General features: G+C 42.8%; 3 protein-coding genes and 1 long non-coding RNA gene across 5 annotated transcripts; 2 read left to right on the top strand and 2 right to left on the bottom strand.

The window, feature by feature from the left end:
- Positions 1-11,410: 11,410 nt before the first annotated feature.
- LOC135515353 (uncharacterized) lies at positions 11,411-13,453 on the bottom strand. 2 transcript variants are annotated; one of them, XR_010451797.1, is made up of 4 exons: positions 13,350-13,453; positions 13,098-13,156; positions 12,937-13,013; positions 11,411-12,807 (listed from the first exon to the last, which is right to left on the bottom strand). It is a non-coding gene; the product is annotated as an uncharacterized LOC135515353 (long non-coding RNA). The 2 variants fall into 2 exon arrangements; XR_010451796.1 differs by lacking the exon at positions 13,350-13,453 and having other exon boundaries at positions 13,098-13,163.
- Positions 13,454-13,621: 168 nt separating this feature from the next.
- Positions 13,622-16,944, bottom strand: LOC135515458 (SLAM family member 8-like). The gene is made up of 3 exons (XM_064939114.1): positions 16,753-16,944; positions 14,136-14,438; positions 13,622-13,899 (listed from the first exon to the last, which is right to left on the bottom strand). Exons 1-3 carry the CDS (start codon positions 16,817-16,819, stop codon positions 13,622-13,624), a joined length of 648 nt encoding a protein of 215 aa, XP_064795186.1. The 5' UTR covers positions 16,820-16,944.
- Positions 16,945-23,552: 6,608 nt separating this feature from the next.
- LOC135516186 (zinc finger protein 260-like) lies at positions 23,553-37,116 on the top strand. Its single transcript, XM_064940285.1, has 2 exons — positions 23,553-23,830; positions 32,682-37,116. Exons 1-2 carry the CDS (start codon positions 23,665-23,667, stop codon positions 33,662-33,664), a joined length of 1,149 nt encoding a protein of 382 aa, XP_064796357.1. The 5' UTR covers positions 23,553-23,664; the 3' UTR covers positions 33,665-37,116.
- An 11,671-nt stretch (positions 37,117-48,787) lies between these two features.
- On the top strand, positions 48,788-60,914 carry LOC135515352 (zinc finger protein 79-like). The gene is made up of 2 exons (XM_064939026.1): positions 48,788-49,076; positions 59,567-60,914. Exons 1-2 carry the CDS (start codon positions 48,911-48,913, stop codon positions 60,613-60,615), a joined length of 1,215 nt encoding a protein of 404 aa, XP_064795098.1. The 5' UTR covers positions 48,788-48,910; the 3' UTR covers positions 60,616-60,914.
- Positions 60,915-72,089: the final 11,175 nt, after the last annotated feature.

The following is a 72,089-nucleotide window of genomic DNA, read 5'->3' as shown; positions in this document are numbered from 1 at the left end:
ACCTTCTCTGTCTCTCATTCCTCAGCTGTTCTACATCTGCCCTAACTAGCTCTTTCACTCTTCACACCTGTTCTCTCTTCCCCCTCTGATTAGGTCTCTATTTCTTTCTCTGTTCCTGCTACTTTCAGTGTCTGATTCTTGTTTGTGTTTTTTGATGCCAGAAGCAAGCTGTCGTCTCGTTTGCTTCCACCTTGTCCTGTCCTGTCGGAGTCTGCCTGGCTGAAGCATCCTGCACTATACTAACGTTCTTTTGTTCCCCTGACAACGTTGGAAGAGGATTTATGCCATTCCTGTATTTTCATTAAAGAACTCTGTTTTCTGTTAAAACCGCTTTTGGGTCTTCACTCAAGTTCATAACAGAAGAATCAGACCAAGAATGGACCCAGCGGCTCCGGACCCTTTTCACTCCGCCGTCGAGATCCAGGGAGCGATGCTAGGCAGACATGAGGAGGAATTGTCTGCTGCTCAACATGCCGTTGAGACCCTGGCCGTCAAGTCTCCGACCTCACAAGACAGGTTCACCAACTCCACCTCGATCCACCGCCCACTTCCAGGGTTTCCGAGTCTCCGGAGCCCAGGATCAACAACCCGCCGTGTTACTCTGGGAGCCCACTGAGTGCCGCTCATTCCTCACTCAGTGTGATGTGGTGTTCTCTCTCCAGCCCAACACCTACTCCAGGAGCGCAGTCCGCATCGCCTACGTCATTTCTCTCCTTACCGGACGGGCGCGTGAGTGGGGCACGGCAGTCTGGGAGGCGAGGGCTGAGTGTATTAACCAGTATCAGAACTTTAAGGAGGAGATGATACGGGTTTTTGACCGTTCTGTTTTTGGCGAGGAGGCTTCCAGGGCCCTGTCTTCCCTATGTCAGGGGAATAGATCCATAACGGATTATTCTATTGAGTTTCGCACTCTCGCTGCCTCTAGTGACTGGAACGAGCCGGCTTTGCTCGCTCGTTTTCTGGAGGGTCTCCACGTCGAGGTTAAGGATGAGATCCTCTCCCGGGAGGTTCCTTCCAGTCTGGACTCCTTAATAGCTCTCGCTATTCGCATAGAGCGACGGTTTGATCTTCGTCGCCGAGCTCGTGGAAAGGAGCTCACGTTCTCCGTTGCTCCCCTCTCCACATCACTGCCACCTGCCGCTTCACTGCCACCCTCCTCCGCCGGCTCGGATGCTGAGCCTATGCAGCTGGGGGGTATTCGCATCTCGGCCAAGGAGAGGGAACGGAGAATCACCAATCGCCTCTGTCTCTACTGCGGCTCCGCTGGTCATTTTGTCACCTCATGTCCAGTAAAAGCCAGAGCTCATCAGTAAGAGGAGGGCTACTGGTGAGCGCAACTACTCAGGCCTCTCCTTCTGGATCACGCACTACCTTTCCGGTCCATCTCCGCTGGCCCGGTTCATCTGCTTCCTGCAGTGCCTTGATAGACTCTGGGGCGGAGGGCTGTTTTATGGACGAGACCTGGGCTCGGGAACATGATATTCCTCTCAGACAGTTAGGGGAGCCCAGGGCCTTGTTCGCTTTAGATGGTAGTTCTCTCCCCAAGATTCAGCGTGAGACGCTGCCTTTAACCCTCACTGTCTCTGGTAATCATAGCGAAACCATTTCTTTTTTAATTTTTCGTTCACCTTTTACACCTGTTGTTTTGGGTCATCCCTGGCTAGTGCGCCATAACCCTTCTATTAATTGGTCTAGTAATACTATCCTATCCTGGAATGTTTCTTGTCATGTAACCTGTTTAATGTCTGCTATCCCTCCTGTTTCCTCTGTCTCTTCTTCACAGGAGGAGCCTGGCGATTTGACAGGGGTGCCGGAGGAGTATCACGATCTGCGCACGGTGTTCAGTCGTTCCAAGGCCACTTCTCTCCCTCCACACCGGTCGTATGACTGTAGTATTGATCTCCTTCCGGGAACTACTCCCCCGGGGTAGATTATATTCTCTGTCGGCTCCCGAACGTAAGGCTCTCGAGGATTATTTGTCGGTTTCGCTCGACGCCGGTACCATAGTCTCCTCCTCCTCCCCGCCGGAGCGGGGATTTTTTTTTGTTCAGAAGAAGGACGGGTCCCTGCGCCCATGCGTGGATTATCGAGGGCTGAATGACATAACAGTTAAGAATCGTTATCCGCTTCCTCTTATGTCTTCAGCCTTCGAGATCCTGCAGGGAGCCAGGTTTTTCACCAAATTGGACCTTCGTAACGCCTACCATCTCGTGCGCATCAGGGAGGGGGACGAGTGGAAGACGGCGTTTAACACTCCGTTAGGGCACTTCGAATACCGGGTTCTTCCTTTCGGCCTCGTTAACGCTCCAGCTGTCTTTCAGGCACTAGTTAACGACGTCCTGAGAGACATGCTGAACATTTTTGTTTTCGTTTACATGGACGATATCCTGATTTTTTCACCGTCTCTCTCGATTCATGTTCAGCACGTGCGACGCGTCCTCCAGCGCCTTTTGGAGAACTGTCTTTATGTGAAGGCTGAGAAGTGCACTTTTCATGCCACCTCTGTCCCTTTTCTCGGTTCCGTTATTTCCGCTGAGGGCATTAAGATGGATCCCGCTAAGGTCCAGGCTGTCATTGATTGGCCCGTTCCTAAGTCACGCGTCGCTGCAGCGCTTTCTGGGCTTCGCTAATTTCTACCGTCGTTTCATCCGTAATTTCGGTCAGGTGGCAGCTCCTCTCACAGCCCTTACTTCTGTTAAGACGTGCTTTAAGTGGTCCGTTTCCGCCCAGGGAGCTTTTGATCTTCTTAAGAATCGTTTTACATCCGCACCTATTCTTGTTACACCTGACATCTCTAGACAGTTTGTTGTTGAGGTTGACGCGTCAGAGGTGGGCGTGGGAGCCATTCTTTCTCAGCGCTCTCTCTCTGACGGCAAGGTCCATCCTTGCGCGTTTTTCTCTCATCGCTTATCGCCGTCAGAACGTAACTATGATGTTGGTAATCGCGAACTGCTCGCCATCCGCTTAGCCCTAGGCGAATGGCGACAGTGGTTGGAGGGCGACCGTTCCTTTTGTCGTTTGGACTGACCATAGGAACCTTGAGTACATCCGTTCAGCCAAACGACTTAATGCGCGTCAGGCTCGTTGGGCTCTGTTTTTCGCTCGTTTCGAGTTTGTTATTTCTTATCGTCCGGGCTCAAAAACACCAAACCTGATGCTTTATCTCGTCTCTTCAGTTCTTCTGAGGTCTCCACCGACCCCGATGGGATTCTCCCTGAGGGGCGTGTTGTCGGGTTGACTGTCTGGGGAATTGAGAGGCAGGTAAAGCAAGCACTCGCTCACACTCCGTCGCCGCGAGCTTGTCCTAGGAACCTTCTGTTCGTTCCCGTTCCTACTCGTCCGGCCGTTCTTCAGTGGGCCCACTCTGCCAAGTTAGCCGGCCACCCCGGCGTTCGGGTACGCTCGCTTCCATTCGCCAGCGTTTCTGGTGGCCCACTCGGGAACGTGACGCGCGTCGATTTGTCGCCGCTTGTTCGGTCTGCGCGCAGACTAAATCTGGGAACTCTCCTCCTGCCGGCCGTCTCAGACCGCTTCCCATTCCCTCTCGACCGTGGTCTCACATCGCTTTAGATTTTATCACCGGACTGCCTTCATCAGCGGGGAAGACAGTTATTCTTACGGTTGTCGATAGATTCTCTAAGGCGGCTCATTTCATTCCTCTCGATAAGCTCCCTTCTGCTAAGGAGACGGCTCAGATCATTATCGAGAATGTTTTCCGAATTCATGGCCTTCCGTCTGACGTCGTTTCCGACAGAGGTCCGCAGTTCACGTCTCAATTTTGGAGGGAGTTTTGCCGTTTGATTGGGGCTTCCGTCAGTCTCTCGTCCGGCTTTCATCCCCAGTCTAACGGTCAAGCCGAACGGGCCAATCAGACTGTTGGTCGCATTTTACGCAGTCTTTCTTTTCGTAACCCTGCGTCTTGGTCAGAACAGCTCCCCTGGGCAGAGTACGCCCACAACTCGCTTCCCTCGTCTGCTACCGGTCTATCCCCTTTTCAGTGTAGCCTCGGGTACCAGCCTCCGCTGTTCTCATCTCAGCTCGCCGAGTCCTGCGTCCCCTCCGCTCAGGCTTTTGTCCAGCGTTGCGAGCGCACCTGGAAGGGGGTCAGGTCGGCACTTTGCCGTAATAGGGCGCAGACTGTGAGGGCCGCTAATAAGCGTAGGACCAAGAGTCCTAGATATTGTTGCGGTCAGAGAGTATGGCTCTCCACTCAGAACCTTCCCCTTAAGACAGCTTCTCGCAAGTTGGCCCCGCGGTTCATTGGTCCGTTCCGTATTTCCCAGGTCATTAATCCTGTCGCAGTGCGACTTCTTCTCCCGCTATCTTCGTCGCGTTCACCCGGTCTTCCATGTCTCCTGTGTTAAGCCCGTTCTTCGCGCCCCCGCTCGTCCCTCCCCCCCATCCTTGTCGAGGGCGCACCCATCTACAGGGTTCGTAAGATTTTGGACATGCGCCCTCGGGCCGTGGTCATCAGTACCTAGTGGATTGGGAGGGGTACGGTCCTGAGGAGAGGAGTTGGGTTCCCTCTCGGGACGTGCTGGACCGTTCGCTGATCGATGATTTCCTCCGTTGCCGCCAGGTTTCCTCCTCGAGTGCGCCAGGAGGCGCTCGGTGAGTGGGGGGTACTGTCATGTCTTGTTATGTCTGTTCCTGTCCTTTCTCTTGATTCTCTCTCTGCTGGTCTTTTTAGGTTACCTTCTCTGTCTCTCATTCCTCAGCTGTTCTACATCTGCCCTAACTAGCTCTTTCACTCTTCACACCTGTTCTCTCTTCCCCTCTGATTAGGTCTCTATTTCTTTCTCTGTTCCTGCTACTTTCAGTGTCTGATTCTTGTTTGTGTTTTTTGATGCCAGAAGCAAGCTGTCGTCTCGTTTGCTTCCACCTTGTCCTGTCCTGTCGGAGTCTGCCTGGCTGAAGCATCCTGCACTATACTAACGTTCTTTTTGTTCCCCTGACAACGTTGGAAGAGGATTTATGCCATTCCTGTATTTTCATTAAAGAACTCTGTTTTCTGTTAAAACCGCTTTTGGGTCTTCACTCAAGTTCATAACACATGGGAAGACGTTTTGGATGGCCAGGGTTGTTACACTTGGGAGGAGATACTGGCTGGAAGAGATCGCCTCCCATGGGAACAGGTGGAGGCACTTAGGAGAGCAGAGGCAGCCGGAGAGAGGAGCCGGCGATACGAGGGAACACGGTTGGCTAGGAAGCCCGAGAGTCAGCCCCAAAAATGTATTGGGGGGGGTCTCACAGGGTGTATGGCTATGCCAGGTAGGAGACCTGCGCAAACTTCCTGTGCTTACCGGGGGGCTAAAGAGACCGGGCAGGCACCGTGTAATGCTGTGGAGCGCACGGTGTCTCCAGTGCGGGTGCATAGCCCGGTGCGGTACATACCAGCTCCTCGTATTGGCCGGGCTAGAGTGGGCATCGAGCCAGGCAATGTTGGGCAGGCTCGGTGCTCAAGAGCTCCATTGCGCCTGCACAGTCCGGTCTATCCAGTGCCACCTCCACACACCAGTCCTCCAGTGGCAGCTCCCCGCACCAGGCTTCCTGTGCGTGTTCCCGGCCCAGTACCACCAGTGCCAGCACCACGCATCAGGCCTACAGTGCGCCTCGCCTATTCAGCACTGCCCGAGCCTTCCTCCTCTCCTGCGCTGCCGGAGTCTCCCGCCTGTTCAGCGCTGCCAGAGCCTTCCTCCTCTACAGCGCTGCTGGAGTCTCCTGCCTGTTCAGCGGAGCCAGAGCTGCCAGCCTGCATGGAGCAGCCAGAGCTGTCAGTTTGCATGGAGCAACCAGACCTGTCAGTCTGCATGGAGCAGCCAGAGCTGTCAGTCTGCATGGAGCATCCAGAGCTGCCAGTCTGCATGGAGCAGCCAGAGCCGCCAGTCTGCAAGGAGCTGTCAGTCTGCAAAGAGCTGCCAGTCTGCAAGGAGCTGTCAGTCTGCAAGGAGCTGCCAGTCTGCAAGGAGCTGCCAGTCAGCAAGGAGCTGCCATTCTACACAGAGCCGCCAGTCAGCATGGAGCAGCCAGATCCGCCAAACCTATACAGCCTATCTGGTGACAACAAACACAGAGACAGGAACAATCACCCACGAAATACTCAAAGAATATGGCTGCCTGAGGCGGTTCTCAATCAGAGTCTGGTGATTATCGTTGTCTCTGATTGGGAACCATATTTAGGCAGCCATATTCTTTGAGTATTTCGTGGGTGATTGTTCCTGTCTCTGTGTTTGTTGTCACCAGATAGGCTGTATAGGTTTTCACGTTTGTTGTTTTGTATGTCAAGTTATTTCATGTCTCGTTCAATTTCATTAAAGAACATGAGTAACCACCACGCTGCATTTTGGTCCGCTTCTCCTTCAACAGACGAATGCCGTTACAGTTACACTCTTCATTTCATAGCGTTGCTCTTGGTTGCACTGCATCCAGCCCCAGGTTGAGATTTGGAGGGCTGGTCTTTATGTTAGATATTTTATCCAATCATATTCAGCCATCATGTGTTGCCAGGGGTCTAAAATCTGCCCTCAGGCCTTCAGAATCAACAGTGCGGGCGCTTGTAGCTTAAAGTGAATGGAAATTAAAATTTAGTGTCGACCAATCAGCTTTAGAGTTGGCTATTGTACGCCTGCTGGCTGGCTCCAGTGTTACACAGGAGCCAGCTAGCAGGTGTAGTGCCTGCACGTCTTTTGATTGGATTACCAACTAGGAAACTAGGAAACTGAAATTGATCAACGATTGATCAACAAATTAATTCGCGTAACTACTAAACTGTTTCTTCAACCCACAATGGCGGAAGGAGAAGATATTGATTTGGTCGAGGATATAATTATAACGCCATTCTCAAGACAAACTTTTCAAGAAAAGTTAGACATTGTCAGGAGAGGTAGATGCCGACGCTACAAAGCCGACGCTACAAAGACAGGCTCTGAGAAGCACTGCAAACTGTACTGCTGGGAATGCCTATTATTTGCAAGTGATCGATTTGGTGTTTGGAGCCACGCTGGCTTTGCAAACCTGAGTTGTCTAACCAAGGCAGCAACGAGACACCAAAGTACGGCTGGGCACTTACAACCAATGGTGCTTTTGAAAACTTTTGGGGACACACGAGTGGATCTACAGCTCAACGAACAAGCACGCAGGGCAACGAAGCTGCACAATGAAAAGTTATTGTACTCTTCCCCTGCAATTCTCTGAATAAAAATGTAAATTTCAAGGTGACGCAACGCCTGGTTATACTGCGTTTCTGTCTAAATGTATAGTGTCTAGAGCCATAGCATCATAATGATGGTAATAAGAGGTGGATTAATTTGGGTGGGACTGTGTAGAACTTCACTGAAGGCCCAGGTCCCAGAACCACGGCACGCTACTGAGAGTATGGTAACATGTTGTACACAAGTGGATGGTGAAAAGTCAGTGTGTGAGGTTACAGAGAGGGTAGAGTGGTCTGGACTAAGAGACTGACCATGCTGCAGATGTTTATACCCAGCATCAGGAGCTCATTCCTGGGTAGATCATTGGTCCTGTTGGGGGTTCAGGTTAGTCCTCTGGGGCTGGGGGGGCCTACAGGGAAATAGAGAGACATGGAACACACAGATTAGATTTTACAGTATGAAAAGGAGTTTAAAGACAGGTGTACTCGTGAGAATATTCTGTTTCAACATGAACCTGTAATGAGAAATGCATACTGTTTTAAACTTTTGTAATTAGACATTTTTATCCTAAACATTAATGAAAAAGTTACATGAGAAATTATAAAATCTCACCTTTGGCGTTTTTATATCAACACAGCAGTACTGGGAGAATAGCCAGTAGAACACCAGCAACAACCAGGACCACAACCACTCCTACTAGGATTGATGTAGACGGTCCAGGAGTTATTAGAGAACAGCAAATCACCGTCAGGTTCTAAGGTAGTTGTAGAAAATAAATAAAGTAGTACACATTTCTACACAGACACACACACACACACACACACAGACACACACACACACACACACAGACACGTACACACACACACACAGACACGTACACACACACACACAGACACGTACACACACACACACACACACTGATAAATGATTATGTGGATCTGGACTGGATCTCTCCCTGACACCAGAAGAGACCCTGGTCAGACTCAGCAGCTCTACTGATGGTGAAGGTGGCTCCTGTTGTAGTGTGTCTGCCAGACAAGGTCACTACTTTTTTACACGGAACACAAACCAGCTCCGCGCGTGAGCCATTGTGCGCTATTGTGCATAAATGTATTTTGCCCGCCTACCCCAAACACGATCACGACACACAGGTTAAAATATCAAAACAAACTCTGAACCAATTATTATATTAATTTGGGTACAGGTTGAAAAGCATTAAACATGTATGGCAATTTAGCTAATTAGCTTGCAATTGCTAGCTAATTTGTCCTATTTAGCTAGCTTGCTGTTGCTAGCTAATTTGTCCTGGGATATAAACATTGAGTTGTTATTTTACCTGAAATGCAGAAGGTCCTCTACTCCGATAATTAATCCACACATAAAACGGTCAACCTAATCGTTTCTAGTCATTTCTCCTCCCAGGCTTTTTCATCTTTGAACTTATATGGTGATTGGCATCTACACTTTCATAGCATTACCACGACAACCAGCAAAACAGTTTATCTTTCAATTACCCACGTGGGTATAACCAATGAAGAGATGGCACATGGGTACCTGCTTCTATAAACCAATGAGAAGATGGGAGAGGCAGGACTTGCAGCGTGATCTGCGTCAGAAATAGGAATGACTTCTATTTTAGCTCTTGGCAATGTAGACGCTCGTTGTTGTGCACGAGCAGTGTGTGTGCAATAATTGAATATCGTATATTTCTAAATGTATTTTGTAACGCTCACGCACGCGACGTGTCCGGTCTGGTCAGCATGTTAGCGTTGTCTTTGTACCATGTATAGCTCCAGCCACTGTCAGACCTCACTGAACACGTCAGAGTAACTGTCTCTCCAGCGTATGCAGGGTTTGGTGTTATGGTCAGTGTAGTTTCAGTCAGAGCTAAGAAAACAAAGACCAGAATGTCAAATCTGGATACATGCTTGTTTATTTAAAATCCTTTATCTGTTGAAGTTAAGTTTTGATGAAAGTTGAGTTTACATACTGTAGGGGTATGTTGACTCCATTCAGTTAGAATTTACAGTGTTTACAGTACGGTATTTACATTAACCCTAAATGGCTCAGAATTCAGAAAGTTCAGATAGCGTCAACAGTGACGTTGATGTGGTGAGATAAGCTGAGATATACATTTTGTGGATGTCTTGTCCTTGTCCACTCACGCTGGTACTGACCAGCCTGGACAAAGAGAGATGGTGATGGTTTTACTGGTCTGACCTGAAATCTGTTCTTTATTTATTAACCAGTGGTAAGTCCAGCCTGTGAAGTCTGATATGTCACAACGCAGCTTCTATCAGATACAGAGGTACCATACTCTGGAATTCTTATCTTCACATTGTCAAAACCTCATCATCCCTCAATAACTTCAAGCGAAGACTGGGGGTCAGCCTGATGAACCTCAATAAATAAAAGATAGATAGATAGATAAAACATCTGGGGTTTCTTATCGCCCCCTTCAGGACAGACCTGTAACTTCTCCACTATCTTGTGGATCATACTATAGAAACTAAGATGTGATTGGTCACAAAGCAACAACATAACCCCTCAGTCTACTGGGTCTGTCCCCTTATTCCTTCCTCTCTCTATGTCATCATATTAATGTATATTATATATTTCTCGGGCTTATGCTACAACCTGATTGAAAGCTGTAGTGACCAACACCTCCAAATCTCTGCAGTCAGAAAACACAGTGTAACCAAACAACATCATCATCTGTTGCCACATTTATTGTGCATATATGACATACTTCATATTCTATGAATGAAACATTTTCTTGTCCAATAAAGGAAATAGTTAGCTAACAATATTCAAAATACAGAGAAATACCAAATCATCATCATCGCAGAGTTGCACATACTGTACTCCATTCTAAGCCTCTGGCAAGTCCTCAGGACCCCTACAGTTCCTGCGGCTGTGACACGAATGGGGCTTTGACAGAATTAGAAAGGTGCAGATGCATAAAGAGAAACAGAAAAAATAGCATCTGATGTCATGTTCATCTCTACACAACTTCCTCTTACTGTAAAAGTAAATGGACACATCAACACTGTGGTCTTTCTGTGGGAGGAAGAGAGAACTATAGTATATATCAGAGAAAGAAACTTAGTGGATAAGACATAGTTGTACAAAAAGTGAAGTCAATATCGCACTTACCATACCTGGTCGTGTTTACATGTTCAGTACAATCTTTAATGTCACTAGGAGAGGTGTCAAAGGTTTGAGGTTATGGCATATTTATCATTTGGTTTATGTTGTAGCTATTTGGAGGTCAACTGCATGTGGATGTTCTTGAGTTACAGTCTGTCAACTGTTCAAAGTAATAACCCAGGAAAGTAGTGATCACAGTGATAGATTGAATGTAAAAGATAAATTAATAAGTGAACTACAGAAAATGTATGATGCCAGAACATTGTCATTCTTCTCTCTGAAAAGGACATAAATCCCTGCACAACTTTTCATGTGTGCTCATCAGCCCAGCAACAAGGTTTTCACAGGTTTTTGCATATGATTACAACCATTTCTCTATTTGACTCTCTCTGATCACAGCGGAAAAAGACAGCTTCACAGAGTGCCTTCCTTCACAAACCCACACTGCTAAAGATGAAGAGAGCAAACCATGACCCCTCAACTATGACAAACAAGTGACCTAATGTGAAGTTCCTCAGCCTTTATAGCTTCACTGTGCACTGGAAAAAAACTTAACCAATTGCTTAATTAGCATTATTATGCAAGTTGAGTGGACTTAAAAATGACGAGAAGTTGAGCCAATGTGTTCGTGTCTTTAATCAACAAACACTGCTTGAAGTCAGGTGTATTTGAACAAGCTTGTTGAGTAAAATACATAATTAATGTTTGCTCAAAACAACTCAAAACGACACCAATCATCATCATTATCATTATTCCAGCATGAACTCTTGCAGATTGATTTTCACAACGGTTTGTTTCAATACCTTTTCTATTGTTGTGGGGGCTGTGCTTTGGCAAAGTGGGTGGGGTTATATCCTGCCTGTTTGGCCCTGTCTGGTGGTATCATTGGATGGGGCCACAGTGTCTCCTGACCCCTCCTGTCTCAGCCTCCAGTATTTATGCTGCAGTAGTTTGTGTCGGGGGGCTAGGGTCAGTCTGTTATGGAGTATTTCTCCTGTCTTATCCGGTGTCCTGTGTGACTTTAAGTATGCTCTCTCTAATTCTCTCTTTCTCTCTTTGTTTCTTTCTCTCTCTCGGAGGACCTGAGCCCTAGGACCATGCCTCAGGACTACTTGGCATGATGACTCCTTGCTGTCCCCAGTCCACCTGGCCGTGCTGCTGCTCCAGTTTAAACTTTTCTGCCTGCGGCTATGAAACCCTGAACTGTTCACCGGATGTGCTACCTGTCCCAGGCCTGCTGTTTTCAACTCTTTCTGTACAGCACTTTGAGATATCAGCTGATGTAATAAGGGCTATATTAATACATTTGATTTGATATTTACTATGACTGGTTGATTAATCTTATGCTACACAAACATAGATAACATAGATTTTTCTAAACTATTCCAATCTGTTAGTAGTTGGACATATGTCACCCATTACTGATATGTTTGTTCCAGTTTATATGATTTAGAAATTCTCAAAATCAATCTTCCCTTCCCCAACAGTCATTCTGAATGCAGGTTGCGTGTGACTGAAAGGTTCAATTTTTGAATATCCTAACTTTGGCTGGATTCCAATAGAAATGACACATCCCTTTGCAAGCCGGCATAATTTGACTAATTCAGGAGCTTCAGACCAGTGTTTTAGGATGTAACTAGGCCCTCAGGGGCTTTATGATATATGTAATGTGTTGTCATAATGAGTTTAATTTTAAAGATAACATATCCACTTAGACAATCACTTGGTGAAGGCTCCAGTACTGAAAACCATTCAATACAACAATCATGACTCTGTCGCTAACAAATTCAGTCATGAGAGTTAATTACAATTCACTCTAAATGCAAGGCACGCAAGGCATGCAAATAAGGTATAATTATTTGTTTTTCTATTGAACGGCATATTTGTTTTTAGAATGAACTGAATTACATCTGGTAATTGGGACAGACATGAATGCCATTTTGGAAATGATGACAAATCAAATAAGACCATCTACAATCAACACGCAACCAAGGCTCGAGAGCATATACTCTCTGATTACAACCTCATTGATGCCTGGCGAGCACATAATAATAACGCAAAAGAGTACACAGGCATAAATCAATCTCACTAATCAATGTCCTACTAGTATCTAAAACAATTGTCTTTAATCTAGAAAATAGAAATTCGACATATGAGCTTGTCTGATCACCACGCCTTCTACTGCCTATTACACATTTCCGAATCTTCTAATTGTATCTAGGCCTTCAAAGGAAGATATAAGGCCTTATGATATACTGTATATGTGAGAATCATCAAAGGGAGAAGGAAAAATAAGCAAATAGTGTAGGTTGTGATGAAATTTACCAGTAACATCTAGGCCTATCTACAGAATATACACGTGTAAGATGCAGAGGATGCAGAGGGTTACATATCTATGGAAGGCCCAACCTATGACCACATCCTGTTCAGCTCACAGTACTTCCTGGTAGGGAGATTGGGGGCCTTCTGGAAGTCCAAATGTAATCTTGTCATACAGAGTCTGCGGCTACATGTGATAGATAATCAAGAAGAAACTGTTTCAGCATCAAGAAAGGTAGTGACTATTCTCAATGTAGACTACATAGTCTTCTATTCAATCACATACATTTTATAATTATGACCATTTATATCTTACTTTGTTCAGTCTTGGGAAACCAGATCATTGACAGTTTCATAGATGGATATTGGGTTTACATAACTGATTGATCTTGTCTGGAATCAAAATACAGCCCATTACAATACAATACATACAGCTTTAACACATTCAGATACATAATAACGGCATTGTATACTTACATCTCTACTTCCTGTGTTGTCCATAATATCAGCATATATTGCGTTATCAGTTTGATCTTCTGTGTTTTATAAGAACAAAATATCAACCAATCAGAAACATTTTATACAGGATATCAACAAACATACCCAGGAATTAATGAGGGGTCTCACTCTTTTTCTAATTTCTAGCAAATCCCCCCAAAAATCAAACCAGCTGAAGAATACTTCTAGAACCACCTGAAATGTCACTTGAGGCCCCTAAGCTGTACATACCTGTGTTACTTCGGCCCCTGCAGTAGCACACTGCCACAGCTACAGTGAGGATCAGCACCACAGCGCCTCCTACTGATATTCCGATGTACATGGTATACCACGCCAGTCCTGTCACATATTGTACAACACACATGATTAGACTATACCATATGATAAAGACTAAATGGCTCTATATCATATACATCGAATGTAATCACATGCATTACATATTATATTTGACAACATAAGCGTATAAGCACACTGAACGTGTATAGAAGGGATTATTATGATATCTAGGTACCTCGGGTGGATGTGTCATTACTACACTTTACTGTTGCAGAGTCAGTTTTCCAACTGACGAGGTTGGAGGCGTTGCACTTTACACTGATGTCTCTCTCTGCTGGTGAGAGAGAGAAGTGAATCTGCTGGGCGTCCCCATAGATCTCATTGTCTCTCTCCCAGGTGTAGGTAATGTTGGGGTAGGAGGACACATTGCACACCAGCAGCACCATACAGGAGTGGTTGGCCAAGAACTTGATGTCTGTCTGGATCGCCACCTTGGATATAGGCTCTGACCAACCAGGAGAGAGATAGAGACTCATAATCAGTCTTCTAAATGAACCCTACCATAGCCATACCACCAGGAGAAAGACTTGAAAATATGATGGATATTTAACAAGGCTTGGTGAGTAAGGTCAGTATGAAACCACAAAACCTGTGTTATAGTTTAAAGATCATCAGCCATGGTTATGGATATAAATAAGAATTATATCAAAATACGATGCAAAAATGGTATTAACAGCCTACCGTGGACCTTCAGAGTGATGGTCTTACTGTCAATCTGACCTTTGTCCCCTTCGCCTGTAAGTAGAAAATCCCCTGAGTCTTGCAGTGTCAGTTCTCTGACTGTTAAACTGTAGTTTTTGGCATTCATCTTTAGTCTCCCCTTAAACTGGGATGCAGGTGAATATACAACATCTGAATTGAATTCTGCAATATCCTTTCCCATATACTTCCACTCCAAGGATTTGAAATGTCCCATCTCTAAGCCTGCCAGCAGCTCCACGGAGTCCCCCACTCTCTTGTTGATGATCAGAGGAACACCTACACCTGCAACACACAAATACACACGTTATTCTGACATCAATCAATGGTTGCACACTATATTACAATGATCGTATTACTGTGTAATTATTCATGTAGTACAATGTAGCAAGGGTTGTAATTACTTATTGTTTCACTGTAATACTTGTTACAGTGTGCCTACATGAATAATTACACAATAATAGACTGCAATGCAGTCTTACCTAATCAATAATGTATTGTGTTTTATAAGCACGTTTCCAGGTTTATATTATATCTTTATGTATCTGTGTGTGTGTCCTTTTTCACTTCATTAAAGTCCACTCCTCCCCCACATTCAGTAGAACAGGATGAGATGACAGGAAAATAGAAGTGGGGTTGGATCTGATAACCCCTCCTCAGCTCACAAGTACAAATACCAATGTGTTTAATGTGTAATTACTCACCAGAAATGCATCATATACTGCATGGGCAACATTATAATTACATATCAGTCTGAAGTAATGTTTAATAAACCCTTATAAAAAAAAACGTCATTCATGAATTAAGAAAAAAACACAGTTACAGTTCATTGAAGTATTTAAGACATAAATGCAGTTTTCCCAGTCGGACAATGTATCATATTATGTAATAGAAACAATAATTTGATACAGTCCCATATCCCCTTAAATATAGTGAATGACAGCCATTAGGCACAGGGTCGTTTGGTCTGTTGCGTTCTAGAAGCACAGCAACAGCTGCTGACCCAACCACACCATTGGCACTCATTCAAAACTGCAGAATACACACATCATGATATGTTCCTGAATATGGGTATTATGTAGGTGTTTTCAAACAGTAATAAAGCAAACATTTTCAGATATCCAACCAATCACTGATGACTAGGCATTCTACAGTCAACACACACCATGTAAAAACCAACAAGGAAGTTAGAGAAAGCAGACTGTCACGACTTCTGCCGAAGTCGTTGCCTCTCCTTGTTCGGGCAGTGCTCGGCGTTCGACGTCACCGGTCTTCTAGCCATCATTGATCCTTTTTTCATTTTCCATTGGTTTTGTCTTGTCTTCCCACACACCTGTTTTCAATCCCATTCATTACCTGTTGTGTATTTAACCCTCTGTTCCCCTCATGTCTTTGTCAGAGATTGTTTTATTGTCAGTATAGTGTGATTGTTGTATAGGTGCGCGTCGGGTCCTCATACCCATGCTTGGTTTGTTTGTACATTTATTGTTATGGAGCATACTCTTGGAACTTTATTAAAAGACTCCATTTTACACTCAGTTTGACTCTCCTGCGCCTGACTTCCCTGCCACCTATTACACCTATGCATGACACTGACGGATTTCCTTACTTCATCATGCAAGCAAGCACATGCAATAGATCCTGTTTGGGGATGATTCCAACCTCTTGGTTTCACATTAGAATAAGGAGATTCTTATTAGTTTGTTTTGGGCCATTTGAAGTTTATACAAGCATAGTTCATGGTTCAGTAGCATAACAAAAACTCTGCATAGACAAACTTCAAATGGCCTGAAAACAAACTAATAAGAATTATACTCAAGCTTAGCCATAGAGACACACGTTGGTCCTAATCATTTCAGGGAACTGAACTGGCTTCCAGTTGATCTGGTGGTGGTGCAGATCAAACTGTTGATGGTATTTAAAGTGATAGATGACCTTTCCCCCAGTTACCGGTCTGGTTATTTTAATTTCATCACAGACTCTCATAGCCATCACACCAGAGCAAGTGTTGCCAATATGAGACCGCTGCTCTATAGGAGCATGGCTGGAAAAAGCTCTTTCCTTAACACTGGTGCAGAGGAATGGAATGGTGTACCAAACCATATAAAATCTATCAATACACTAGGGAGTTTAAAAATTAACCTTAAGAAATGGTTTATGTGCAAAATGCTTCAAAACTGAATAATTCGTTGTATGAATCAGACCAAGGCGTAGCGTGCTATGCGTACATTCTTCTTTATTTAATAGAATGAACACTGAACAACTAACAATATAACAACATGAACCGTGAAGCTGTATGGATAGCGCAGACAGGCAAGTAAACATAGAACAAGAACCCACGAACACAAAAGGGAAATGGCTACCTAAATATGATCCCCAATCAGAGACAACGATAAACAGCTGCCTCTGATTGGGAACCATATCAGGCCACCATAGACATATGGTCTAATACCTGGACCTACAAATCTCCTAGACATACAAAAACCCTAGACAAAACTAGCATACCCACCCTCGTCACACCCAGACCTAACCAAAATATAAAGAAAACAGAGATATCTAAGGTCAGAGGGTGAAAATAAATAATAGTTACAAAACTTACCATATTGGAAGATGGAGCCTAGAAGAAGTAGTATTCCGTGTTTGGAGAAGAAGGGAACAGCAGACATCTCTGTAAGGCGTTGACTGTTTTCTCTGGCTGTACGTTCTTATCACTGGCACTGACAGCTAGCAGTTGACTAACCAAATCACACAGAGAAGATAGAGAGAAGAAAGATAAGTTAAGAGACTTACTTTTGAGGGCTGCAGTTCTATTTATTTTTGACTGTATGTTAGTTGAAAAGGAAGTCACATTCTATAGTTGCTCTCTGAAAATACCCCTTCACTCAGCTTGAGCGTTAGACGAGGAGGTGTGGTTGGGGTCTGGTGGTGATTTTGGAGCCTGTGTTTTCAGGCTGCTGCTGGTTGAGTGGTTAATGGTCATGGTGTTCACAGATCCCGGAAGCTTTCTTACTTTATGAGCAAACCACACAATCTTTCAGAGAAATAGGGAGATAGAGGGCTCAGGATTAAAGAGAGATAGACAGAACTATATTGAGACAGAGACAGCGAGAAATAAAGAAAGAGGGGGGGGGGAGTCATAACAGTGCCCGTGCAGTTTCATCTTGGCTTCATATGCCTGCAGAGGTGTTTGCATGACTTATTCTGTATTCTCATGGGTCTAGTGTGGGTGAGGGACATGAAACACTTTTTGAGAGGAAGTGATACAGTACCAGTACTAACCAGCTCCTCAGAACTCCAGCAGAGTATATCACATCATTAAACTGAGAAGAACTGTTATTTTCAGGCACACTCTTCCCCCCCCAAAGTCATTCTGAAAATCTCAAATGGGTCTTCAGCTGATGGGGTGCAGCTTTTGAACTATGCTCATGGGGAATTGATGTGATATTCAAGATTTGGTACATATGATTAGGTCCAAAAATGGATTGAGCAATAGTATAATCTCTCTACTAGGCTTAAAGGAGGTTTGACCAAATTAAGCTCTATGGACATTTTGATGACAATATCAATTTACTGTAAGAAACCACTCATGCAATCTGGTGGGGAAAAGACAGTTTATTAAAAAAGTACAATGCAAAGATTATGTAAATGTGCAGGCCATTAGAAGAAAATGTGAATAGTACTTACAATATTTTTGAATTTCACATACGTTATTCTATCATCTGAATAACAGACATAATAAATCAAATATAATACATTTACAACAAAACAATATAATTCAATACACAACAAGCAGACCATTTCTGTAGCTGCAGGTAAGATCCGACATTATTACATCATATAATTAGATAACGCTGTTACAAAACCTTAAATTACTGTTACTAAACCTTAAATGAATATATTTGTTGGTAAGTAAAACTATTTTTAAAAATCCTTAATGTACAAGATTTTATTGACTTTTAGTGTGTATGCATGGCTGGGTGTGTGTTTGCGTGCATTGAACATGCATAATCCATGTTAAAGGGTTCCATCTGCTCCTCCTTTGATGGTGTCCCTGCCTCCCTCCATCCATCCATCCCTCCCTCCCTCCCTCCCTGCCTCTCTCAAGGACATGCAACATGTCACCACACAAAGTTGTTTAGGACTTGCAGTCAAACTCTTAAGAATCAAACCAATATACATACTTTAAGTAGATACATTATACTTTGATATCAGATATCAGAGCATTAGTTCCATATTAAATATCAATAGCATATGGATATTAGTCTTACCCAGGGCTATTCCAGGCTTCGATTGAGAATAGACTGAATCAGTCTCAGGTAGGTTTGCGGTTTCTTTAAGGGGTGAGGATAATACAGTAATATAACAGTTATATACAGAATAATATACACCTCGTCAATATGGGGTCTTAGAGGTGTGAGGTTAAGATAGGGGGAATATGGGGGGGGATCGATGTCCAGCCTTACCTTTCTTCTTGGCTTTGTCCTTCTGTTTAAGGTCAACCTCAGCATAGGTCACATCAACAGGCCCAGTTGCTGCTATTTTTTTGGTTGTTGAAATTTCCAGTCAACAACTTTAAGGAATTAGTTCATTGTATATTATGCTTCTTCATCAAAACTCGAAATTCACAAGTTTAGATTTGACTGCCAACCTGTTAAATGGGTCTTACCTGTGGCATTCCCTGTCTTGACCTCAGAGTAGACTGGATTTTCTTTTGGATCAGCTGTTTTTGGTATTAAAGGAGGAGGAGCAAATCCAATGTAAGTTGCCGGAGAGGAAGGAAAACGCTCAGGTATTTCACCATGAGGCCAATGGTGACTTTAAAAACAGTTTTATGGCTGTGATAGGAGACAACTGAGGATGGAGCAACATGGTAGTTACTCCACAACACTGACGTAAATTACAGAGTGAAAAGGAAGCCCGTACAGAATAAAAAATATTCCAAATATGCACATTGTTTGCAATAAGGCTAAAGTAAAACTACAAAAAAAGAACGGCTTCAAATCAAATCAAATCAAATTTGTCACATCCACACGGTTAGCAGATGTTAATGCGAGTGTAGCGAAATGCTTGTGCTTCTAGTTCCGACAATGCAGTAATTACCAACAAGTAATCTAACTAACAATTCCAAAACTACTGTCTTATACACACAAGTGTAAGGGGATAAAGAATATGTACATAAAGATATATGAATGAGTGATGGTACAGAGCAGTATAGGCAAGATACAGTAGATAGTATCGAGTACAGCGTATACATATGAGATGAGTATGTAAACAAAGTGGCATAGTTAAAGTGGCTAGTGATACATGTATTACATAAAGATGCAGTAGATGATATAGAGTACAGTATATACGTATACATATGAGATGAATAATGTATGGTATGTAAACATTATATTAGGTAGCATTGTTTAAAGTGGCTAGTGATATATTTTACATCATTTCCCATCAATTCCCATTATTAAAGTGGCTGGAGTTGAGTCAGTGTGTTGGCAGCAGCCACTCAATTTTAGTGGTTGCTGTTTAACAGTCTGATGGCCTTGAGATAGAAGCTGTTTTTCAGTCTCTCGGTCCCAGCTTTGATGCACCTGTACTGACCTCGCCTTCTGGATGATAGCGGGGTGAACAGGCAGTGGCTCGGGTGGTTGTTGTCCTTGATGATCTTTATGGCCTTCCTGTAACATCGGGTGGTGTAGGTGTCCTGGAGGAGGGCAGGTAGTTTGCCCCCGGTGATGCGTTGTGCAGACCTCACTACCCTCTAGAGAGCCTTACGGTTGTGAGCGGAGCAGTTGCCGTACCAGGCGGTGATACAGCCTGCCAGGATGCTCTCGATTGTGCATCTGTTTCCTGAAGTCCACAATCATCTCCTTAGTTTTGTTGACGTTGAGTGTGAGGTTATTTTCCTGACACCACACTCCGAGGGCCCTCACCTCCTCTCTGTAGGCCGTCTCGTCGTTGTTGGTAATCAAGCCTACCACTGTTGTGTCGTCCGCAAACTTGATGATTGAGTTGGAGGAGTGCGTGGCCACGCAGTCGTGGGTGAACAGGGAGTACAGAAGAGGGCTTAGAACGCACCCTTGTGGGGCCCCAGTGTTGAGGATCAGCCGGGTTGAGATGTTGTTGCCTACCCTCACCACCTGGGGGCGGCCCATCAGGAAGTCAAGTACCCAGTTGCACAGGGCGGGGTCGAGACCCAGGGTCAGAGCTTGATGACGAGACCCAGAGCTTGATGATGAGCTTGGAGGGTACTATGGTGTTAAATGCCGAGCTGTAGTTGATGAACAGCATTCTCACATAGGTATTCCTCTTATCCAGATGGGTTATGGCAGTGTGCAGTGTGGTTGAGATTGCATCGTCTGTGGACCTATTTGGGCGGTAAGCAAATTGGAGTGGGTCTAGGGTTTCAGGTAGGGTGAAGGTGATATGGTCCTTGACTAGTCTCTCAAAGCACTTCATGATGACGGAAGTGAGTGCTACAGGGTGGTAGTCGTTTAGCTCAGGTACCTTAGCTTTCTTGGGAACAGGAACAATGATGGCCCTCTTGAAGCATGTGGGAACAGCAGACTGAGATAGGGATTGATTGAATATGTCCGTAAACACACCAGCCAGCTGGTCTGCGCATGCTCTGAGGGCGCGGCTGGGGATGCCGTCTGGGCCTGCAGCCTTGCGAGGGTTAACACGTTTAAATGTTTTACTAACCTCGGCTGCAGTGAAGGAGAGTCCGCATGTTTTCGTTGCAGGCCGTGTCAGTGGCACTGTATTGTCCTCAAAGCGGGCAAAAAAGTTATTTAGTCTGCCTGGGAACAAGACATCCTGGTCCGTGACTGGGCTGGTTTTCTTTTTGTAGTCCTTGATTGACTGTAGACCCTGCCACATACCTCTTGTGTCTGAGCCGTTGAATTGAGATTCTACTTTGTCTCTATACTGACGCTTAGCTTGTTTGATTGCCTTGCGGAGGGAATAGTTGCACTGTTTGTATTTGGTCATGTTTCCAGTCACCTTGCCCTGATTAAAAGCAGTGGTTCGCGCTTTCAGTTTCACACGAATGCTGCCATCAATCCACGGTTTCTGGTTTGGGAATGTTTTAATCGTTGCTATGGGAACGACATCTTCAACGCACATTCTAATGAACTCGCACACCGAATCAGCGTATTCGTCAATGTTGTTGTCTGACGCAATACGAAACATATCCCAGTCCACGTGATGGAAGCAGTCTTGAAGTGTGGAATCAGCTTGGTCGGACCAGCGTTGGACAGACCTCAGCGTGGGAGCTTCTTGTTTTAGTTTCTGTCTTTAGGCAGGGATCAACAAAATGGAGTCGTGGTCAGCTTTTCCGAAAGAAGGGCGGGGCAGGGCCTTATATGCGTCGCGGAAGTTAGAATAACAATGATCCAAGGTTTTGCCAGCCCGGGTTGCGCGATCGATATGCTGATACAATTTAGGGAGTCTTGTTTTCAGATTAGCCTTGTTAAAATCCCCAGCTACAATGAATGCAGCCTCAGGATGTATGGATTCCAGTTTGCAAAGAGTCAAATAAAGTTTGTTCAGAGCCATCGATGTGTCTGCTTGGGGGGGAATGTATACGGCTGTGATTATAATCGAAGAGAATTCTCTTGGTAGATAATGCGGTCGACATTTGATTGTGAGGAATTCTAAATCAGGTGAACAGAAGGATTTGAGTTCCTGTATGTTTCTGTGATCACACCACGTCTCGTTAGCCATAAGGCATACGCCCCTGCCCCTCTTCTTACCAGAAAGATGTTTGTTTCTGTCGGCGCGATGCGTGGAGAAACCAACTGGCTGCACCGACTCCGATAGCGTCTCTCCAGTGAGCCATGTTTCCGTGAAGCAAAGAACGTTACAGTCTCTGATGTCCCTCTGGAATGCTACCCTTGCTCAGATTTCATCAATCTTGTGGTCAAGAGACTGGACATTGGCGAGAAGAATGCTAGGGAGTGGTGCACGATGTGCCCGTCTCCGGAGTCTGACCAGAAGACCGCCTCGTTTCCCTCTTTTACGGAGTCGTTTTTTTGGGTTGCCGGTTGGGATCCATTCCGTTGTCCTGGGTGAAAGGCAGAACACAGGATCCGCTTCGCGAAGTCATATTCTTGGTCGTACTGATGGTGAGTTGACGCTGCTCTTATATTCAGTAGTTCTTCTCGACTGTATGTAATGAAACCTAAGATGACCTGGGGTACTAATGTAAGAAATAAAAAAAACTGCATAGTTTCCTTGGAACGCGAAGCGAGGTGGCCATCTCTGTCGGCGCCGGACACCACATCTAGAAAAACTCACCACTGCAGTGAATGTGGTGAAATATTTGCTCAGAAAGCTGACCTCCAGAGGCATGTGATTCTCCCCAAGAAGAGACCCAGGGAATGCCACTTCTGCAAAAGACGCTACAACTCCACCTGTAAACTGAAGGCCCATGTTCGACTCTGTCATGGTGGGGAATCCTGTGCCTGCCTCTTTTGTGACAAGACCTTCGAACAAGAAGGACATTTATCCGGGAACATGAGGTTTCACACAGGAGAGAAAGTAATTAGCTGTGGTGACTGTGGGAAAAGCTTTGGTCAGAAGGGGATGCTTACCAAACATATACTTTGGTTAGTCTTCAGGAAAAAACTACTTAAGCATGTAAAAAATATCCCCCCCCCCAAAAAAAATGGATAAGAAAGATGGGTGAAAAAAGTCAGGATGTGGACAACACTCTTAGGGCGCTTTCACATACTGTATATTTTGTATTATCCGAGTCCATTTGGCATCCTTATCCACGTTATATGTGAAACGTCCATAGGCAAGCAAAGCAACTGGAATAGATGTGTGATGGATTTACCTTTGTAAAATGTTCTTTGTAAATCAAGTATGATTTGGACGATGATGCAACGTTCAAACAGTACAGAGTATTGTTGGAAGCTCACAGGCTAGCTGTTCAAAGTATGTACATTTCTTCAGGTAAGTAGAAACAGGAATTTCTGATTATTTGATTTGAAATGTCTCTCAGGGTGATAAGAGAACGCTCAGACTGGTGTTATTGATGCATTAAAGACGTATCATTTTCAGAAAAGATCTCCATCCCATTTGGCCAATAGTATTTCTCATAAATTTTGATATAATGCCACTTAATGATATTGATTTAATCTTGTATAGAATAATGATATACACTCCTGATGAAGAATTGATTCTCCCACATCATCCTATACTTATGTTAAACACTGTTTGTATACATATGTATACATGTGTACATATGTATATATAGTTCAGTTATCGTTTCCATTTACCTCTGGTCTGTTGGCTGCCTTGTAAAGTAATAAACCCCCATCCAGCTAGCGGCGCTGTTGTATGTTTCTGCGTTCGCCACCCACCAGAAGCAAAGAGTAAAAAACAAAGAAGAAAAAAAAGACTACAACACGGAAGTAGGATTGTAGACGACTTTATTTTCCATTGCTTATGTGGAGAAAATAAGACCCACTGGCTGAGCAGAATAGGCTGCACAACTATAATTCGACTAAACATGTCTAAACTACAGTTGTTGCATGTGTTTTTAAATGAGCGTTTAACGGCGGCTGTTGTGGAGATTGTCGGGGCAGTTGAGAAAACGGTGGCGGAGTACCAGGAGGAGAATGATCGGCTACGGAGAATGCTGCGGATCACACAGGAGATAAAACTATGTAAAATAGGTTCGTATGTAGATACACTGGTAGATAGCTATAGTTCTACTCAATTAATCAACTGTTTAACATAACAGTAATCACAATGTCATAGTTGTTTAACCCCTAAAGCTACCAACATAGTTTGATCCCAGGAAAAAAATATTGGAGAAGTCAATCATAGCAAAAACATCTAATTATGTCTTATCAAAACATAACTAGACATGTAATTAATGTTATCTGAAAACAAACTTGACTAAAACACTTATTTGATCAAAATTACAGTTCATTTGCATATTCTGTCAAACGAAAATATGTTTCCTTTGCGCAGCTTTTTTCCTAAATCCAATCCACATTATTTATAATAGTATCATTTCGTTTTCAGAACGTTTAAATACACATTTGGTTGAAAAAAAACATAGCTTAATTTTATTTCTGTACTTACCCCACAACAAGTGAAGCAATGGGAGTGGTATCAAAACATGACAAAATCCTCTCACTTCAAACCAAATGGTATAGCACCCACAATATCATATCAAGTTGCACATATAGAATATTGTAGGATATTATAGAAATTGTATAAAAGAAATTGGAGAATACACACCAATGCAGCACGTGAACATTCAGAGGGTAGCTGGATTCTGTCATTTCAGTTCTACAAAGTATTTATTCACTTTCATGAGTTATTTTGACCGCAACTTGGCATATATCTACAGTAGTTTTGTACACGGTTATACCTGGTTATAACCAGTTATATCCATGGGTGAGTACATAAGGTGCTCCAATCTATGCAGGTGATCTGTCTCTATCAGGGCAAGATCACTGATACATGTCCCCCTCCACCCTCTGACAATATTATGTGTAACTTAATTATGTCGCCACATAAACCTGGATTCAAATAAATACTTTTTTTTAGATTCGCCCAAGAATAACTAGCCTGGTCGGCGATTGGATCACCGTCAACCAATCAGAGGACGGCCTAGTTCAAAGCACTGTTCGATTAAGTTGGCCTAGGTTGCACCGGGCTATGGGAAAGGGGGATACCTAGTCAGTTGTACAACTGAATGCCTTCAACTGAAATGTATCTTCCACATTTAACCCAACTCCTCTGAATCAGAGAGGTGCGGGGGGGGGGCTGCCTTAATCAACATCCACGTCTTCGGCGCGGTGAAGCCGGTGAGGGAGGGGAACCCTGCTCAAACCGAACAGTATTTGCGCCGCTCAGTCATATTGTCAACAATGCGGCATGATGCATCGTCCAGAAACATACATCTCTTTTTTCTATAAAATAGGTTTCAGAGTTTTCTAACTAGTCTTCATGTGGAAGGCATATAAAGCGTTTTTTTTTTTTAATCAAAGGCAATTACGTTCACATGTGAAAACACTTAATCCTATTCTTTACTCCATGTGTTTAACCTACTTCACTTTTGTTTTGAGGCTACTTCGCCTTCGGCCACAGCAGGGAGGCAGCCCGGTTCCAAAACTAATACAATCACTTTTCACCCTGGCAGCCATGCCAATCCGTCCATCCTGGCAGCCATGCCATATTAATCGAATCCCCTCCATGTTTGGCGAAGTGGAATTTTGTCCCTAAACCCCCCCCCCATTATTTATGAGAGGATGCTGATTGGACCTGTCATTTCCTAACATATTCCAAATGCCTAGTCTGATTAATCAGGCTGTAATACACAATTAATTGGTATAAGTTTGACTGCAGAATTTATTACGCAGCATTGATGCAACGAGGCTGTCGGTCTGATCAAGGTATTACAAATCCAATGTTATTAGTCACATGAGCCGAATACAACAGGTGTAGTAGACCTGGTATAGAGGTCCTGGAGGGCAGGAAGCTTTGCCCCAGAATGTTTAATACAATTCTATTTTAATTTACTCTACCGGTTGTCCGTAGTGTTTGGTCCTTTAAGATGGTCAACATTTTTGACAAAAGAAAGTATTGTTTTACTCGACTGTTTATAGTGCCGATACTGAAGTTGGCATTTCTATCACACATATGCACAAAACCATGTAAACACCTGCTGACTTCAGTTAGTGTGCATGCATTGCGTGCATGTACTTCCATCTTGTGCACGTGTCTTCGGTCATGAGCAAACGCATGTGCGTGCGATGCATGCACACAAACTGAAGTCAGCAGGTGTCCACATGGTTTTGAGCATGAGCCAGGTGATAGAAATGTCAACTTTAGTACCGGCACTCTAAAGAGTCAGGTAAACAATACTCTCCTGTGGATATTTTATCTTCCTTTTTAAGCGGCTGAAGGACAACCACACAGACCGCCAGTAGAGTTACTTTATTCAACATTCTGGCTTGCAAGGAACGTTTACAAGAGTTTGCATTCATTAGTTTCAGCCTGAATATACCAATTGATTTTGTATTACGGCCTGATAAATCAGACTACCAAATGCCCATCGATTTGGAGAAAGGTTGTAGAATAAACCACTTTGGGCTTTGAGCAAAAAATAAGAGCTCAATTGAGGGTTTAAAAACAGTTATCTACTGTAACTTTGACCGTGCATGATAAAAAAAAGTTGTCAGGAAAAGCTGATTTGAAATGGGATATAGGCATGGGGTACAACTTAGTCCCGCTTCTAGATCGACATTGTATTTCGGGTCTGGTCGTATAAAACTAGCCCACCATGTGACTTATTTTACCGACCTATGTCTGTACCTGTTTGGCAATGCTTTTCCCATGTTGAAGGCAGAGGGGTCCACCAGCTACTGTGTCAGGTAGATGGAAAAATCGACCCGCCACTCTGATTTCTCATCAGTCACAGTATTTTTTCAGACACAATTACACAGCAAATCACAACAACAAAAAGCAGATGAGCATGCTTTGTAATGTTTCTTAAACAATAAATGTATTACTGGTATAGTGCATTCGGAAAGCATTCAGACCCCTTCACTTTTTCCACAAGTTATGTTACAGTCTGATTCTAAAATGGATTAATTCGTTTTTCCCCCTCATCAATCTACAGACAATACCCCATAATGTCAAAGGAAAAAACAGGTTTTTAGACGTGTTTGCTCCTTCATAATAAAAAATAAAAAAAGCTATTCTCGAGTATGTTGGCATACTATAGGCCCCTCAAACTCAACTCTGGACCTTGAAGCCAGCTCCACTGCATTTTCCCCATTGTTCCCCTCTAAACAGGAACTGATTTAGACCTGGAACACCAGGTGTGTGCAATTAATTATTAGGTTGAACAGATTGTGATTTATCTTCAATGCTCTTAATGGTGTACTATGCAGAAATCACTCCTCCATTTCCTGGTTGCTAAAATTCTAATAGTTCACCTAATTTCAGTTTATGTGACAAAACAAGCAAGTATAGTGTAGAGAATCATTGTACCATCTAAACCACTGTGAAATATATTTTCCATAATCGAAAATATAGTATTTTCAGCTGTTTGAAGCTGGTGTACAAAACTGAAAGTAAAAGATGCAAGAATGAAACTTAACAACGGGAAGCATAAAAATAGCGCACCTAGAACAGATCTACCGCTTTTTAGACCTGCTTTCATTGACAATGACATCTATAACTCACATCTCTATGTGAATTTGGACACGTTGCCCAAACAGTTACATATTGCCGCTTTAAATAATTTCATAATATAGCCTAAAATTCATTATCTTCTTAATCATGATATATGGCTAACTGGCTATGTGGCTAGTAGCTTGTGTGGATATTTTTGTACATAGCTAGAGTCTAGACTACCGGTGTTCAGTGCTTAATTTGTACATCTGGAGGTGCTAGAATAAAAAGTGAGCACGAGAGTGGGATGACCCATTTCGAGGCATTTCGTGCAATTCTACATGACTGGAGACTTTGGCAGAATGTTTTTTAATACCACACAAATTATTGAAATGACAGGCTACTTTGACACTGACAAATAGAGAATCTGAGATAAATAAAACAACCTTTTCTTTAATCCATCAATGGCCTATATGAGGAGTAAATTATAGTCCTAAAAATGATATCCAGTTTCCAGTAGTGATCCATGGGTACAACCCTGGGGAAGCCAAGACCGAAAAAAAAACAAAAAAAACATTACACCCTATGTGTTGTGATAATTGTGTTGTTTTTTCTATAATCTGTTAGTGTTGTATTACATAGAAAATCACCATCAACTGAATGAGGTACCGTTTAAACTCATGGACTGCACCAGATTTGCCAGTTCTTGCTGTGAGATGTTACCCCACTCTTTCACCAAGGCACCTACAAGTTCTCGGACATTTCTGATGGGAATGGCCCTAGCCCCCACATGAGGGAGAAGGATGTCTTCCCTGTGACACACAGCTTTGAAATTGCCTGCAATGACAACCAGCTCAGTCCGATGATGCTGTGACACACCGCCCCAGACCATGACGGACCCTCCACCTCCAAATCGATCCCACTCCAGAGTACAGGCCTCAGTGTAACGCTCATTCCTTCAACGATAAACGCGAATCCGACCATCATCACTGGTGAGACAAAATCGCGACTCGTCAGTGAAGAGCACTTTTTGCCAGTCCTGTCTGGTCCACCGACGGTGGGTTTGTGCCCATTGGCAACGTTGTTGCCGGTGATGTCTGGTGAGGACCTGCCTTACAACAGGCCTACAAGCCCTCAGTCCAGCCTCTCTCAGCCTATTGCGGACAGTCTGAGCACTGATGGAGGGATTGTGCGTTCCTGGTGTAATTAGTGCAGTTGTTGTTGCCATCCTGTACCTGTCCCGCAGGTGTGATGTTCGGATGTACCGATTCTGTGCAGGTGTTGTTACACATCTTCTGCCACTGCGAGGACAATCAGCTGTCCGTACTTTCTCCCTGTAGCGCTGTCTTAGGAGTATCACAGTACGGACATTGCAATTTATTGCCCTGGCCACATATGCAGTCCTCATGCCTCCTTGCAGCATGCCTAAAGCACATCTTTCCTCTGGTGTTTTTCAGAGTCTGCATGTTCATTAATTGTTTATGGTTCATTGAACAAGCATAGGAAACAGCGTTTAAACCCTTTACAAAGAAGATCTGTGAAGTTATTTGGATTTTTACTAATTGTCTTCTAAAGACAGGGTCCTGAAAAGGGGACGCTTCTTTTTTTTGTTGCTGAGTTTATAAAATACTGTATATTCACATATCCAGAGAGCAACCTCTGTTCGGTGAAGTCCACAAAGCATATTGCATGTAACAAACAGTTAGATGACCTACAACATTGTCAAACAAGTTGTTTACTACATTTTCAGACTACTACACTATTGATTTAGAACCATGGAGAGTTACAGCAAGTCGCAAAGAAAAAAGGAGCTAGCTCCACTATTCCAGCACCATTTCAACATCAACATTCTAATATCATAAAATCACCTCATTCTTAGTATAACACTGTGTGTGTGTGAGCTTGTGTTTAAGTAGAAAAAAAACCATGTTGACTCACCCAACTTGTAGAGAAATGCCAATGCCATCTTCCTCTGTTATGTTGACGAAACGGTCTATGACTGTCATACAGTACATGCTTTTAGTTTTTGTTGTCCTAGGCTACCTGGCTGAAATTCTTGCTTGCTAGCCTAACTTCCTTTCATGGGCAACGATGAGCCAGCTAGTTAACATTAGACTACTACATCTAGCTACATGTTGAACTTCCATCCTCTCAGGCCAGGGGCACAATGTATGAATTTATGGTTGGATCAGAATCGCTGTTCTAATCATTGTCCAGTACTAAAAATGAATTAAAACCACAAGTCCAAATCCCTATCTCCATCCATGGCTCATTTAGGAATAGGGCGATTTTAGCTAGTTAGCCACCGGAGGACAACAACACAACAATTCAAGTTGTCTGTCAATGACGTTTTGCTCTCGATGTGATGTGATTGGTGTGAAGCCAAATCCAAACTGGCTTCCCTTGATACAGTTTTATTTTTTTTGGTGCACCAGGACCATTCGCAGTTGAGCTCACTCGGTTCAGTTCAATGCTGATTCGCTATTATTTAATACTTTTTTATCAAGGGAAGCCAAATGCTCACTGGCTTCCCTTGCATTCAATGCTACAGGCGGCGACGATGTCATACCCTTTTTGACCAGACAGCATCAGACAGATGGTCTACATATACAGAGACAGAGGGGTGCTGTTTCCCTCACACGCGGATGCTTTCTCCGGTGAGATACATTCATCCTCTTGCGAATTCAAGGAAAATGATGAAACACAGAGAGGAAATACATTTTTTGTTTTTTTGTTAGTAATTATTTTGGGGAACACTGACATCCCTTGGCATCTATGAATACACGCCACTGCCAGTTTCACTGACTCACCCAAAGATGCGCAGCTCACTCACCAGCGATGGCCGATAGGCTTTTGGCATGAGCACATCTCTCTCTTGTTTTGCATTGTAGTTTACAGACAGATTAGTCTTCTTTTTTCAGCAGGAGCCATTTGCTTTCCAACCTGTGTTTTCCTGCCATTGTTATTTAAATATTGTGAAAGACCTGTTTTGGCTGCATGCTGTTCACTGACATACCACACGTTCCTAACTGTAGTGTATGCTAATATGATTATAGTGCAATGTGATAGGCTCATGTTTTATGGGTACAGCGTACCCCCACTATTTATTTGACCAGTAATCCGTACCGGACCGTTCCGGCTTACTTTCACCCCTGGGAATTACTTTAGCTTCCCTGCACGCCAGTAGACACACACTCATTTAGGCTTTAGTTAAAAATATTGCAAATAGGCGTGGCAATACATTGAGTCTGCTCAATACAAACTATTGAGTCTGCTACCATTCTCAATAGTTTGTCATCAAGGTTGTCTGTACCTGGTGGCCTATCATCATTGATGATAACAATTGTTTTTCCACCTTTCCCACACTAACTTGACCCAATTCAAAACAGAAATCCTTGTCTTTCATTGTTAGATATTTTATACAAAAATATGATGGTTCCCAGTTCAATGTTGTCATTTCACTTCTGGTAGCTAAACTATGTAGCTAAACTTGGTACACACACTCGACCGGTGACCGTATTTCAAGCCATGTATGTTTGGGTACCAGACGCACGCAATCACCTTACAGAGCAGACTGGGGGGGAAAAAGGCACAAACCAGCTTCGTACAGGGCAGACCAACAGACGGGGTAGGGGTGGCGAACTTGACGTCACAATGACTTGGGGGCAGTGGGATCAGAACAACATCGACAAAAACTGTACCAAAAAAAAAAATATTTTATACCACCACCCAAAAGGGCTCTTGGCGAGTAGGAGGGAAAAGGGGCAGGTGCTCGGGCAGAGGTAGACCCCCATCTGTGAACGTACCAAGATGCTATACCACCCCACCTCCAAATCAAAACTAAACATGGATTCCATGTTGTTCTTCCTTTGTGAGCACACCTGTCTGTTTCACACCTGTTCCTCCTAGCTAATCAGCCTGGCAATACAGGCACCATGCTACTGCAGACAGGATGTAGAACGAAGCGTGTTTTCACATCCTGCGCAAACATTGACATCCATGTTTGGTTTTGGAGGTGGGATGTTCACGTCTAATAATTGGATTGAATTATTTCCTGGGCACCAATCTGGGATGCAAAGGGAAGGGATCACTGCCACTGCCTCACTTTCCAACCAAAGTGCATGAATTCAGTAGGAAACTGAGGTAGAGAGGATATTCGGCAACACTTGAAGGACAATGGAATTACATTTGAAAAAGCGTCGTTATTGCCAAAAGTAGAACCAACGCATTTAGGCTTTTTTCAGGGTTTTACAGAAGTAAAACAATGAGGCTTTTATACATATGTGAATAAAAGCCATGACATGATTGATAAATCAATTGTAGAATGACCAACAAATAGATTCTGAGTACATGTTGCGCTGACCAATGGAATATGTAAACACCCAAATAACAATATGATGGGTCTAGTTGTGGCCACAACCGGACTAGATTGTGAACAACTATTTTCGGAATGCATTGCTTGACTGCCGCGAGGGCGATAAGCACAATATATTTTGCGGACTGCAGCACCCGAGACGATTCACTCTCGCGTTCGAGTTGGTTGAGAAAAGGCTGTGTATGTTTTGGTTCAACAAAGCTTTGTCCATCATAACATTCAATTATCAATTAATTGCATGAATTATTGCACCCTGCGAACAATTATCAGTTCAAAACATGTATTTTCTATTTATTATTTATGCTGCCTGCAGCACGATCTATTTTGCCAGCGCGCATATATTCCATACAGTTGTTGTTGTAAGCACGTCACTAAAGGAGCGCGTATTAATCCTGCTGTAGAGTTCATTGCCCAGCAGGTCAAACGAACGACAAAAATGAACGAGTTACTCAGAAAAACGAATCATCACTCTCGAGTAGGTAAAAAAAAAGAGTCGTCCCAAAAATAACGAATCATTTGCGAACTGCACATCACTACTTTGGCCGGGGCACCTGGCTCTGGCTCACAGCCGGGAGGCCTCCCATCGGTGTAACCTGGGCCAGATAATCAAATCCCCTCATAGGTAAAACAGACAATATTACAACCTGACAATGTAAATAAGCACCCATGATAAATAATTGAAAAAATAGTAACTTACTAAAAGAAATCCTTTATAATCAATTCCTTATTCATACCACTCGGCAACGCATACAAGGCATTCCTTATCAGAACCGTTCGCTGACAATGGAAGTACCGTTTGAGCGTCGTCAAACATGCACAGATACAGGTCGGCAAATAAGTTGCATGCTGGGCTAGTGTTATTACTGCTAGACTAAGATACAATCTCGTTCTAGAAGCTGGCCCTAGCTATCTGCCCTCAGGCACATCTAATGGCTGTATAGATTATAGAGATCTATAATTCACCTGTATGATTCAAGTGTTCTATTTCATTCTGCTCTTCCTCTCCTTCCCTCCAGGCTCCCTGCCTCTCTCTCTTGCTGTCGCTGAAGAGGAGGATCCACCTGAGCAGCAGCACTCTGAGCAAGAGTGGAATCCCAGTCTGGTGCAGGAGGACCCAAAGCCCACACAGATTATAGAGGAAGAGCAGATTCAAGGGCTGGAGCCTGATATCATAGAGTTCAAATTCACTCCTTCCTGTGTGAAAAGTGAATGTGATCAGGAGGACCCACTTTGGTCCTTGACTCTTCCTAAAACCCAGATTGTGGAGCACGTAGATATTGACTCTAAACGAGTGGATCCTGAACCTTTTGCCACTGTGACCCACCTGAAGGGTTTCGACATTTCCTGTGACCCTCCAGATAATCAAAACAATGCCTCTATCCACAGCTCAGCCATAAGCAGCAACCCAGTAGGACTTGACAGCAGCCCACCATTGGATCCCAGCCCAACATTGGCTCCGACCGCACCAATGGGGAAACCCTGCAACTACCCCTTTTATGGCAAGACATTCAAACAAAAAGGAAATCTGTCCATGCACATGCGTATTCACACAGGAGAGATGCCATTTAACTGTGGTGACTGTGGGAAGTGCTTCATTCAGAAGGGTGACTTAAGAAGGCATATACTGACTCACACAGGAGAGAAACCATTTAGCTGTAATTTTTGCAGTAAAAGCTTCAATCAGAAGGGGGACCTAAGGAGGCATATACTGACTCACACAGGAGAGAAACCGTTTAGCTGTGGCGACTGTGGGAAAAGCTTCAGTCAGAAGGGGGACCTAAGGAGGCATATACTGACTCACACAGGAGAGAAACCATTTAGCTGTGATGACTGTGGGAAAAGCTTCCGTCTCAAGGGGAACCTAACCACTCATACACTCACTCACAAAGGAGTGAAACAACATGGCTGTGCAGTCTGTGGTTTAAGATTCACTCATAAGGCTTATCTGCTGAAGCATGTGCATAAAGTCCACAAAGAAAGAAAACAGGATGAAAACTGAAAGGAAAGATAATTAGGACAAAGACATCTGTCAGAAGATGGGAATAAAAAAAACAGGATGTGTATAACACTCCTAGGAAAGCAAAGCAACTCTGGATCATTCATGGTCTGCGTTACAGATAGATAGATGTGTGATTCATTTACTTTTGTAAAGCCTGTGTAAATAAAGTTTGATATGATTTGAATGATGAGGTAATGATCAAACAGTAGTACACTGTATAATGGGAATCTTACAGATCTGAGGGTTATGCTAATCAGATCAAATATATTTATAAAGCTGTTTTTTCAGCAGATGTCAAAGTGCTATAACAGAAACCCAGCCTAAAACCCCAAACAGCAAGCAACGCAGATGTAGAAGCACGGTGGCTAGTATATACCCCTTTGCAGTACAAACAACAACAAAGTGGACACCCCGACCCTTTTTCGGTAAACAGCTGAGGGAGAAAGAAATGTAAAAACACTCAAATTCCGACAGGTCTACGGATGGAAGGACTGGCCACTCATGAGATCAAAATGATATTTTTAACCATCTTTTGAGGCTATATAGTGTTTGTTTGCAGTTACATTGTTTGCAAATAATGGAGTAAAACAAGATTTTAGGTTCTGATGTTTTGTGATCTGATGAGGTGACTGTTGAACTGAGCTCATGAGGCATTTATACGTTATATACACTATATGACCAAAAGTATGTGGACACCTGCTTGTTGAACATCTCATTCCAAAATTATGGTCATTAATATGGAGTTGGTCCCCCCTTTGCTGCTATAACAGCCTCCACTCTTCTGGAAAGGCTTTCCACTAGATGTTGGAACATTGCTACGAGGACTTGCTTCCATTCAGCCACAAGAGCATTAGTGAGGTCGGGGACTGATGTTGGGCGATTAGGCCTGGCTCGCAGTCGGCACCCCAATTCATCCCAAAGGTGTTTGATGAGGTTGAGGTCAGGGCTCTATGCAGCCCAGTCAAATTCTCCCACACCGATCTCGACAAACCATTTCTGTATGGACCTCGCTTTGTGCATGGGGGCATTGTCATACTGAAACAAGAAAGGGCCTTCCCTGAACTGTTGCCACGAATTTGGAGGCACAGAATCGTCTAGAATGTCATTTCATTCTGTAACGTTATGATTTCCCTTCACTGGAACTAAGGGCCCTAGCCTGAACCATGAAAAACAGCTCCAGACCATTATTCCTGATCCGCCAAACTTTACAGTTGGCACTATGCATTGGGACAGGTAGCGTTCTCCTGGCATCCGCCAAACCCAGATTCGTCCGCCAGACTGCCAGATGTGACGCGTGAATCATCACTCCAGAGAACACGTTTCCACTGCTCCAGAGTCCAATGGCGGTGAGTCCAATGAGTTTCACACCACTCCAGCTGACGCTTGGCATTGTGCATGGTGATCTGTGAGTTTGTGTGGCCTACAACAACTTCGCGGCTTTGCTCCAAAATGTTTCCACTTCTCAATAACAGCACTTACAGTTGACCGGGAAAGCTCTAGCAGAGCAGAAATTTTATGAACGGACTTCAGTAAGGCCATTCTACTGCCAATGTCTGTCTATGGAGATTGCATGGCTGTGTGCTCAATTTTATACACCTGTATAGCCGACTCCACTAATTCAAAGGGGTGTCCACATATGTTTGTATATAGTGTACCAAAGATGAGGGACTGTTGATATTGCAACTACACAACTCAAATGCCGGTTCACCAGTATGAACTAAATCGCAAACAGCTTTTTTTGTTCAAGCCCTCAAGAACTGTTGTCTGCTGAAGGTGATAATCTGTTTGCATCTGCCAGTTTATTGGCTGTCCAGTATCCAGACGACCTGTCCCCAGAGCTTCATATACACCTAATCTCTTTCCAGAACGTATTGAGACCAGCAATTAATGAGGATGAGTGGCTAAATTAAAGATGTTACAGAACGGCTGTAACTCCCTTCTGCGCAGTTTCCCTGATGTTGCTACCGCTATCAAGCTGTTTTTCAGTGGTGGAAAAAGTACTCAATAGTCATACTTGAGGAAAAGTGAAAGTCACATAGTAAAATACTACTTCAGTAAAAGTCTAAAAGTATTTAATTTTTATTGAAGGACAGCCAGAGGCACACTCCCAACACATTTATAAACTAAACATTTGTGTTTAGTGAGTCTGCCAGATTAGAGGCAGTAGGGTTGACCAGGGATGTTCTCTTTATAAGTGTGAATTGGACTAATTTCCAGATAAAATGTAAGCGTAGGTGTCATGGAAAATGTATGGAGTAAAAAGTACATTATTTTCTTTAGGAATGTAGTGAAGTAAAAGTTGGCAAAAAAATAGTAGTTAAGTAAAGTACAGATAACCAAAAAAACGTATTAAGTAAAAAATAATTTAATGTACTACTTAAGTACTTTACACCACTGCTGTTTTTACCATCCCTGTAACTGTCGCTTCTGCGGAAAGATCGTTTTCTCAACTAAAACTCATAAAGAACTACCTAAAAAGCATTACGCTCTCGGCCTGATATGCGTTTTTGAACACCTGAGTACATTAGTCCGATCTCGAGATCACACATGCCTCTGTCGGATACATTTGTACTCGGTCGGGCAGTGAGGACTCGTCATTTCTTCCCGAGACCAGGGAATACTCAGAATTATCAGATTCCATTCAGTCAGCGCATACAACTAATTAATCAAGCCAAATATATACACTCCTTTCTTGAAACATTAGTACAGCATCTTAACAGCCGTATTATCTATTATAGACATGTTTGCGCAGTGGCGAACCTATAGGCCTTCAGTGTGTGACATGTTCGTGATTATGAAAGGACAGCAACCGTAATACTTGCGCACTCATGTAGGAGAGTGCGTTTTTTATAAAATACAAAGGGCCAGTGGTGTAGTGGAGGGTTAACGCAAGAATAAACCGTATACCCACTTTTTTTCAGTGGGCATTGCGTATAGATATACTTACTTCTTAATCCCTACTGATGGGTATTAAAGTCGTGTAGTGGAAGTATACGACTTATCATGAATGTAGTACAATAAAGAAATCATGCACAAAGTAGCGATTGTGTAGGCTACTTTGTGCGTGCTGCACACAGCGGAATATCATCTGCAGGCAGCAAGAGTGCAGGTCTCAACTGGTTTGGTCATTGAGCAGCTCACAGAAGAATGATGGTAACTGGTATTGTAGGATATACCGTTTCAATGTATGGTATCTACCAGTAAATGATAACTAAGGTAACAATTGGTATGCAAACCAGGTATTGACAAAGTTTAGTCCGAAGTGTTGATTAGTAGGCTATTTGTGATGAGGTGTTTGCATCTGGGGAGTAGACATGGATGGTCCTGGGTGGACAGAGGCCCACCCACTGGGGAGCCAGGCCCACCCTATCAGATTGATGTGGTTTATGCATTGTTGTGGACTTAGACCACATTTTTGTATTTTTTCTATAATAAAAAAAGGGTGCTTTTGAGAGTGAGAATCTGAAAAATATTTTGGAAAACATAGGATTTTCCCCACTGGGTGCCATTCCTTAGCTGGGCGGGCCATTTGGAAACTTTTTGGCAAAATGTATATACCCACTACACCAGTGAATGGGAGCGATGGAAAGACATCAGTCACATACAGCATGATGTTAAAAGAGCTGGTCACGGCCGCACCTCAGCCACGCTCAAGGTCCTAAACGATATCATAACCTCCATCGATAAAAGACAGTACTGTGCAGCCATCTTCATCGACCTGGCCAAGGCTTTCGACTCTGTCAATCACTGTGTTCTTATCGGCAGACTCAACAGCCTTGGTTTCTCTAATGACTGCCTCGCCTGGTTCACTAACTACTTCACAGATAGAGTTCAGTGTGTCAATCGGAGGGCCTGTTGTCTGGACCTCTGGCAGTCTCTATAGGGGTGCCACAGGGTTCAATTCTCGGGCCGACTCTTTTCTCTGTATATATCAATGATGTCGCTCTTGCTGTGGGTGAATCTTTGATCCACCTCTACGCAGATGACACAATTCTGTATGCATCTGGCCCTTCTTTGGACACTGTGTTAACAAACCTCTAAACGAGCTTCAATGCCATACAACACTCCTTCTGTGGCCTCCAACTGCTCTTAAATGCCAGTAAAACAAAATGCATGCTCTTCAACCGATTGCTGCCCGCACCTGCCCGCCCGACTAGCATCACTACTCTGGACGGTTCTGACTTAGAATATGTGGACAACTATAAATACCTAGGTGTCTGGCTAGACTGTAAACTCTCCTTCCAGACTCATATTAAGCATCTCCAATCCAAAATTAAATATAGAATCAGCTTCTTATTTCGCAACAATGCCTCCTTCACTCATGCTGCCAAACATACCCTCATAACACTGACTATCCTACTGATCCTTGATTTCGGCGATGCCATTTACAAAATAGCCTCCAACACTTCACTCAGCAAACTGGATGCAGTCTATCACAGTGCCATCCGTTTTGTCACCAAAGCCCCATGTACTACCCACCACTGTGACCTGTATGCTCTCGTTGGCTGACCCTCGCTTCATATTCGTCACCAAACCCACTGGCTCCAGATCATCTATAAGTCTTTGCCAGGTAAAGCTCCACCTTATCTCAGCTCACTGGTCACCATAGCAACACCCACCCGTAGCATGCGCTCCTGCAGGTATATTTCACTGGTCATCCCCAAAGCCATCACCTACATTGGCCGCCTACCTTCAGTTCTCTACTGGCAATGACTGGAATGAATTGCAAATATCACTGAAGTTGGTGACTTAGTGGGGCAAAAAAGTATTTAGTCAGCCACCAGTTGTGCAAGTTCTCCCACTTAAAAAGATGAGAGAGGCCTGGAATTTTCATCATAGGTACACTTCAACCATGACAGACAAAATGAGAAAATGAATCCAGAAAATCACATTGTTGGATTTTTTATGAATTTATTTGCAAATTATTAATTTAGATCTTGAGTCATAAGCTACAGTTTCGATGTAGCCTACAGTGTTGTTTTGAATTATGTGCAGTGAGGTGAGATCGTTTTAACTGCAATATAGCTAAGCCTACCTGCGTTTAGTTGAAATCAAATCACTTCTTTTGCTTATTTACGATAATGATTTAATCCTGTATAGAGTAATGCAATACATTCGACTCTTAATGAAGAATGGATTCACCCAAGTCATCCTTTACTTGGGTCATTCTATGAAAATGGTGGCTTTTTGAACCGCCAACTTTTACACATTTTTATACTTTTGAAAAAATCTAAAATTAGTCAGATAATAGTGAACCCCTTAACATTATACAACATAAATGACAGCTTAATATATTTTGCATCTTTTTACTACGTTACATTATGTTGTGTTACATTGTGTTACTTATATTTTAAATGACATTTCAGGTTTTCCAGAATGTAATTTCAGTCTGTAATTTGCATATGTAATCAAAGACAGAAAATGTTAATGATAATACTAAGAAATTGTTTTGGATTAGTAATGATTTGCCTTAAACGTGTGTGTGTGTAAAGTTCTATTGCCTGACATTTTTACATTTATACTATTGTTTTTTGTTGTTGTAACATTAGAAATAATTGAGGTTGAGTCATCGGAATTGAATGATCATATCCTTAAAATGTTTACTGTGCCTTTCTTTTCACCTCTTCCTTGATGACTTAATGCAGCTGTATGCATTGTATGAGTCCCTCATCTCCTGGTAGAAAGACATTGCATCCGTTATGTTTCTCCCGTAGCGGACCATGAGGTCGGCTGACCTCTTGAATGAACCCCCCCACTCCATCGGGAGCACCTTATCCGTGGCTGGCCTCAAAAAAAGCTCCACGTGGTCCCCTGGAAGCACTTCTTGTAAGGTTCTGTGCAAACCATGTAAAAGTTGCCCTTCTGTTTATATTGTGTGGCATGGGCCATCACTGAAGAAATGAAGGTGTTGCACGGAAGGGTACTGGTGTTTTATCATGTCCAGGATAGGATCCAGGTGAGCCCATATGGCTGCTGAATCATGCCTTCTGCTGAGTGAGATGGTGCAGAAGGATATTGGGGGCTCTTCTGCCACACAGAGGACACCAGTGTGGAGTGTCACTTGCTTGTTTGACTCCCCCGAAGTGAACTGACTGGATCTCTGAAGCATACTTGCAAGTGAAGTTCTCACTGAAGTCTATATGGATCAGACAATCATAGGTCTGGGTCAGAATCCCTGCACTGTCTGTACACCTGTCTGTACACCTCATTTTGCCATATCTATCAAAAGGAAAGCCATATTATGTGATTACAATATTGAAACAGTAATAAAATGCAAATAATAATTTTTTTATATAATTGTTGAGGGTTTTATAAAACATTGCATTGAGGAAAAAAGTTTTGTTATTGATTGTCACTGGTGTGATCGTCATGTCATTTTCAACCTCTGCCTGTCTGAGTCTGTAATACCAACATGTTTTAAGCAGCCCACCACAGTCCCTGTGCCCTAGAACACTAAGGTAACCTGCCTAAACGACTACCAACCCATAGCACTCACAGCTGTAGCCATGAAGCCTTGAAAGGCTGGTCATGGCTCACATCAACACCATCAACCCAGAAACCCTAGACCCACTCCAATATGCATACCGCCCCAACAGATCCACAGATGATGCCATCTCCATTGCACTCCACACTGCCCTTTCCCACCTGGACAAAAGGAACATCTATGTGAGAATGCTATTCATTGACTACAGCTCAGCGTTCAACAACATAGTGCCCTCAAAGCTCATCAATAAGCTGGGACTAAACTGCTGGGACTAAACACCTCCCTCTGCAACTGGATCCTGGACTTCCTGACGGGCCGCCACCAGGTGGTAAGGGTAGGTAACAACACATCCGCCACGCTGATCCTCAACACAGGGGCCCCTCAGGGTTGCGTGCTCAGTCCCCTCCTGTACTCGCTGTTCACTCATGACTGCACGGCCCAGGCACATCTCCAACACCATCATTAAGACTCCTGAACATCTAGTCAAATGGCTATCCATAATATTTGCTTACCTCAAATAACCGGTGCCCCCGCACATTAACTCTGTATCGGTACCCCCCCTGTATATAGTCTCGCTATTGTTATTACACTGCTTCTCTTGAATTACTTGTTACTTTTATCTCTTATTCTTATCTGTATATTTTATATCCCTGGTCATCCCTACTGCCTCTGATCTGATCTACTGCCTCACTGAACTCACTAAACACACATTATTAGTTTGTAAATGTTGTCTTAGAGTCCGTAAATAAAATAAAAAAATTAGGAATATGGTGCCGTCTGGTTTGCTTGAATTATTTATACTTTTACTTTTGATACTTTAGCAATTACATTTTCTTTTGATACTTAAGTATATTTTAAAATACATACTTTCAGACTTTTACTTGAGTCATTTTCTATTAAGATATCTTTACTTTGACTCAAGCATGACAATTGGGTACTTTCTCCACCACTGCTTATTATATTGAGTCTTGGGTATGACACTAAAAGCTTGGCACACATGTATTTGGGTAGTTTATCCCATTCTTCTCTGCAGATCTTCTCAAGCTTTGTCAGGTTGAATGGGGAGCCATACTGCACAGCTATTATCAGGTCTCTCCAGAGATGTTCGATTGGGTTCAAGTCCGGGCTCTGGCTGGGCCACTCAAGAACATTCAGAGACTTGTCTTGATGCCACTCCTGCATTGTCTTGGCTGTGGGCTTAGGGAAGGGCCTTGGAAGGTAAACCTTCGCCCCAGTCTGAGGTCTGGGGCTTAGGGAAGAGTGTCACGTCCTGACCTTAGTTCCTTTTTTATGTCTCTGCTTTGGGTTGGTCAGGGCATGAGTTGGGGTGGGCATTCTATGTTTTTGTTCTATGTTTTATATTTCTGCTTTTGGCCTGGTATGGTTCCCAATCAGAGGCAGCTGTCAATCGTTGTCTCTGATTGAGAACCATACTTAGGTAGCCTGTGTTCCCACTATGATTGGTGGGTAGTTGTTTTGTGTATTCAACTGACAGAACTGTTTCGTTTCTTCCTTTCACTTTGTTATTTTGTATCGTGTGTTTAGTCTAATAAATTAACATGGACACTTACCACGCTGCATATTGGTCAGGTCCTTCCTACTCCTCCTCAGACGACGAAGAGATTTGTGACAGAGAAGCAATAAATGACAATAGCGAGACTATATACAGGGGGTTACCAGTACAGAGTCAATGTGCAGGGGTACCAGTTAGTTGAGGTGATATGTACATGTAGGTAGAGTTATTAAAGTGAGGATGCATAGATTATAACAACAGAGAGTAGCAGAGGTCTAAACGGGGAGGATGCAAATAGCCTGGGTAGCCATTTAATTGGATGTTCAGCAGTCTTATGACTTGGGGGTAGAAGCTGTTTAGAGGCTTCTTGGACCTAGACTTGGTGCTCCAGTACCACTTGCGGTGCGGTAGCAGAGAGAACAGTCTATGACTAGGGTGGCTGGAGTCTTTAACAATTTTTAGGTTCTTCCTCTGACACAGCCTGGTATAAAGGTCCTGGATGGCAGGAAGCTTGATGTAACTGGGTCGTTCGCACTACCCTCTGAAGTTCCTTGCGGTCGGAGGCCGAGCAGTTGCCATACCAGGCTGTGATGCAACCAGTCAGGATGCTCTTGATGGTGCAGCTGTAGAACCTTTTGAGGAACTGAGGACCCATGACAAATCTTTTCAGTCTCTTGAGGGGGAATAGGTTTGCAGTGCCCTCTTCATGACTGTCATGGTGTGCTTGGACCATGTTAGTTTGTTGGTGATGTGGACACCAAGGAACTTGAAGCTCTCAACTTGCTACACTGCAGCCCCATCGATGAGAGTGGAGGCGTGCTCTGTCCTCTTTTTCCTGTAGTCCACAATCATCTCCTTTGTCTTGGTCACGTTGAGGGAGAGGTTGTTGTCCTGGCACGACACAGTCAGGTCTCTGACCTCCTCCCTATAGGCTGTCTCGTCGTTGTCGGTGATCAGGCCTACCACTGTTGTGTCATCGGCAAACTTAATGATGGTGTTGGAGTCTTGCCTGGCCATGCAGTCATGAGTGAACAGGGAAGTGATTGAGCACGCACCCCTGATGGGCCCCCTGTGTTGAGGATCAGAATGACTGATGTGTTGTTACCTACCTTTACCACCGGAGGGGCTGCCCGTCAGGAAGTCCAGGATCCAGTTGCAAAGGGAGGTGTTTAGTCCCAGGGTCCTTAGCTTATTGATGAGCCTTGAGGGCACTATGGTGTTGAACGTTGAGCTGTAGTCAATTAATCACATTCTCACATAGGTGCTCCTTTTGTCCATGTGGGAATGGGCAGTGCAATGGTGATTATATCATTTTTTAAATATTTTTTTAAATTTCACCTTTATTTAACCAGGTAGGGTAGTTGAGAACAAGTTCTCATTTGCAACTGCGGGCAGTGATCGGTTGAAAAGCATGCATTTAGTTTTACTTGCATTTAAGAGCAGTTGGAGGCCACGGAAGGAGAGTTGTATGGCATTGAAGCTCGTCTGGAGGTTAGTTAACACAGTGTCCAAAGAAGGGCCAGATGTGTACAGAATGGTGTCGTCTGCGTAGAGGTGGATCAGAGAATCACCAGCAGCAAGAGCGACATCATTGATGTATACAGAGAAGAGAGTTGGCCCGAGAATTGAGCCCTGTGGCACCCCCATAGAGACTGCCAGAGGTTCGGACAACAGGCCCTCCAATTTGACACACTGAACTCTATCAGAGAAGTAGTTGGTAGACCAGGCGAGGCAATCATTTGAGAAACTAAGGCTGTCGAGTATGCCAATAAGAATGTGGTGATTGACAGAGTCGAAAGCCTTCGCCAGGTCGATGAATACGGATGCACAGTAATGTCTCTTATCGATGGCGGTTATGATGTCGTTTAGGACCTTGAGCGTGGCTGAGGTGCACCCATGACCAGCTCTGAAACCAGATTGCATAGCGGAGAAGGTACAGTGGGATTCGAAATGGTCGGTAAATCTGTTTGTTAACTTGACTTTTGAAGACCTTAGAAAGAGAAGGTAGGATAGATATAGGTCTGTAGCAGATTGGGTCTAGAGTGTCACCCCGTTTAAAGAGGGGGATGACCGCGGCAGCTTTCCAATATTTGGGAATCTCAGACGATACGAAAGAGAGGTTGAACAGGCTAGTAATAGGGGTTGCAACAATTTCGTCAGATAATTTTAGAAAGAGAGGGTCCAGATTGTCTAGCCCGGCTGATTTGTAGTTGTCCAGATTTTGCAGCTCTTTCAGAACATCAGACATCTGGATTTGGAGGAGAAATGGTGGGGGCTTTGGCAGGTTGCTGTGGAGGGTGCCGGGCAGTTGACCGGGGTAGGCGTAGCCAGGTGGAAAGCATGGCCAGCCGTAGAAAAATGCTTATTGAAATTCTCAATTATAGTGGATTTATTGGTGGTGACAGTGTTTCCTAGCCTCAGAGCAGTGGGCAGCTGGGAGATGGTGCTCTTATTCTCCATGGACTTTACAGTGTCCCAGAACCTTTTTGAGTTGGTACTACAGGATGCAAATTTCTGTTTGAAAAAGCTAGCCTTCGCTTTCCTAACTGCCTGTGTATATTTGTTCCTAACTTCCCTGAAAAGTTGCATATCATGGGGGCTATTCGATGCTATTGCAGAACGCCACAGGATGTTTTTGTGCTGGTCAAGGGCAGACAGGTCTGGAGTGAACCACGGACTATATCTATTTCTAGTTCTACATTTTTTTGAATGGGGCATGCTTATTTCAGAATAGCCAGGCATCATCAGAGTGTGCTAAACCAGTGAGTAAAACAAATATAGGGAGTAGGCTTCTTTTATTTATTTATTTATTTCACCTTTATTTAACCAGGTCGGCAAGTTGAAAACAAGTTCTCATTTACAATTGCGACCTGGCCAAGATAAAGCAAAGCAGTTCGACACATACAACGACACAGAGTTACACATGGAGCAAAACAAACATACAGTCAATAATACAGTATAAACAAGTCTAAATACGATGTGAGCAAATGAGGTGAGATAAGGGAGGTAAAGGCAAAAAAAGGCAATGGTGGCAAAGTAAATACAATATAGCAAGTAAAACACTGGAATGGTAGATTTGCAATGGACGAATGTGCAAAGTAGAAATAAAAATGATGGGGTGCAAAGGAGCAAAATAAATAAATTAAATACAGTAGGGAAAGAGGTAGTTGTTTGGGCTAAAATATAGGTGGGCTATGTACAGGTGCAGTAATCTGTGAGTTGCTCTGACAGTTGGTGCTTAAAGCTAGTGAGGGAGATAAGTGTTTCCAGTTTCAGTGCTTTTTGTAGTTCGTTCCAGTCATTGGCAGCAGAGAACTGGAAGGAGAGGCGGCCAAAGAAAGAATTGGTTTTGGGGGTGACTAGAGAGATCTACCTGCTGGAGCGTGTGCTACAGGTGGGAGATGCTATGGTGACCAGCGAGCTGAGATAAGGGGGGACTTTACCTAGCAGGGTCTTGTAGATGACATGGAGCCAGTGGGTTTGGCGACGAGTATGAAGCGAGGACCAGCCAACGAGAGTGTACAGGTTGCAATGGTGGGTAGTATATGGGGCATTGGTGACAAAACGGATTGCACTGTGATAGACTGCATCCAATTTGTTGAGTACGGTATTGGAGGCTATTTTGTAAATGACATCGCCAAAGTCGAGGATTGGTAGGATGGTCAGTTTTACAAGGGTATGTTTGGCAGCATGAGTGAAGGATGCTTTGTTGCGAAATAGGAAGCCAATTCTAGATTTAACTTTGGATTGGAGATATTTGATATGGGTCTGGAAGGAGAGTTTACAGTCTAACCAGACACCTAAGTATTTGTAGTTGTCCACGTATTCTAAATCAGAGCCGTCCAGAGTAGTGATGTTGGACAGGCGGGTAGGTGCGGGTAGCGATCAGTTGAAGAGCATGCATTTAGTTTTACTTGTATTTTAGAGCAATTGGAGGCCACGTAAGGAGAGTTGTATGGCATTGAAGCTTGCCTGGAGGGTTGTTAACACAGTGTCCAAAGAAGGGCCAGAAGTATACAGAATGGTGTCGTCTGCGTAGAGGTGGATCAGAGACTCACCAGCAGCAAGAGCGACATCATTGATGTATACAGAGAAGAGAGTCGGTCCAAGAATTGAACCCTGTGGCACTAATGTTCTAATGTTAACATGCATGAAACCAAGGCTTTTACGGTTACAGAAGTCAACAAATGAAAGCACCTGGGAGTGGGAGTGGAGCTAGGCACTGCAGGACCTGGATTAACCCCTACATCACCAGAGGAACAGAGGAGAAGTAGGATAAGGGTACGGCTAAAAGCTATATGAACTGGCCGTCTAGCACGGTTTCTGGAGCAGGTTTCTGGACACGATAGCATAGATTCAAGGCATAGTGTACAGACAAAGGTAAGGTAGGAAGTGAGTACATTGGAGGTAAACCTAGGCATTGAGTAATGATGAGAGGGATATAGTCTCTAGAGACGTTTAAACCAGGTGATGTCATCGCATATGTAGGAGGTGGAACAACATGGTTGGTTAAGGCATATTGAGCAGGGCTAGAGGCTCTACAGTGAAATTAGACAGTAATCACTAACCAGGACAGTAATGGACAAGGCATATTGATATTAGAGAGAGGTATGCGTAGCCAAGTGAACATATGGGTCCAATGAGTGGCTGGCCAAGCTAACAGTTAGTAGGCCGTGGCTAAACAAGCTAGCAGTTAGCAGACCGGGGCTGGCAAGCTAGCAGTTAGCAGACCGGGCTATCAAGCAAGCAGTTAGCAGGGGCTAGCAGTCAGCAGACCGGAGCAGGCAGGCTAGCAGTTAGTAGACCGGGGCGAGCAAGTTAGCCTTTGGGGGACGTCGCGATGGGGGTACGTCTGTTTTTGCCTCTTCTTCTGTGGATCATCTGTAGATCTGTTAGGGTGGTATGCAAATTGTAGTAGGTCTAGGGTTTCTGGGATAATGGTGTTGATGTGAGAAGACTAGTATGTCAACATTATTAAAGTGACTAGTGTTCCATTATTAAAGTTACCAGTGATTCCATGTCTATGTACATGGGACAGCAGCCTCTAAGGTGCAGGGTTGAGTAACCGGGTGGAAGCCTCCATGTGATGGCTATTTAACAGTCTGATGACCTTGAGATAGAAGCTGTTTTTCAGTCTTTCGGTCCCAGCTTTGATGCAGCTGTACTGACCTCACCTTCTGGATGATAACGGGGGGAACAGGCAGTGGCTTGGGTGGTTGATGTCCTTGATGAGCATTTTGGCCTTCCTGTGACATCGGGTGCTGTAGCTGTCCTGGAGGGCAGTTAGTATTCTATCGATAATGTGTTGGGCAGACTGCACCACCCTCTGGAGAGCCCTGCGGTTGCAGGTGGAGCAGTTGCTGTACCAGAAGGAGGGTGTGTTGCGTCTCATCAGATTTGAGAAGTTTGATGTGTTCTGTGTGTCTCTTCGGGAACAGGGAACCCCTCAATGGGGGTACTATGGCGTTTCGTGGGAAGTCGATGTTGCAGGGATTGGAGTGATTTGATGCTCGTTGGATGAATCGTGTGGTGAATTAAGAAAAAGTGAAGTCTGTTATTTTGTTTTTTTTATATGGAGTCTTGCCCTACTCAAGTGTAGACTACTGAGTCAAAGTATTTGTTCCAAGACCAATGCAGTGTTATCATTGTAAAGCTTTTTGACATGTTTCAAGTGTTTGCAGAAGGGAGAAGACAAGATCAAGAAGACAAGTTGTGGAAAAGATCTTAACATGTGTTTTAAAAGTGATGAAAATGTGACATGTTGCAATTGTGTTGGGAACCATGAAGCCACGTCTTTGGAATGCCCAATAATGGTGAAAGAGAATGAGGTGGCCAAAGTCAGCGCTGTCCAGAGCATTTCATATGCAGCAGCTGTTAAAAGGGTTGAGGGTTTGATTGGTGCTCCTAAATAGTCCATGGTGGTGGAAGGGCATTCACCGAAGGCTGCAGGGGTATTCATTTAACAGCAGGAACCAGATATGTTATAGGTTAAAAAGGTGGACTTTGTGGCCTTTATAGCTATGATGATTAATGGCCCCTGCCAAGGGGGAGAGGAACTACAGGAAAACAGTTATCATTGTGGATGCAGCAGAACGGTTCCTGGGACTGTAAGTATTCTCGGCGGAGGAGTTGCATAGATTATTGTCTAAAGCCATGACACCCTCTCAGGTTATCGAGCTTGAGAAGGGAGATATGGAGATCTAAAGGAAGGAAGAAGTGGGAGTTTTGGGGATTTGTTTTTGACAATGTTTTTTTTAAATTGTTGTATTTTGGGTGGATTAAGTTTGTTTTTCCTATCATATATGGGTTTGATTTTTTTACATAGTTTTTTTTCAACCCTGTCCAGTTGGTGGCAGTAATAAACCATTTGGATTGTAGTCTGTCATAAAACCCACAGAAGAAGAAGAAGCAAGACTTGCCTGTCGACTGACCTGTATGGTGGATGGAGAAAATACATTCACATATACAGTTAGGATTCATGAGACACCATGTAAGAGCTTTTGTGCACAAGCCACTTCAGTGTCATGAATACAAAATATTTGTTAATGTGTCAAGTGTGTGCAGAAGGGAAGAGTATTGTACGCCAGATAAAGTGAAATGCTGCCACTGTGGAGGTGAACAAGCACCTGAATTCCTGGAGTGCCCTGTTGGGGTGAAGGAGAATGAGGTGGCAAGGGTCAGGAATGTCCAGTGTGTCTCCTATCTGGAGGCAGTGAGAAAATTGTAAGGAAAAAGTGGTGGGGAAGAAACAATGGTAGTAGAGCCACCACGACCAATGCTATATGTTAAAAAAGGTGGTATTTGTATTATTTATTGTAATGGTCATAAACTGTACAGCACAAGTGGAGAACAAGTCTAAGAAAATTGGAATCATTGTGAAATGCAGTTGAAAGTTTGGGTCTTTGTGATTTCACTGTGCAAGAAATCCCTGAGCCTGTGTAGGGATGTATTTTTTTAGTGGATTGTGATTAAAGAAGTGGGATGGATTTTGTTAGTTGATGTGTTTAATTTTGTATGATGACGTTTTTCCCCCTTTCCCGCAATGTTTTTGTTGTGGTTTCTTATTCAATATCCTGTCCAGCTGGTGGCAGTAAGGCGCCATTAACGTTGGAAGCCATTCGCCGTTAAACCCCATCGAAGAAGAAGAAGAAGCCATAACACCATAGGAGAAAATTAGCAATTTTTTGTGTAGTAAAGAAAGACCCACAGCCCGAACTAAATTGCCCCCCCAACTCTCATTCGACTGAAAATGTCTAAACTACAGTCGTTTCGTGTTTTTTTAAATGAGCGCTTAACGGAGGCTGCTGTGGAGATTTTCGGTGCAGTTGAGAAAGCGGTAGTGGAGTACCAGGAGGAGAATGATCGGCTACGGAGAATGCTGCGAATCACACCGGAGATAAAACTATGTGGAATAGGTTCGTATGTACATCTACTGATAACTAGATACAATCCTATTAAATTAATAACATGTTTAGGCTAAACGTGAGCACTATTTAATCCATTTTAAATTACAGTTTTATTGTAAGTTTCACTGTCTTTCACGAAAAGCTTATTGAAATATCTAAACTGAACAAAAATATAAATCCAACATGCCGCCATTTCAAATATTTTACTGAGTTACAGATTATTTAAGGAAATAAGTCGATTGAAATAAATTAATTGGGCTCAAATCAATGGATGTCACATGACTGAGCAGGGGTACAGCCATGGGTGGGCCTTGGAGGGCATAAGCCCACCCACTTGGCAGCCAGGCCCACGCACTCAGGAGCCAGGCCCAGCTAATCAAAATGAGTTTTCCACCACAAAAGTGCTTTATTACTGACTGAAATACTTCTCAGCACCCTCCCTCGGACGATCTTGCAGGTGAAGAAGCCGGATGTGGAGGTCCAGGGCTGGTGTGGCTACAGGTGGTCTGCTGTTGTGAGTTCGTCTGAAAGTACTGTCATATTCGCAAAAACGATTTCGCAGGCAGCTTATGGTAGAGAAATTAACATTAATTATCAGGCAACAGCTCTGGTGGACATTCTTGCAATCAGCAAGCTAATTGCACACTTATTCAAAACTTGAGAACTCTGTGGCATTGTGTTGTATGGCAAAACTGCATATTTTGTAAAGTGGCCTTTTATTGTCCCCAGCACAAGGTGTACCAGTATAATGATCATGCTGTTTAATCAGCTTCTTGCACCGGTTGGTGACACCTTAATTGGGGAGAACGGGCTTGCAGTAAAGGCTGGAGCGGAGTTCGTGGAATGGTAACAAATACATCAAACCCATGGAATGGTAACAAATACATCAAACCCATGGTTTCCATGTGTTAGATGCCATTCCATTGACTCTGTTCCATATATTATGAGCCGTCCTCCCCTCAGCAGCCTCCACTGGCTTCTTGATATGCCACACCTGTCAGGTGGCTGGATTATCTTGCCAAAGGAGAAATGCTCCGTAACAGGGATGTAAACAAATTTGTGCTCAAAATTTGAGAGAAATATGTGTGTATGGATCATTTCTGAGATTTTTAAAAAAATATTTCAGCTCATGAAACCAACACTTTACATGTTACGTTTAATATTTTTGTTTAGTGTAGTGTAGCTAGCTAAGCCCTTGCCTGGAAACCCGAATGAGCGTTTGAATCAGGAAAGTTTCTCTCACAACCTCTTCAAGCCGGAATGTTGATTAAATTATATTTGAACCTACTTTACCGGTCGTCCGGGCGATGATAGTAGGCATGTGAGTCATATCCACAGGAAAGTATAATTAACTTTTCAAAGCTCTGGTTGTGCTTCAGATTTCTATCACCTGAAGAAGCATGCACAGAACCATGTAAACGCTTGTAGAGCTCGGCAAGAATGACTGCGTCTCGTGCATGTATTTTTATCTTGTACACATGCTTCAGGTGAAATCTGAACTCAATACCAGTGCTTTGAAAAGTTTATGTAATTATACTGTCCTGTTGATATACACTAAGTGTACTGAACATTATGAACACCTGCTCTTTCCATGACCGACTGACCAGGTTAATCCAAGTGAAAGCTATGATCCCTTATAGATGTCACTTGTTAAATCCACTTCAATCAGTGTAGATGAGGTGGGAGGAGACAGGTAAAAAAAAAAGGTTATTATTAAGCCTTGAGACATGGATTGTGTATGTGTGCCATTCAGAGGGTGAATGATACAAGTGGGGGGTATAGTAGTAGGTGCCAGGCACACTGGTTTGAGTGTGTCAGGAACTGCAGCTCTGTTGGGTTTTTCACGTCTCAATGTCAACAGTGAAGAGGACTTACAAAAGAGGAGAGGAGTGGAAACTTTGGGATGCTGGCCTTCTAGGCAGAGTTGCAAAGAAAAATTCATATCTCAGACTGGCCAATAAAAAGAAAAGATTAAGATGGGCAAAAGACACTGGACAGAGGAACTCTGCCTAGAAGTTGACATTGAGACTTGTGTTTTACGGGTACTATTTAATGAAGCTGCCAGTTGAGGACTCTGTTTTTCAAACTAGACACTAATGTACTTGTCCTCTTGCTCAGTTGTTCACCGGGGCCTCCCACTCCTCTTTCTATTCTGGTTAGTGCCAGTTTGCGCTGTTCTGTGAATGGAGTGGTGTACATAGGCTTGTACGAGATCTAAAGTTTCTTGGTAGTTTCTCACATGAAGTAGCCTTCACTTCTCAAGAATAGAATGACGAGTTTCCGAAGAAAGGCCATTTCAAGCCTGTAATCGAACCCACAAATGCTGATGCTACAGATACTCAACTTGTCGAAAGAAGGCCAGTTATATTGCTTCTGTAATCAGAAAAACAGTTTTCAGCTGTGCTAACATAATTGCAAAAGGTTTTTCTAATGATCAATTAGCCTTTTAAAATGATATACTTGGATTAGCTAATACAATGTGCCATTGGAACACTGGAGTGATGGTTGATGATAATGCCAGTAGATAAAAAAAATCTGCTGTTTCCCCTAAACTCTTGAATGGTAGTGTATGTAGATAATGCTGAATGTTAAAAAAAAATGCCTAACTTACCCCACTCTCCCCTCAGGGTTAGGGTTTAGGGTAGGTATGTCCCAAGGATCCAGAATAGCACTTATGTTTTCATTTCCCCTGAACAGTCGCAGAGATTATATTTGGTTGTCAATGCAAAATAGGCTGCTTATTTAATGCTAAGCTAAATCAAGATAGAGCAATGTTGAAGTGAATTTGAAGTTGATTTGTGACAATGGGCCAATTTGATATATTTAGAATTATTTTCTTTGTGCAAAAAGAAGAACAAAATCAATTTTCCTGGTTCCATTTTCAACCAAAGTGAGTTTGGTCTAAAATACAGAGCTTCATACTACTCAACACTGCCCCCGCTGCTGCACAAGGAATTGCGAGGTCTCGTTTCAATATTTGAGTGAAAGAAAACTCTGTAGGAGGACTATGCAAACAACATAGGCAGGACTACGTACTGCAAAGGGCCAGCCATTTTGTAATTTAAAACCACCTTCACGTACTCCGTTGCGCTCCGTTAGCGTAAGATACACTATACAATCAACACTCGCCTAGCGACCTCATGTGGGTGCTAACGTTAACAAGCTAGCAAGCAAACTAGGTAGTGCTACCTATCAACAGCCATTGTCAGCCAATCCATTTGGGGATGGAGGCTATGGTGAGCTTTGATTGGTCACTTGCACTGCAATATCGGGCAGGATTTGCACAACGTTCAGCTTTCCCCAACTTTAGTCCCGCCCTGTTCAGCTCACTCGCCCATGCTCGCATCGCTCAAAGTTCCCCACCCACTCCGTTTCTCTCGCTTTCCTTACATTGAAAGTGAATGGGTGAGTTTGAGCAGAACACTTTTGTCAAGTCTTTTCAAAATTTGAGTGTGTGACTATTTGCATTGCCCCCCCTCCCCACACTGCTGCTACTCTGTGCTGTTATCTATGCATAGCCACCTTAATAACTACCTACAGGTACATAATTACCTCGTCACCGGAGCCCCCGCACATTGGCATGTTGACTCTGTACCGGTACCCCCTGTTTATAGCCCCGCTACTGTTATTTAATGCTGCTCTTTAAATATTTGTTATTTTTATCTCTTACTTTTCCTTTTCTTACAAGCCCTAAACCAACAATGCAGTTAAGTAAGCATTTCACTATAACGTCTACACCTGTTGTATTCGGCGCATGTGACAAATACAATTTGATTTGATATGGGGGTTGCACTAGACATGTTTTATTTAGACGTTATAAAGAACAACTTTGATAAATCAATGGCAACACTGCCATGTTGATCTTGGTCTTGCTGTTTGAAAACATCATTGTGTTCGATAGCACATGAATGCCTTTTTCCACCAGAAACAAGACAAGGTTTCCTGTGGAAAATGTCAATAGTAAACAAATCATTGGAATGGAATATACCCAATTTACGGCTTAGCTAATGGAAAACGCAGCTATATATACACTGCATTACCAAAGGTATGTGGACACCTGCTTGTTGAACATCTCATTCCAAAATCATTGGCATTAATATGGAGTTGGTCCCCCATTTGCTGCTATAACAGCCTTTTTCTATTCTGGGAAGGCTTTCCACTAGATGTTGGAACATCGCTTTGGATACTTGCTTTGATATAGCCACGAGAGCATTAGTGAGGTCAGGGCGCTGTGCAGGCCAGTCAAGTTCTTCCACACCGATCTCGCTTTGTGCATAGGAGAATTGTCATGCTGGAACAGGAAAGGGCCTTCCCCAAACTGTTGCCACAAAGTTGGAAGCACAGAATTGTCTAGAATGTCAATGTATGCTATAGGATTAAGATTTCCCTTCACTTGAACTATAGCGCCTAGCCCAGACCATTATTCCTCCTCCACCAAACTTTACAGTTGGCACTATGTTTTGGGGCAGGTAGCATACTCCTGGCATCCGCCAAACCCAGATTTGTCCGTCGGACTGCCAGATGGTGAAGCGTGATTAATCACTCCAGAGACCGCGTTTACACTGTTCCAGAGTCCAATGGCGGCGAACTTTACGCCACGCCAACGCTTGGCATTGCGCATAGTGATCCTAGGCTTGTGTGTGGCTTCTCGGCCATGGAAACCCATTTTATGAAGCTCCGAACGAACAGTTCTTGTGCTGACGTTGCTTCCAGAGGCAGCTTGGAACTCGGTAGGCTTGGAACTCCTGTTCTGCTTGGAACTCCCGTTCTGTGAACTTGTGTGGCTTATCACTTTGCGACTGAGCCGTTGTTGTTCCTAGACGTTGCCACTTCACCATAAAAACACTAACAGTTGTCCGGTGTAGCTTTAGCAGGGCAGAAATTTGATAAACTAACTTGATGGAAAGATGACATCCTATGATGGTGCCACGTTGAAAGTCATTGAGCTCTTCAGTAAGGCCATTCTACTGTCAGTGTTTGTCTATGGAGAATGCATGGCTGGGTGCTCGATTTTATACACAGCAACTGGTGTGTCAGCAACTGGTGTGGCTGAAAAAGCAGAATCCACTAATTTGAAGGGGTGTCCACATACTTTTGTGTATATATAGTGTACATATAACATATTCTCACATGCATATGATGTGAGAATTCTACCAATATAGACGTAATTATATGCCTCACATAAGTGATCTGGCAGGATGTATTTGTAAAGCGTTGGTTATACAGTTGTTGTTTTGTTTTTAAAGGGGTGGATCAGCTAAATATTGCAGAAAGAGTATTGGTTCCATCAATGTAATTGTCTGCATCATTTCCAATCCCCCATATCTTTTGGGTAAATATATATATCCATACACACATGCATACATATACACATATATACAGTGGGGCAAAAAAGTATTTAGTCAGCCACCAATTGTGCAAGTTCTCCCACTTAAAAAGATGAGTGAGGCCTGTAATTTTCAGAGGGAAAATAAGTATTTGGTCACCTACAAACAAGCAAGATTTCTGGCTCTCACAGACCTGTAACTTCTTCTTTAAGAGGCTCTGTCCTCCACTCGTTACCTGTATTAATGGCACCTGTTTGAACTTGTTATCAGTATAAAAGACACCTGTCCACAACCTCAGTCACACTCCAAACTCCACTATGGCTAAGACCAAAGAGCTGTCAAAGGACACCAGAAGCAAAATTGTAGACCTGTACTAGGCTGGGAAGACTGAATCTGCAATAGGCAAGCAGCTTGGTTTGAAGAAATCAACTGTGTGTGCAATTATTACGAAATGGAAGACATACAAGACCACTGATAATCTCCCTCAATCTGGGGCTCCACGCAAGATCTCACCCCGTGTGGTCAAAATGATCACAAGAACGGTGAGCAAAAATCCCAGAACCACACGGGGTGCCTAGTGAATGACCTGCAGAGAGCTGGGACCAAAGTAACAAAGCCTACCATCAGTAACACACTACGCCGCCAGGGACTCAAATCCTGCAGTGCCAGACATGTCCCCCTGCTTAAGCCAGTACATGTCCAAGCCCGTCTGAAGTTTGCTAGAGAGCATTTGGATGATCCAGAAGAAGATTGGGAGAATGTCATATGGTCAGATGAAACCAAAATCAAACTTTTTGGTAAAAACTCAACTCGTTGTGTTTGGAGGACAAAGAATGCTGAGTTGCATCCAAAGAACACCATACTTACTGTGAAGCATGGGGGTGGAAGCATCATGCTTTGGGGCTGTTTTTCTGCAAAGGGACCAGGACGACTGATCCGTGTAAAGGAAAGAATGAATGGGGCCATGTATCGTGAGATTTTGAGTGAAAACCTCCTTCCATCAGCAAGGGCATTGAAGATGAAACATGGCTGGGTCTTTCAGCATGACAATGATCCCAAACACACCTCCCAGGCAACGAAGGAGTGGCTTCGTAAGAAGCATTTCAAGGTCCTGGAGTGGCCTAGCCAGTCTCCAGATCTCAACCCATAGAAAATCTTTGGGGGGAGTTGAAAGTCCGTGTTGCCCAGCAACAGCTCCAAAACTTCACTGCTCTAGAGGAGATCTGAATGGAGGAATGGGCCAAAATACCAGCAACAGTGTGTGAACCTTGTGAAGACTTACAGAAAATGTTTGACCTCTATTATATACCCTTTGTTGGCAATGACAAAGTATTGAGATCAACTTTTGTTATTGACCAAATACTTATTTTCCACCATATTTTTTAAAATAAATTCATTAAAAATCCTGCAATGTGATTTTCTGGATTTTCTATCTTCTCATTTTGTCTGTCATAGTTGAAGTGTACCTATGATGAAAATTACAGGCCTCATCTTTTTAAGTGGGAGAACTTGCACAATTGGTGGCTGACTAAATACTTTTTTGCCCCACTGTACATACACATACCTATATAGACATACATACTTTTTAAAAGAATATACTTTTATTATTATTCTCCGCAAACCCTACCACCGATCCCCCAATTGGAGTAAAATAATAAACACTTCGGCTTTTACCTTCAATTTATCAATCTTATACACATTTTACATTCACAGTCTATTTTACAATAGTTATTTTTTGTTTTTAGTCCTTCCTCTATTTCTGTCCATCCAGTTTGATTTCTATTTGTATGCTATTTCACAAAAGTTCTGAGCATATATACATTTTACAGACCCCGTATGTTTTACATGTTTTATCTTGCTATTAGTCCCACCCCTCAGCTCCATTCAACCTCTCCCATCGATCTCTCAACATCATCCATTTTGGATTTCTATTTGCCATATAATTTTCAACTGTGCTGTGATGCTTCACTAACGACTATTATATATTCTCATAGCTTCTACAGATTGTAAATTAAAAATAAACATTTTCGTTAAAATAATTATGTTATTGATTGATTATGGCTTTTCAAATCACCCAGTATTGCTGTCTGCAGTGTTAGTTCTAGGCAAATGTTGTAATTCTTCAGCCCTTCCTGGACCTGTGACCAAAAACAAGATACATATGGACAATACCAAAATAAATGATCTAATGACTCTGCCCCCTCACAGCAGAATCTGCAGAGCTGGGAAGGTTGTATCCCCCCCATATATAGAACATTCTCTTAGTTGCAAGAATTCTGTATAGTAATTTAAATTGAAAAATGAGAAGTTTTGCATCCGGCGTTGTTTTGCGTATCAGTTCATAAAACATGTGCCATGGAATGGGCACATCGCAAATCTCTTCCCAACTATTTTGCAATTTATATGGCACAGCTGTCAGTTTTTTGGTCCTTAAATGAAATTGGTATATGTTTTTATTTATCACACTTTTCTTTAACCATGTGTGTTTTTTAATACAGGGCCGACATACAAGTTCCTTACTTTTTTCCCTTTTTACTTGCCTCTTCCTTTTTTGTGGTAATGTTGCAATTAATTGGTTGTAATTTTGGGTAGAGCAGACATTTCCATGTCTGTGTTAGCTGCATGTGTGACAACTCCACCAGTCCTATTTATGATATCATTCACAAAAATTATACCTTTTTTTAAAACATTTCTTCGAAAAAAAATTTTTTTATCAATAAGAATATTTGAATTTAACCACAATATTTGTTGTATTATTTGTTCTGTCTTTTCAGGTGGATTAAACTGAAATTGCAACCAACCTTCTAAGGCTTGTTTAAAAAATAAAGATATTTTGGAGATTATTTCCTTTTCAAACAACCGAAAGTGAGCAGGTGTAATCTGAATAAAGGGGAAAAGCTGTACTTGCTGTCATATGGGCAGCAAGTACAAGACAGCGCAGAGAAGCGGGGGAAATTTTAGCGCTATTTTGACATGCATAGTCGAGACGTGCTTGATAATGCAACCTATGGGTTACAGAATAAAGTTGGGAATTTTCATGCGAGACAGGAGTCGGGATTTGGAGTTTCAGCGGGATTAGGACTGGATATGAAAATAGCCTATGTTCTAGGACAGGAGAAAATAGAATTTGACCTCATACCTCTCTGAATTGTTAACATAATTGTGCATAGGCCTATCAAATTTGTGACTGTCCGAACACGTTATTTTATAGGCTATACTGAAGGGGTTTCCTATAGGGTTTATTAGCTGCATTGGGGTCACGTGTGCAGTCCGGTAGTGTCAATTATTTGTGTTCTTTGAATTTATGGTAACTTTGTGTGAAGTAAATACACTAGGCTGAAGGCTTCCAAGTGAGAATTGGATAATGTGCTATTTAAAAAATATATAATCTGCTGCTGCGCATGTTGTGTATTTTGTGTAATTGCATTAATGTGACATTGTTTTTTTTTTGTGTAATTCCCCAGTCTTGTCATAAAATAAGTACCTATACCCTAGTACCTATATTGCCAATCCATCTTTCTGGACACTGGATGAAGTCAGTATATTTTGGAGGGCTTTCATTTGAAAAACAGTCTAGGACTTTTCTTGCATTTTTTCTCCTCTGTTCTCGGCCCATCCGCTCCTCTCCCATCTTCTCCGAGCAGGCAGGCCCTTTGCCCTAGCGACTCCAGACTCCACACAGATACAGCGTGTACACATGCTGCTCCAGAGCTAGTACTTTTCTTCCTTAAGACCAGCATGTTTTTGAAACTTTGTTTATTTGCACATGTCTCTTGTTCACATTTGCTTGTAATTATCCAAACTCAATAAAAAATTACATTCGGTAGCTCCTACCTATATATGTATAACTTTATGAGCTGGATTGCCTGTCTTAGTTTATTTTCGTTTGCGCTCGTTAGCATATTTTGCAAGCAGCCTCAATTTGAAATTGACAAATTTTGTTAGTGTTCTGGTAATAGTCGCCAAATGGTATCTTGTGCGTTCTTTTGCGCCCCCTTGTGTACTATGTTAATACTGTAAATTCTGGGATGAGAGAAGGATCGTATGAAAGTATGAAAATCTGGATACCGCCCAACCCTAGAACATGCAAAAACTCAACACTTTAATTCGGTCTGTATTGCTTCATTACCATCTCCTCTTTATAACTAACACTGGGGGACAGCTGTGAGTTGAAAAACAAGCTCTGTGAGCTCTTTCCAAAAGTCCAAAATTCATGCAATTTCCTACTTAAACTTTTCAAACAAAGCCTAAACATATAAGTCTTAAAAGTTCAATGCAGCTGGTTTTATTTGTTGTCGGCGTTTCTAGCATAGCATTTTTATTGGCTGGGGTTTGCTAGCCCCATGCCCAGCTGTCTGCCATTTTTGGTTTTGACGTTGATCTGTTAGTCCCCTGCCCTAGCCTTTTGACCTCAATGGTAGCGGATTACAGTCTCATACCACATGAGACCAGACAGGCTTCGGGTTGTGTACAAGCTGCCCTGGCACATCAAGCTCAACCAAGTCCTGCTACTGTGTAGTAAATGCTACAACAGAATGCTGTCAGAATAAGCTGGTTTTGGAGTTAGCGGTTCATACCAGCAGCCTGAGACGGAGACAGTCTGTAGAGTAAGTTCAAATTAAATGTTATTCAACATTTGCGAGAGACGAGGGACGTCTAGGTTTTCATCAATATATATATATATATATATGACGATGTTGACCAAGGGACAGCATAGCAACGTCGAGGCTGGAAACGGTCTATCTAAGAACAATTTATCGTTCACTGCGGAACAGTTTTGGAAACTTTGAATGCGCAACTGAATTATCATAAAATAACTTTACAAAGATTGAATCAAAGTTTGTTGTCCGTACCTTGTTTTCATTAGCTCAGGAAGTGTCGTAGTTCAGGCAAAGGCGCAACGCAAAGCACCTCTGTGGGGAATCCATGTTAAAACGACACGCAGAAAGTGGATCTAAACCGTATTGAAAGTCAGGATTATTAACAGTCAGTGTCTGAACGTTTGGTACACATTAGCCATGGTGTATTTCATAGTATGCATGTGAACTGGCTATAGGCCTAGGGCTTGTGCGAATGAGAACAAATAGATCGCTATCTGCCTTCAGGCACGTCTAAAGGCTGTATAGATCATAGAGATCTATTTCATTCTGCTCTTCCTCTCCTTCCCTCCAGGCTCCCTGCAGCTCTCTCTTGCTGTCTCTGAAGAGGCGGTTCCCCCTGAGCAGCAGCACTGTGAGCAGGAGTGGAGCCACAGTCTGGGGCAGGAGGACCCAGGGCACACACAGATTAAAGAGGAACAGGAGGAACTCTGGACCAGTCAGGAGGAAGAGCAGCTTCAAGGGCTGGAGCCTGATATCATAGAGTTCAAATTTACTCCTTCCTGTGTGAAAAGTGAATGTGATCAGGAGGTCTCACTTCAGTCGTTAACTCTTCCCCTAACCCAGACTATGGAGAACAGAGAGCGTGACTCTACACCAGTGGATCTCAAACCTTGTGGCACTGTTACCAACCTGAAGGGTCTTGACATTCCTTGTGACCGTCCAAGTGATCAAAACAATGCCTCCGGACACAGCTCAGCCGTAAGCAGCCACCCAGTAGGACTTTACAGCAGCCCACCAATGGATGCCAACGCACCATTGGGGGAACGGCGTTCTAAACCCAGCACCACATCTATACATATTCACTGCTGCCATGACTGTGGTGAAACATTTGCTCTGAAAGCTGACCTGCAGAGGCATTTGACTCACCCCAAGAAGAGTGAATGCCGCTTATGCAAAAAACACTACAACTCCACCTGTAAACTGAAGACCCATGTTCGACTCTGTCAGGGTGGGAAACCCTGCCTTGTTTGTGGTGAGACCTTCAGATACAAAGGAGATCTGTCCAGGCACATGAAGACTCACAAAGGAGAGAAACCATTCAGCTGTAGTGACTGTGGGAAAAGTTTCAACCGCAAAGAGTACCTAACTGAACATATACGGACTCACACAGGAGAGAAACCGTTTAGCTGTGGCGTCTGTGGGAAAACCTTCAGTCAAAGGGGAGCCCTAGGGAGGCATATACGGACTCACACAGGAGAGAAACCGTTTAGCTGTGGCGACTGTGGGAAAAGATTCCGGCAGAAGGGTGACCTAGGGAAGCATATGTTGACTCACACAGGAGAGAAAATATTTAGCTGTGGTGACTGTGGGAAATGTTTCAGTCGCAATCAAACTACCTGATCATTTACGGACTCCTACAGGAGAGCAGTCGTCACAGCTAAACGGTTTAAGGGTGGAGGAATATATGGACTCACACAGGTGATAAGCACACAGTTGCTCAGTTTGTGGGTAAACATTCATTCGTAAGGCTCATCTGCTGAAATACGTGAATAACGTCCACAAAGAAAGAAATCAGGACAAAAGCGGAAAGAAAGAAAATTAGGACATAACGTCTTCTGTTAGATGGGAATAAAAGTTCAAGTTTTAAGTTTTTGTCATGTGCACAGGATAAGAAAAAAGAAGAAACCCCGCACACTGCTCTTGCTAGTATCATTGCTCTTTATTAAGCTTTACGTATCAGCCTCAAGGCCTTCGTTAGAGCTTTGAGGCCGATACGTAAAGCTTAATAAAGAGCGGTGATGCTAGCAAGAGCAGTGTGCGGGTTTCTTCTTCTATCTTATCTTATTCAACTGTTACCATGCACCTGCAACAAAGATGGCGCAGATGTGCGAGTGCCTTTTTAAATTTTAAATGCACAGGATCTACATGGTGTACAATAAAATGCTTACTTGCAGGTTCACCTTGACAATGCAACAACAATAGAATACAAGTATAACAATAATACAAATAAAGGCTCAATTGAATAACAATAGAATAAATAAATATAAATACAAGGAGGCCACTCAAACTTGTTTACAATAGAATATTTACACGTGTGTTAGGGGAGGGGAATGTGGAGAGCAAAGTGTTGCATTATGCAATGGTTAAGCAATAATAAGTTGATGGTGAGTAGTAGCAGCAGTCATGGTGTACGTGCATGTGTGCCACGGTGTGGCGAGTCGGTGCAAAGGAGCTGTTAGTGGTCAGTGCCAGTTCAGGTGTTCAGCAGTCTGATGGCTGCTGGGTAGAAACTGTCTCTGAGCCTGGCGGCTCGAGACACAACGCTCTGATACCATCTGCCCGACATTTAAGGGAGTGAACAGTCCGTGGCTGGGATGTGTGGGGTCCTTGATAATATTACGGCCCTTTCTCGGGCACTGCTTGGGGAAAACGCCCTGTATGGGTGGGACCACTGTCTCAATGATGGACTGGGCCTTCTAGATGCACTATTGTAAAGTGGCTGTTCCACTGATGTCAGAAGGTGAATTCACCAATTTGTAAGTCGCTCTGGATAAGAGCGTCTGCTAAATGACTTAAATGTAAATGTAGACCAGAGTGGTGGTGTTGACCGTTGTGAAAAAAAGTACTACTTAATCACTACACAAAACATATTTGTGCAGTAGTGACTATGTAGAGACTTAGGAATTGTGTAGTTTATGCACTATTCAAGATACAAAAGTAGGGTTCAATAAGAAAACACTAGTGTTTCCTGTAGTAATCAGGTAGAGATTTTACAACTTGTTGATTTAGTAAATAAGTAGTCAAAATACTATAGATTCACTACAACATCTGTTCAATAGTCAGAGCTTCTAGTGCTTGTTTGTATAGTGAATAAGTAGTTACAAAACTTCAGCCAGACTACGGCGGCTTTTCAGTAGTGATCAGGGCCCGGTTTCCCGATTTAGCGTTGGAACTTAGGCTTAGCGACAGATGTCACACCCGTTTCCCAAAACGCCATGCAGTGCACTCGTTACGAAGTGACACCTAACTGTCATCACAGGAGCTTTCCCGTGCTGAAAATGATTCCAGAATATAGGCAAAAGAGCTTTCCATGTGTTATGTATCCTAAGTGTTTTCTTGTGCTATTTTGTTTACTATGTTTGATTTATGTAAAATTTTCTTTTCTTCAGTTTGTGTAACTAAACAAGAATGAGTGAAGCCAAAGTCAGTCGCTCGCTCGTTCCCCTCGGTCGCCATTTTAGAAAATATCAAGGTGACCTAAAAGTAGGATATGATAACAATGGTTCTTGTAATTGCTCAACAAACCATTGGAGCCTTAATGGCAGGCAGTAATTGGGCTTCAAGTAGGTCTACAGATATTCTATAATTAAACATGAAGTAGCAAGTTAAGCGACGTTGTCATAAGAACTAATAGGTTATTGGTTAAGCTACAGTGAAATGTGTGAGCTTTTAGATAACAGGACACTATCGGCCTAATGGATACGAATGTTGGAACGGCTCAGATGTAACCCGATGGCTGAATACTAGGTCGTTCTATTGATGACATCCCTTTCATGCATGTCCAAACGGTCGTAGCTGTTAGCCGTTGTCAGAGGTGTATTGTGTTTAGCCTAGCTGTTTGCTAGCCCCATTTGAAATGTAGAAATGCAGCCTCTGTTTTCGTTACGCTGGCTAGCTAATAAGTATGTGTTTTGTATGCAAATGTACAGTAAGCTCATAAGTATTCTTACACATTCTACTTACCTATTTTGACCTGTTGCGAAGGAGGCCCTCGACATAAGACTAGAGGCCATTGTTGGTAGGATTAACATTGTTTATCATGTTTGTTTTGTTTTTTCATTTCATTTTCTTATTTCACCTCTGTTAGCAGATCATTGATAATGGCTTATAATTGGTTGTTTCGTGTGCATGTCTTTAAAAAAAAATAGAAAATCAAATATAAACTCTGGATGTGGAAAGCTGAGGTTCTAAGTAGAATGACACAACGTACAGGAAATTGTGTACGACGCAATATGTATGTCTATTATGAAAAACCTACTTAATTTAAGCTAAGGGCCGCAGAATGAGCGGTGATGCTCCTTGGGTTATACACTGTGGATTTGGAAACTAGCGGTGCCCCTGAGTAGAATGGGCCCCCCTTTTACTGCAACACGATGTACAGGAAGTTGTGTGCTACGGAGTAGTATGTTCAAATATGAAAAACTTACTGAACATCGTACAATGCGAATGGGCTAATTAACAATAGGATTTAAAGGTTTTCCAAAGTTGATTATTATAATATTATTACTATTATTAATAGTAGCATTACATGTTTTATTTATATTACCATGATAATTATCTACAATAGAAATCATGACTTTTAATGTTGTTAGTCCTAACGAGAATGTCAAAGCTATATTATTTGTGCTTTAAAGGAGATTCATTTATCATTATTCAACCATATGGAAAAAAAATCTTCCCTTAATGTTATACATTTCGACCATTTGTATTTTTCACCATTGCGGGACTTTTATTTTGGAGGAAAATCGCTGAGGTCATGGTCTTATTCTTGATTGGTCTTGCTTATTCTTGCTGGCGGAACGGAGGTGCTATAGAGACTGCTGCGGACTACACCAGAGAGAGAACTGTGGAATAGGTGTGTATGCACATCTACTGATCGCTAGCTATAGTTCTACTCTAATAATAAACTGTTCAGGCTAACAGTGATCACTATTTCATCCATTTTACAGAACTGTTTTTTTAAATAACATTTAAATGTCACAAAAAAACGATTTGAAATGGAATAAATGCTGGCTTGCTGAGAAGTCTCAACTCCACACATACAATGGAGAACGTGTGTGTCGTGAACAACACTAGTGGAATCAACGGTTCATCTTCAAAATTAAAGTCCCCGATTTGAAATGGGTGAAAATAGAGGACTCATGCCACATTTGGACATGGTTGGAATGTTACATAAAATCAATAAAAGACCATTAGTTAATTGACAAAAAAAATGTAATCTGTTGAAATCGCACTGTATAGACTTCAGAATTGCATTGGGGGCATACTTACAGTGCCTTCAGAAAGTATTCACACCCCTTGACCTTTTCCACGTTTTGTTGTGTTACAGCCTGAATTTAAAAATGTTGACCTACACACAATACCCCATAATGTCAAAATGGAATTATGTTTTTAGAAATGTTTACAAATTAATAAATATTAGGCTGAAATGTCCTGAGTGAATAAGTATTCAATCCATTTGTTATGGCAATTCACTGATCGACTTAGGGATCTTTCAGTTAATTGGTCAGAAGTAAAACTTTGCTTAACAAGTCACAGAAGTCGCATGGACTGACTTTCTGTGCAATAATAGTATTTAACATAATTTTTTTTTATGACTACATCATCTCTGTATCCCACCCATACAGTGAGGGAAAAACATTTGATCCCTTGCTGATTTTGTACGTTTGCCCACTGACAAAGAAATGATCAGTCTATAATTTTAATGATTGGCTTATTTGAACAGTGAGACAGAATAAAAACAAAAATCCAGAAAAACGCATGTCAAAAATGTTATAAATTGATTTGCATTTTAATGAAAGAAATAAGTATTTGACCCCCTCTCAATCAGAAAGATTTCTGGCTCCCAGGTGTATTTTATACAGGTAACGAGCTGAGAATAGGAGCACACTCTTAAAGGGAGTGCTCCTAATCTCAATTTGTTACCTGTGTAAAAGACACCTGTCCACAGAAGCAATCAATCAGATTCCAAACTCTCCACCATGGCCAAGACCAAAGAGCTCTCCAAGGATGTCAGGGACGAGATTGTAGACCTACACATGGCTGGAATGGGTACAAGACCATCGCCAAGCAGCTTGGTGAGAAGGTGACACAGTTGGTGCAAATATTCGCAAATGGAAGAAACACAAGAACTGTCAATCTCCCTCAGCCTGGGGCTCCATGCAAGATCTCACCTCGTGGAGTTGCAATGATCATGAGAACGGTGAGGAATCAGCCCAGAACTACACGGGAGGCTCTTGTCAAGGATCTCAAGGCAGCTGGGACCATAGTCACCAAGAAAATAATTGGTAACACTATGCCGTGAAGGATTGAAATCCTGCAGCGCTCGCAAGGTCCCACTGCTCAAGAAAACACATACAGTGGGAAGAACAAGTATTTGATACACTGCTGATTTTGCAGGTTTTCCTACTTACAAAGCATGTAGAGGTCTGTCATTTTTATCATAAGTACACTTCAACTATGAGACAGAATCTAAAACAAAAATCCAGAAAATCACATTGTATGATTTTTTTAAAGTAATTAGCATTTTATTGCATGACATAAATATTTGATACATCAGAAAAGCAGAACTTAATATTTGGTACAGAAACCTTTGTTTGCAATTACAGAGATCATACTTTTCCTGTAGTTCTTGACCAGGTTTGCACACACTGCAGCAGGAATTATGGCCCACTCCTCCACACAGACCTTCTCCAGATCCTTCAGGTTTCCGGGCTGTCGCTGGGCAGTACAGACTTTCAGCTCTCTCCAAAGATTTTCAATTGGGTTCAGGTCTGGAGACTGGCTAGGCCACTCCAGGACCTCGAGATGCTTCTTACAGAGCCACTCCTTACTTGCCCTGGCTGTGTGTTTCGGGTCATTGTCATGCTGGAAGACCCAGCCACGACCCATCTTCAATGCTCTTATTGAGAGAAGGTTGTTGGCCAAGATCTCGCGATACATGGCCCCATCCATCCTCCCCTCAATACGGTGCAGTCGTCCTGTCCCCTTTGCAGAAAAGTATCCCCAAGGAATGATGTTTTTCTGCTCAGGGGACAGGACAACTTCACGGCATCAAAGGGACGATGGTCAATGCTTCCTTCAACCAGGGCATTGAAAATGGGCTGTGGATGGGTATTCCAGCATGCCAATGACCCAAAACACACGGCCAAGTCAACAAAGGAGTGGCTCAAGAAGAAGCATGTTAATGTCCTGGAGTGGCCTAGCCAGTTTCCAGACCTTAATCCCATAGAAAATCTGTGGAGGGAGCTGAAGGTTCGAGTTGCCAAACGTCAGCCTCGAAACCTTAATGACTTGGAGAAGATAGGCAAAGAGAGTGGGACAAAATCCCTCCTGAGATGTGTGCAAACCTGGTGGCCAACTCCAAGAAACGTCTGACCTCTGTGATTGCCAACAAGGGTTTTGCCACCAAGTACTAAGTCATGTTTTGCAGAGGGGTCAAATACTTATTTCCCTCATTAAAATGCAAATCAATTTCTAACATTTTTGACATGCGTTTTTCTGCATTTTTTTGTTGTTATTCTGTCTCTCATTGTTCAAATAAACCTACCATTAAAATTATAGACTGATCATTTCTTTGTCAGTGGGCAAAAGTACAAAATCAGCAGGGGATCAAATACTTTTTTCCCTCACTGTACAATTATCTGAAAGATCACTAAGTCGATCAGTGAATTTCAAACACAGATTCAACCACAAAGACCAGGGCAGTTTTCCAATGCCTTGCAAAGAAGGGAACCTACTGGTAGATGAAGAAAAAAAGCACACATTGCATATGCCTTTTGAGAATGGTGAAGTTATTAATTACACTTTGGAAGGTGTATCAATTCACCCAGTCACTACAAAGATACATTGCACTCACTCTGCAATACTAACCAAATTAACAGATTGAAAAGAAGGTAGCTTGTATAGAATACAAATATTCCAAAATATGCATCCTATTTGTAACAAGGCCCTTAAGTTGTACTGAAAAAAATGTTGGTAAAGCAATTTACTTTATGTCCCGAATACAAAGTAATATGTCTGGGGCAAATCCAATCCAATACAACACATTACTGAGTACCATTCTACATATTTTCAAGCATAGTGGTGGCTGCATCATGTTGTGTGTATGGCTGTAATCATTAAGGACTGGGGAGTTTTTCAGGATAAAACATTTATGGAATGGAGCTAAGCACACGCAAAATTCACCAAGAAAACCTGGTTCAGTCTGCTTTCCACCAGACACTGGAAGATGAATTCACCTTTCAGCAGGACAATAACCTAAAACACAAAGCCAAATCTACATTGGAGTTGCTGACCAAAAAGACAGTCAATGTTCCTGAGTTACAGTTTTGACAAATCTGCTTGAGAATCTATGTTAAGACCTGAAAATGGTTGTCCAGCAATGATCAACAACCAATTTGACAGCTTGAAGAATTTTGGAGAGAAAAAATTGGCAAATGTTACACAATACAGGTGTGAAAATCTCTTAGAGACCCAGAAATACTCACTGCTGTAATCACTGCCAAAGGTGATTCTAACATGCATTGACTAAAGGGGTTGAATACTTACTTTAATAAAGTTTTTTTTTACAGATGTTAAAATCTTTTTCTGTTTGACCGAGTATTTTGTGTAGATTGTTGATTAAAAAAAAAGACAAATCCATTAGAATCCCACTTTGTAACACAATACAATGTGAACAAAGTCAAATGGTATGAATACTTTCTGAAGACACTGTATATTAAAGTGTACAGCCTAAACTATGGTGCTTGGGTCCATGAAATGGCATATCAGCCTACTCTGTGACACCCACAGATTCACATTCTGAAGAGTTTACACAAATATTAACGCCATAGACAGGGTTGCCAGGCCTAGCTAAAATTTCTAGCCCAATGACCCCTGAAAACCCATCCACAAGGCCTGAAAACTAGCCCCCCAAAAATTTGGCAGCAAGAGAGGACTTCCTACATTTATCCAGTAAACCCCTTTTCCATAATGTTATATATCAATGTAAATTTGTACAACGTAGGCTAAGAAGCAAAATCCTGTTTTCCATTAAAAAAAAAATTATTGGGAGTTTAATAATGTAGAAAGAGAAAAGATAAATCACCCTTATTAAACTCTCCATATCATTTTCGATCAACGGATGTCATTCTAAATTGTTTTGACTTCTATGATTAAACAATAAGGCCAGAGGAAGTGTGGTATATTGCCAATTTACCACAAACCCCTGAGGTGCCTTACTGCTATTATGAACTGGTTACCAACGTAATTTGAGCTGTTTTGACATATCCGTGGTATAGGGTCTTATATACCATGGCTGTCAGCCAATCAGCATTCAGTGCTCAACCACCTAATTTGTATTTGCTCATGTGCATAACTATAGATAAATCCAACAGGAGAGTGTGCGTGATGAAAGTTGGACAGAGGATCTTGAAATCTTTGCGCAAGAAACACTTGGATGAACTTCAAACATGAATGTTGGGCAATTTTCTGGCAATTGTGCCAGATGTTAAAAGACTACAAACCCTTATATATTGCCTATTGGCGAGATTTACTTGTTAATCCATTTGGCATAGGCTATTGACTAAAATCTGGGTTTATAATGGTCATTCAACTTTGCCATGGTTTGCTGAGCTAGATAAAGGTAGCCTATAGCCCCTGATAGGGCAACATCTAATTTCAGAGAAAAGTCCACAATTAAACTGACATTAAATACATTTGCGATTGAGCTGTAACCATGATCACAATTGATAACTTCCAATTTAATTAACTGAATATGACCATGAAAAACTGCATAATATCACCAGGCTACAACAACAAACTTGAGTTATAGGCTATTTACTCAATCTGTTTACCAGCTCAGGTAGGCTACACATGTGGCACAAATTTATTTGCAATGACTCCAGTGATATCGTCATTTCAACATATTTATTGTATCAACCAGCTTCATGAGGTAGTCACCTGGAATGCCTTTCAAGGCACATTAGACTGAATTGTGAGGTGATTTTTCCACAGTTGAAATCCCACAATAAGAGCTACGATGCCAGTATTTGTGAAAACTCTTTAGAATTGTAATCTGGGTGGGTGTCACTGAGTAGGATGAGTACCCCCATTTCATGGACCCAAGATCCATAGGTAAGGCTGTACATATAGATATGAATGTTCAATAGACATAGGTTGACTGGTGAGCTTAATGTTGCTCATTTCGTAGTGGATTCAGAGTCCTGCATTAAGAGCCACAAAGCTAATATTTGTGTAAACTCTTTAGGAATTGTAATATGCAGGTGTCACCGAGTAGGCTGATACCCCATTGCATTGACTTAAGATCCATAGGTAAGGCAGTACGTTGTGATATGAATGCCCAATATGCACAATAGACTGAATCGTGAAGTAAAGTCCCACAATAAGAGCTATGGCAAATATTTCTGAAAACTCTTTGCAGTTGTGTATTGTTGGTGTTACTGAGTAGGCTGATACCCCATTTAATGGAGATATGATCCATAGGTAAGGCTGTACATTGCAATATAAGTATGCTTCCATTGCAATTCTGAAGTTTATACATCCACAGTGTAATTTAAACAGATTTTTACTTTGTGTCAAATTAACTCATTTTTGTCTTGCTGAATTTATATAACAACATTTTCAACCTTGTTTAGCATTATCTGGTCCAATTGTTATATGATTCCACAAATTGTATCCATTTGTAGCAGCTTCAATAAGGGGACTTATTTCGAAGGCGCACCGCCGATTCCACTATTGTTGCTCATGCTAATGTTGCTCACGACACACTGGTCAAGGGAGTTGAGTGGCAACGATTGTGGGTGGACTGGATCTCTGACTACATCAAGTTGCTATCAGTCAATGCTTGTAAAAATGTACAATTTTAAACCCTTATCATGTACCTATGTTTGTCCTGTGTAAAGTCTGGCCTTTCTTTTGTTTGCTGAAATCCATACTTTTTAAACCTTTAACTACTTTGCTAGCATGTTACCTAAACCTAACCTTAACCCTAAATCTAACCCTAACCCCTAGCATAGCTAACGTTAGCCACCTAGCTAGACTAGCTAACGTTAGCCACAACAAATGTACTGTAATGTACACGAATGCATTATGAAGAATGAAAATCCTACAATACACATGAAATGCGTGGTGTATAGAATCGTGTTATACTTCTTTGTGTGCCTGTCATGAATTTTGAATAAGTAGGCTAATTCGTGTCGATTTCTCAATAAGCTGTGATTGTGTGAAGTATATTTTCACCCCTGCTTGTACTGTATGTGTGAAATTCACTGCATGTGAGTATATTGGTTTATGACCAATTGTTTTCTGGAAAATGTTTCCAATTCATCCATGACTTGACTCATGTCTTCAGTAGGTCCTATGATTGAGTGTACTCTGGCCCAGGGGTGCGAAGGTGAATGGCAAGGCACTGGAGTGGCGAACCACCAATGCTGTCTCTGCCTGCCCGGTTCCCCTTTCTCCACTGGGATTCTCTGCCTCTGACCCTATTACTGAGCCACTGGCATGCTCATGCTCTCCAACGCCGTCCCTAGGAGGGGTGCATCACGTTGTGCCAAGCTTTTTTTTAGAGCCACTGATGTGATCTTCCTGTCTGGGTTTACGCCCCCTCGGGCTCGTGTGGTTGGGGAGATCTTCGTGGGCCATTCTCTGCCTTGTCTCAGAATAGTACGTTAGTGGTCTGTTTATATCTCTTTGGTGGTGTGCGGGCTGTGGTTGGGGTTATGTCCTGCCTGTTTGGCCTTTCTGGGGGACCCCCCCGTCTCAGTCTCCGGTATCTATGCTGCAATAGTCTACGTGCCGGGGGCTATGGTCAGTCTGTCCTATCTGGTGTAATTATCCTGTCTTATCTGGTGTCCTGTGTGATCTTAGGACCATGCCTCAGGAGAACCTGGGCTGGCGACTCCTGGCTGTCCCCTTCCCCAGTCCACCTGGTCGTGCTGCAGATCCAGTTTCTGCTGTTCTGTCTGCAGCTATGGAACCCTGGCCTGTTCACAGGACATGCTACCTTGTACCGGACCTGCTGTTTCCACCCTCTCTCTTCCTCCCTCTCTCTCTTTCTCTCTCTACCGTACCTGCTGTCTCGACCGCAATGCGGCAGGGTAGACTAGTGGTTAAGGGTTGGGCTAGTGAGCGTTGGGCTAGTAACTGAAAGGTTGTAAGTTCAAATCTCCGAGCTGACAAGGTACAAACCTGTCATTCTGCCCCTGAACAGGCAGTTAACCCACTGTTCCTAGGCCGTCATTGAAAATAAGAATTTGTTGTTATTAAAAAAAATGTAAATGCTCGCTGCGAAAAGCCAGCTGATATTAACTCCTGAGGTGCGGACCTGTTGCATCTTCTATAACCACGGTGATTATTATTTGACCTTGTTGGTCATCTATGAACATCTTGAAGAACAATTGGCCTTAATGGCCGTGTACTCTTATAATCTCAGCCAGAATAAGGACTGGCCACCCTTCAGAGTCTGGTTCCACTCTAGGTTTCTTCCTACGTTCCTGCTTTTCTAGGAGTTTTCCAAGCCACTGTGCTTCTACATCTGCATTACTTGCTCTTCTGGGTTTTAGGCTAGGTGTCTGTATATCACTTTGACAACTGCTTGTGCTGAAATGTCTTTCTCTGCCATTTTTAATGTATTCTTCCAACAATGTATGTGTGTCTTTGTTTCAATGGGGCCAGACAGATGAATCAAATCCAGCTACACTGTATTTTGACAACATATGTTTATGTTTTGATGATGGGAAATGAGAACTGAAACATGATGTTCACTCAGTACATTATTGGGGAATTTGAATTGTAGTTTAAGGTAATAGACTAGTGAATGAGCGAGATAGAGAGAAAGGCATGAAGGTGAGGAGGAGAATGGAAAGAAAAGTGAGGGCACCACTTAACTATCACTATGAACCAGTGACAGGACTAGGGTTGCAAAATTCCTGGAACGGGATGGGATGATGACTCATATAAAGTACCCCCTCTCACCACAATTTTTAGCCGCCTCTCTCTTGTTAGTGAACAGACATTTTTTAAGTTTTAGATAAATATTTTGTCAAATCAAATCAACGTTTATTTGTCATGTCGCCGAACACACCTTACAG

This window comes from Oncorhynchus masou, chromosome 27, assembly GCF_036934945.1.
Source record: "Oncorhynchus masou masou isolate Uvic2021 chromosome 27, UVic_Omas_1.1, whole genome shotgun sequence".
Classification (NCBI taxonomy): Eukaryota; Metazoa; Chordata; class Actinopteri; order Salmoniformes; family Salmonidae; genus Oncorhynchus; species Oncorhynchus masou.
The sequence above is the reverse complement of the archived record's forward strand: the minus strand, read 5'-3'. Positions and strand labels throughout refer to the sequence as shown.

Coding starts and splice junctions, on each gene's coding strand:
- LOC135515352 (XM_064939026.1), top strand. CDS start 48,911: ATGTCTAAACTACAGTCGTTTCGTGTTTTTTTAAATGAGCGCTTAACG. Junction 49,077..59,566: donor GATAAAACTATGTGGAATAG/GTTCGTATGTAC, acceptor CCTTCCCTCCAG/GCTCCCTGCAGCTCTCTCTT.
- LOC135515458 (XM_064939114.1), bottom strand. CDS start 16,819: ATGTCTGCTGTTCCCTTCTTCTCCAAACACGGAATACTACTTCTTCTA. Junction 14,439..16,752: donor AGGCTCCATCTTCCAATATG/GTAAGTTTTGTA, acceptor TGTGTGTTGCAG/GTGTAGGTGTTCCTCTGATC. Junction 13,900..14,135: donor CATCACTCTGAAGGTCCACG/GTAGGCTGTTAA, acceptor CTGGTTGGTCAG/AGCCTATATCCAAGGTGGCG.
- LOC135516186 (XM_064940285.1), top strand. CDS start 23,665: ATGTCTAAACTACAGTTGTTGCATGTGTTTTTAAATGAGCGTTTAACG. Junction 23,831..32,681: donor GATAAAACTATGTAAAATAG/GTTCGTATGTAG, acceptor CCTTCCCTCCAG/GCTCCCTGCCTCTCTCTCTT.